At 38.9% G+C, this 72,089-nt stretch overlaps 1 protein-coding gene and 1 long non-coding RNA gene across 3 annotated transcripts in view; both read right to left on the bottom strand.

Moving 5' to 3' along the window:
* Positions 1-31,194: 31,194 nt before the first annotated feature.
* Positions 31,195-51,951, bottom strand: MXRA5 (matrix remodeling associated 5). Of its 2 annotated transcripts, none has more exons than XM_065074206.1 (7): positions 51,382-51,947; positions 48,774-48,989; positions 45,900-46,029; positions 45,184-45,574; positions 37,600-42,621; positions 36,057-36,957; positions 31,195-34,529 (listed from the first exon to the last, which is right to left on the bottom strand). In XM_065074206.1, the coding sequence occupies exons 1-7, from the start codon at positions 51,579-51,581 to the stop codon at positions 32,618-32,620; spliced, it is 8,772 nt and encodes a 2,923-aa protein (XP_064930278.1). In that variant the 5' UTR covers positions 51,582-51,947; the 3' UTR covers positions 31,195-32,617. The 2 variants fall into 2 exon arrangements, with proteins under 2 accessions (XP_064930278.1, XP_064930286.1); XM_065074214.1 differs by having other exon boundaries at positions 32,373-34,526; positions 51,382-51,951.
* A 16,862-nt stretch (positions 51,952-68,813) lies between these two features.
* LOC135580255 (uncharacterized) overlaps positions 68,814-72,089 on the bottom strand; it is a 31,303-nt gene continuing 28,027 nt past the window's right edge. Inside the window, exon 5 of the long non-coding RNA XR_010474743.1 lies at positions 68,814-70,851. This is a non-coding gene — a long non-coding RNA (uncharacterized LOC135580255). The remainder of the gene's footprint in view (positions 70,852-72,089) is intronic.

Genomic DNA, 72,089 nt, shown 5'->3' with positions numbered 1-72,089 from the left:
CTTGGTTAGCTCTGTGAATTCTAGGAAGGCAGATATTTGGTGCCACTAAAAACACTCCCCATGTTACATTTAGGCTGTTCAGAGCTGTCTTCAAGTCTTTGCTGCAATAAAGAGGAAGATAATGAGGAAGAACTTGAACAGCATAAGTCTGCTTTGGAGACTAACTGTTATGTTCTGGCCAGCATTTACAGTCTGTGGGTCTAAGGCAGGTGCCAAGGGGCAAGTTTTTAGGAGCAACTTGGGTCCTAAAATATTTCAAGAGACCATATTTCAATGGACCATAGGGCCTGTGGACAACATTGTGGTGCTAAGGTAGTGGTGGCACTGAAGACATCCAGAGCTCTGATCCTGTGGCTGTTTGCTAATACTCAGTGCTGCAGAGTGGAGAAGATATTTTGGGCTGTAAAGAATGTCACCTTCTAGTTAAGATTCACATCTCTACATTTTGTCTGTGTGTCTATATACATGCCCAGTACCTTCCTCACAGACCCACAAGAACGCAAGTGGTGACCACAGCACTGCTCTTTTATTCCACACCTTGCAGGTGGGAATGTGGGAGATCCAGACGTGTACCTCCTTCTCTGTCTGGAGGCATCCTGGCACCAAAAAGTAACGTATGAGTAAAAACTATTACTCTCCCATTTTGTCCTGTATCACTTCTGCTTACCATGGATTGCATAGACATTGATTTGGCTCAGAGGAAGAGGAGTGAATGGATGAGTCTGTTATGAGGCTTGTCACTCAACAAGGACAGGGCTAACGTTTCCATCCCTCTGCCCTGAACAGAGCCACAACTAACTCTGGCACATTTTCATTCACCACACTCTGTATAGACATGCTTATTGAATCTGGACTCCTAGTTGAAGACAACAAAGAAATGCATTATCTGTGAATCTGGGTAGACATTAGGCGTATTTACTGAACGCTTATGTACATGCCCAGCATCAGATATGGAACCATGACAACATGGCATCCTGTAGGCCTTAATCGTCTCCTAGGACAGGCAATCATTGCAGGGGAATTTTAAGTATCTGTATTTTCAACAGGGTACCCAAGGTGGTAAATGGACCTCCTGTTTTCCCCTGGTTCCCTTTGCAGTCCTGGCCCTACACCATAGGTGTGTCTCCAAAATCACACTGTGCATACACTTTTGCTGCTGTGGTACTGCTTGTTTTTACTAGCTTATTTTAAAAGCATTCCATTTTACTAAATCACTTGCTTTAACTCCCAAACAACGAATAATTATTAACTTCATTTTTCCACTGGAGGCCAATATTTCCTAAAATCAAGAAGAGTTTTTCTGTTGTGTCTATGGGCAGCTCAGTTAGTCTTGCTATTAGTGGGAAAATAGTTCTTTTCCCCATCTAATGCTGGATCATTTATCTTCTCCCCTTTCTCTCACATGACAGTTACTTACTCTAGTAGAAAAAGGAAGTCAGTTACAGCTGTAACCTCACATATTTCCAATTTGTTACCCGTTAATTTAGGCATAGGTGATAATGATTGACATGTATTATACACTTCTATAGATTTCTTTAAAGGAATTCCACTTCTGCTTCCACCAAAGCAGAAACTTGGTTACACCTTCAGAATTCTTTTTGTGTAATTACATCCTTTCTTTGGCTTAGAGTTAAAAGAAATATTTTGCAACTTTCTTCAGGGGAACAATTTCACCCACCTTAGCTGAACATCTAGATTTGCTTCACTTTATGTTTTGTATACAGTGAATTTGATAGGTCTGCTCAATGATTCAGTTGCCTCATGTCATGGTTATGCTAATCAATATTGTCCTCACCTTGTGCACAATTAGAGTAGGTCCATTGGGGGATCAGTAGACCACTGATGTTAACACAGCTGAAGACCAGGCCCTGGAAATTTGTGAAGAAGCTATAACCATAACACCATGTCTTTAAAAGAATGCAGACAAATAGGCATGTAAATAGGATCCATATGCATATTTTAACTTTATGTGTGTGGTTTTGTATGTTGTGATTAACTCTTTCCTCGGAATTCATACGTGTTATTTCTTTTTAAATTAATCTGAAAAGTGATGAAAACTTCTGGCTCGCCACGTAACATATTACCATACAGTGACATATGCAATTCATCACTAAATTAGAAATCCTTTATCATGTTTTGGGTTTGTTTGTTTGTTTATTTGTTTTTGTTTGTTGGGGGGTGTTTTTTTGTTCGGTTTGATTTGTTTTTCCAGAGAGATCTAGTTAACATTTGTGAATTGATAGCTAAGAACATTTGCTTTGAAGACTTTTTCATGAAAAAAGGTAATGATCATATCTCTAGTCTACCTGTTAGCATACAGGGTCAAACTTATACTGGCTCACAGTCCTGATCAGGAATCTGCTGTGGGAGTTTTTCTGCCATTAACATTATTAGCCTTTGGAAAAAATCCATGCAAATACACACAGACAAGGAATGAATTTGGCCCAAGACACATAAACTGTTTAGGAACAAACTGATGCTTTAAAAATTCTGTATTGTCACTGCTAGTATTGCTTACAGGATTTCGACTTGTTTCAAAAAGCACAGCTTACACTTCTTGGACTCTTGTATACTCATTTATCTTTCACGTCTGATCTCACACATTGTTTACATAAGACAATAACTTTCCTGTTTACCTTTTATTAAAAAATAACAAAATACTGAAGATGTGGTTTAGACCAAAAGAAAGATTAATAATAATTTATTCTTCCCTCTAAAGATAACATTTACATGAATGTTAAATAAAATTATCAGGTGGACATCTGCATGTCATTTGTTTCATCTTCACTCTGACCTTTCCTTTTCTTTCTTCCTGGATCAGTTTTAATGTAGAAACAAAACACGAGATGTGTGTGATATTTCTGGCAGTACTTCCAGACCAACTGGGGCAAGAAATGCCAAGACACCATCTTCCTCAAGCCCAATGATTGTGAAATTTCCAGGGTAGTTTTGCAGACACAAATGCTTGGATAGAATAGATGAGAATGCATTCATATTTCTCAAATGTCAATGCCTTTGTTTTCTGGAATGGTGTCCTACTCAGACTGAAAGCCTTTCCCTTCCTCTTAAGCAGGAATGACTCTCCTATTTTTGTGAATTATTTAAGAAGTCTGTCAAAAGATCTATAATTATAATAGCACTGTGCAGAAAGTTACTTTCACAAGTTAAAATAAGCCTAAGTATATTTTATATCCCTTGCATGAATGCCTTGTGCACATCTCCTCTCTCTTCTTAGTCCTGGTTACACATAATTTGGCTTTAACACATTGGCAGGTAAGCACTCATTTAATACAAGCATCTCTCAAATATGGGTTCCCTTCCTCCACAGCCTGTCATCTAAAAACATACCAATTCTGTGGTTCCCTTACTTTCAATTTCAGGAGAGGAAAATTACAGTGCAGGCAAATTTCACAAGTAAATTCCAGGTCTTGGAGGTTATTGCTCGGAAACTTAGTATCCATGTGATCACTGATTAGTCTATTTCCATTTTTTCCTTTTTCACAGAGTAATGTAAGTTCTTGAGATAAATAGCGGTGACATATGGTTTGAAAGAAAACTTTCTAATCCACCTATTCCCCTAACAGAGAAGCTGGCAATAGCCTTAGATTATCATCCTTGAATGAACACTGTGAAGTCCAGTAGCCTGGACATCACATCTGAGCCTCCACACAGTTCTGTGCATGCATGGCAGTGATACTTGTTGAATAGTTTTACAGCACATAAAAACTACCCAGGGAAGGACTGTGTTATGGCAGATGCTATATATAATATATGTTTATGCTCTGAATATGCCCCTAAGGGCCTTCTGTTTAGTATCTGACTCTTATCCACCCTTAGATGCTTAGCCAGCAAGAGCCAAATAAGGAATTCATATCCTTATTACTAGCCTTCTCTCAACTATCGTAATTTGGATATATGCTTATTCATTGAGCAAAGATACATGAGAAATTGAGTGTAAAATGAATTAATTGAAGCATGCTGTTGAACATAGAAAAAAACTGCAAATTTCAGAACAAAACAAACAAACCAAAAACAAGCAAACAAACAAACAAAAAAAGGAAAAAAAAATATTTTTCAAACATGATTCTCAACCTGTTAAAATTACAACAAGCATCTATCTATATAAATGTGATTTATACTTTATGCCAATGGGAATATTCTGGATGTACTCAGCTCCGAGTATGTCTTGTTAAAAGTAGATATTCTGGAAAGAAAATTGGCTCCAAGAAAATTAATGAGTTGAAAGACATCTTGATGAGAGGAAAGGTATTTAATTGTTATATATATTTACAATATTCTTTAAAAATTTGAGAATTATTTATCTTAAATGCTTTCTATAGTCCTCAATAAGGAGAAGAAACACTGAAAAATAATCTGAAACATGAAGTATAGAATGTATTTTGTAGAGAGATTTAAAATCTACAATCTGAATAACAATCTAAGAAAATTTCCTATTGACATTAAACATTTTGGTTTTAAAAGGCAAAAATTCTTCTCATCTTGATGCCATCCAGATGTTTATTAAATAACCTCTTATATCTTGTTTACTTCAATCTTATTTAAGTTTATTTTAATTTGATTGTCAGTGATATTGGATGTGGAGCCTATGAAATGCAATAGTGGGATGCTACCTGTATGAATTGCAGGAAATGTTTGCATCTTTTATTATATGGCTTCCAGAACAGAATATGAAATAATGGATATTGCCAAGAGGCTATCTAGGAAAGATACATGTGATTCCCCTCTAAACTGAATTATCATATTATCCTGGAAGTCTAAGAATCACACCTCCTCCTTACACTTGCTACGGTCAGTGATTTATTTTTATATTTAAATTTGGCAGAAATAGAAAATAAATCCCAAAATGGCTCAATGGGCGAAATCATTTTAAGATGAACCCTTTTAATACAAGACATGGATTAAAGAAGCCCATCAAAAGAGAGAAAGAACACACTGTGTTGGATTAGAAGTGGTGAAACCATATTAAAAAAAAAAAAAAAAAAGGACACAAAAAACTTTTCAAACTAATTTGACGCTGGGTGGCTTTAGCCTATGCAGAGAGTTTTATTGTTCAGTAACATTTGTGAATAATCTGAGAAAAGTTTTGTTCCTATGAATGTTTTTGGACAGCAGATTCCAGATCTGTAAGCCATGTATTTTTGTCAAAATGTGTTCCAATAAACAGGGAACCAAAATTTGCTGCGGGTGGAGCAGCTGTAGAGCTTGGCTCTTCCAGTCAGGGAGCAGAACCAAAATCCTGTGGCATGGCACTTGGAGAGAACATGTCAAGAGCCTCATTCAAAGGATGTCTATGTGTACATAATGAAGTTGTAAGTTCAAACGGACCAACAAAGACAACAATTGCTCATTAATTTTTATTACCTAACTTGTTTGTAGTAATAATTTCCAGTAATTAATACATTAATGTTAAGTGCAGACAACATTGTTCTTAATTTTCTTTTCTCTTGATGCCCAGTCATTTCAACCCCGCTAAAAGCATTATGCAATCATTGACTAGATTGGCTATCTTCTATATGAAAATCATATGCCTGCACTTGGAAATATATCTGTTCTACTTCCCTTTAGAGGCTTTTGAGAACATAATCACAACACAGTTAATAAAAACTAGAAAGTCTAAACAAATTTTTCATTTAAACAAAACAATTTTAAAATAATGCCAATGTATGTATGCAGACATAAATGAATAAAACCATATAGATTTTATAGAGTGAAATAGAAATTTAAATATAGGACTATAATGCTGATCACTCAATACATTTATAGCCCTGAAAACTAACGCCTATCAAACAGCGTGCTTACATGGAAATATTACTTGGGAGAACTAGTACAATGTTAGGAGTGTAATGTTCATATTAAGAGCAGACAAAGAACATGCCAAAAAAAAAAAATCCTCTATTTCTGGTACTTCAACTTGCACGTAATTTAATGAACGGGGATTTCTAATATCTTCTTCATGCTCATGGATGAAATTCTCTTGCACTATATAGTATAACTGGTGGAGGATGAAATGTCTACCATAGTGCTGGTCCCTATAGGTTAGGATTCAGGACCAAAATCAGAATTGTCTGGGGAATATAAATTGAGGATCTCTGTTTTGTAAATTTTCTATTAAAAGCAGGATTTTTTAATTCAAACCATTCAGTTGGCATATGGAGGAGGGTTTCTTGCTCACTCTCCCTTTTGAAGTGGTTTCTGTTCCAATGTTTGTTCTTTGTTGTTGTTGTTGCTGTTGTTGTTGTTGTTGCTTTTGATGTCTAGATTTGTGTCTCACTCCATTCCTGAGAAAACATAGTCTTTTAAATTTTTTTTTTTTGCTAGAGAACTCCCTGAAGCTCAGAATTCAACTAGTGTGGCCAGGAAAATAGGTCTACCTCTATTCAGTGATTCAGTGTGCTTGACCATGTTCCTCATGTCTGACAAATCTGTATTTTTAGAGAAAAAACCTCACAGCTTTGAAGGTAAATCTTGTATAATCTGCCATACCATTGGTATGCTTTATAGGAATATTGAAAAGCTGGAAAAAAGAGTCTTTTTTGTGCATTGGCGTTTCTGGACATCAGTGCTTCTTTTCATAAAATTCAACTTCCTGGACAAGAACCAATAAGAGAGCAAAACATCTGTTTCCAGGAAGAAGGGAACTTTTTTTCTTTAAGTGTGATTTAAGAATATCTCGAATATCTTGAATTCTAAGTGGTCAGTGATACAGTTCTTGAACTACTCAAAAAAAAAAAAAAAAAAAAGAAAGAAAAAAGAAAAAAGAAAAGAAAAAAGAGGGAAGTGGGAGTAAAACCAGAGAAGAAACAGGCACATGATAATGGCGTAGAGACATAAACCTACTCGGCAACCGAACAACACCAGTTAAGACTATCTGTGCAATGTTTGCATCAGTCATTCATTATCTATAAATTAAGAGATGTCAGAAGTATTTCCCTGTAATTTGTGTCTTCATTTGGTCAGATGTTTTTTGAACAGTACACAGATATCTTTTTGGGTTATGTGGAAAGATGTGTTTGAAGATATGCGTAAGGGATTATTCAAAAAAGAATAGCTATCAAGTCTAAAGCCTTAGTTTTATGAAATATGTGCTAGTCTGACTTGTGTAATGAACTACTTATTTTTTTTCTCCAGATAGCAATTCAAGGGCTAAGAGGCAATGGAGACATGGCCATGATATCCACAGTAATGCTGTAATATAAAGTTTCATGATAATAGGGGCAACAGGAAAAATTTTAGAAATGAGAATATGTGTATACAAACCCAAATCTACATGCATCAATATGTTTTTTTGGTGTCATATCATAGTCACTGCAAATGACTGACTCCAACAGAACTGAACTTTAGAAAAGGAGAAAACTCTTGGTTCCGACAGTGAGGCACATAATAAGTCCCATAGTAAATTGAAGGAGGTTGCAACACTAAACGAGAAGAGCTCATATTTTTTACATCTTTAACACCAGTCATCCTGTAAAAGTAAAGTTCACATTTTAAAATTCTGAGTTACTGTGTAAATTGCTTCTTTAGAAAAGTAGAAGCAAGAAATACTTCATCCAAATAAAGGAGGATAAACATTAGGATAATTTAAAGTTCATGTCGCGGTGTTTACTTCTGTTGAGACTTTATTTGCTAAAACTGAGCTTCTGGTGACTTTTTTAAGACAGATTTACTATGCCCTGAAAACAAGGGTGGAAATGCAGAACAGCTGGAAAGGCAGGGATCACAGCTTTAATAATGGAGGAAGATGCACCAATGGAATATGTATGTAAAACCCATGGGGAACTGGATGTTGTTTCACTGCAGGAGTAAAGCAACAGTGGCTTTGTGTCAAGTGTCCAGCAGGGGGCTGCTGTAGGTGGCGGGGTGACTACTCTACTCTACTCTGCTTGTCTAAGGTGGAAGGGCTGTTGTTCATCTGAAAATAGGAAGAATGTGTCCTTGGAGTCTTGTGACAAGGAAACTTCCAAGGATTCTAAAGTTTGCTTTGGAGGTAGTATCCAGGTGTCTTTTGTTTGTTTGTTTTTTTGGGGGTTTTTGTTTGTTTTTGTTTTTGTTTGTTTGTTTGTTGTGTGGGTTTTTTGTTTTTTTGTTTTTTGGTTGGTTGGTTGTTGTTGTTGTTGTTGTTTTTCCTGCTGAGTCTTGCCACCGGTGAAGTTTCTCTGAAAGATGTCTGTGCTTCCTGCCAGACCTGAATACTCCTAGAACAGCTTTTCCTACAATGTTTAATTCCTTGTCTCTGTTTTTCATGCTTTGGTCCATCTGCCAAAACCACCCTGCCTCAGACATCATTGTATTGGCTCTGGTTGGCACTGATGTGGTTGATGTTGCCTCCTACATGTGACAATACTTGGGTACGGCCCCAGCTAATTTTAGAGTGAGAGAACAGTTTTCTTAGCCATTATGCACAGAATTACAAAAGTTCCCTTTTCTGCTTACACAAAAAGGTGCAACAAGCCAAAGAAAAGATTAACAGGTAATTTTTCTTAAACATATTACAAAAGTGTTCCTTTACATAATACTGCTTCAAGGAGAGCCCATGTTCTTATGCTTACTATGCAGCTCTGCAGAAGACAAAGAAATTTGACAGACAACAGGAAAATTACTCATACAAGATTAACTGATCTTGTTCGATTAATAAAGTAGGTCTTTTCGCAAAGAGATATTTTTTAATATATAGCTATGAAAGTTTCGTGGTTAGGCTAGATTAAGTGAGATTTCTTAGTTTCCTGTCTGATGGGAATAGGGAGGCACAGCTGGAGCCTTATCTTGGGTAGGATCCAACTTAATTCCCACAGGGAGCCTGAATAAGGATTTTTGATCTACTGCCTCAGACCATAGCTTCATTTAGGAATTCATTGTAGCACACAGAAGGGCAAGGTCAGCTGAGCTAATGTGATTGGCATGCCACACGCTCAAGATTTGCACCGTGTCAGTTCAATTAACTGTTCATTCCTATAAAAAACAAAAACCCAAACAAAAAAGTCTCTCTTCTGTATTTCAGAGCTGCTTTTTTCCATCCACCTTTCAGAATTAATCAATAGGTTGTAAAATGTTAGTACCTGACTTACAGAAAGAAAATGAGGTAATAAGTCTGAGTTCAGAATTGCACATGCACAACCAATATCAGATTTTGACTTACAGCACATAAAGCTTTTTAAATCTTTAGCAGAACATAGATGTAAACAAAGAAAATAATCAAGTATGAATCTATAATGGTTTTGGAGAAAGGAATGGATAAAGTTGGTGTAAATTTATACAGAAGTTAAAACAAAATGTGCTTCCACATGAAAAGAAAGAAATGAAACTCTCCAAGCCCCAAGGAGGTATTTATCTAAATTTTGCTGGGATTGCCTCTGAGGGGCCCTTCTGTCTCTCTCTCTTGCTCTCTCTCTTTTGTCTAAACCCAAACTGACAAAGTGATTTTCTTCTACTCTTGACTGGGGATGGGGTGGGTGGCAAGAGGGAAAAGGTGTATTTTACATTTGGGTAAAATCTTCTCCTGCTCTGCGTGGCTCTCCCAGCCCTGAAACATTGCCAGCTGAAATCCACCAACCAATGGCTGGCTCATATGACAGCCAGTCCTTTGGTGAAGGCCAGAATACGGGGTGACTTCATTAGCTCTTGTGAGGGAGTCAGGGAATTGCCTGATTTACTGCACATACCAAACCTATTACTCATGTCAAATAAAATTTTGTAATCACTATATGATTTTTAATTCAAATTCAAATATGCATGGTGCTAGTTAAATATACCTAGTAGAAAAGATACACAGGCAGTAAGAAGTAGGTTCAATATATGCTGGACACTGAGATCTCTAAAACATTTTCTCCAAAAGGTCTAAATTATGGAAAAAAAATAAAGACAGCTATTTTTCTTTCTCCCAAAGCAAAGAAAGGTTTCTCTGACAGGAAAACCTGCAAAGCAATGCTGAGGGAAAAGTATTTTATTTTATTGTAATCCATCAATGATTTCTGATGATTGCTGAGTAGTCAGGCAAGTCAAATACTTTTGAGATGCACAAACAAGTGCAGACAAGTTCATTTAGACACACAGGCCTCCATGCACAAATTGACTTACCCTGATCATCTGAATTGGAGCACTGTAGGACGTGACTAAGAACACTGTATAATACAGAAATTTAAAGAACTGCCAAAGCCAGTAAGATAATTTTGCTAAAGTAGCCAACAGATGCCAATGAAGACAACTGGGCTTTCTGAGTCTCACTCTAAATATGAAATTTGTTTGTTTCCCTCTATCTTGCCTCCCCCTGGGATTTATCTTGACCCATCATTTGCAGTTAGAGGCTTAAGCACTGGAGAGGTATAACCTACTGACTCTCCTTACAAAACACATGGAAGAAAGTATGAAGCACAGTTTTCCGTCATTGCATCTCTACCCACATACACCTTCCTCTGAGAAAGCACAACAGCAATAGAGCAAGGTCAAAAACAAAGGCACTGGGGCCAAAGACAGAGCAGCTTTTGAATGATATTCAGCAGAGCCAGCAGCTGGTAGATCACTGAGAGACATTTGTGAGAGCCAGCTGTTTCCAGCTGCTTCCAGCTGCTACATTACTTCTTGGGAGACAGCATCTTCTGGTTCTCACAAGCACTGAGAGAGAAAAATGTTATGTGCCAAACCACTCTGTGAAGATTGTTGAATCAGGCCAATATGTTTGAGGGGTAGGGAGAATATTTTGCTTCCCTCCCACTGAAGCTGTTCCTCTTCGCATGAAGAGGCTTGGGCTTTCCAGTCTGTGTCCCCCTGCATCACCCATGAGTACAAACATGATCCAGATCATGCTGTAAGCACATGCCAACATTTTTATCCCATCAAATTAGCTAGAGTGCATGATACAGAGGCTGGCTGTGTGCTTTTGTCCCAGCTTGGCTCTGAGTGTGCACAACCAGATGGTCCCTGATATGGCTTAAAGCCTCTGACTGCAAAGTTAGCCTGAATAAATCCAAACCTCCTGGACATCCTTGCCTTGGATCAGTGCTCTGTGCCTTGTGACCATGCTGTGTGACCCACACTAACTCATCTAATCAAAGACTGCTCACATAATTTCTAGGTCCCAGAGAAAGTATGCTCATACATGGTGTTAGCATAAAAGTTCGCACGTGTACTTCAGGGCATAGAAAAGGCAAGGCAAGATGGAAGTACTGTTGTCCAGTTCAAGTATCAATCTATAAAATATTTGACAGGCAACATTAATAGGTATTTCTCTCCTGCACACAGAGAAAATAGTAAAAGTTTACATAATATCTGATTTTGAAAGGGAAATGTTTAAGTGTTTGTTGTTATTTTGGTGCTAGATATATTGTCCATCCAAAGATGTTTTGTATGATGAAGTTTACAAGGCATGCGGTTTGCAGGCAGTTGATTAGTTTGATTTCTGCTTGGGGGCTGTGTGTTGCCTAGAGGACAGAGATCCTGCAGATCAGCACATTCACTGTTATTCAGACAGCAGGACTATCTAAAGGTAAAGGCTCAAATAAGCAAACTGCCAGCATCCTGAGAGCAAGAAACATCATATTATATGTCCTTTTCCCACTCTTTCAAAGGTGACAACCAAGAGCATCAGTGAGACATTCTGAAGAATAAAGGGACAGCAAAAAGGACTGGACAAGGTTGCCGAGCATGTGTGAGAACCTTGGAAGCAACATTCGCATGCTTTGCCTCATTGACAGAGCATATGGAATAAAGATACCTGAAAAATGAGGCAGAATTGAAAGAAGTCTGATGAGTGAGAAAGCTGGGAGGAACAGCAGACTTCTCATGAATGAGGTGAGCAGGAGGTTATGTTACCTGAACAAGCATAGTGGCATATGTAAGCATGGGACCATCACAGGACAGGAGCTCAAGGTGAGGAACTGAGTGGCAGAAAATATTTGATACATCAGAGGATACAGAAAGGAAATGGAAGATGCAGAGGTAAAGCAGAAAAAGAGGGCATCTACTGCCGTAAGAATGCAGGAAGAGCTGTGGTATGAAGATACTAGAGATTGGATGACAAGGAGAGATAGGCTAATATTTAGGATATCTTGAGCAAGAACAATCATAGAATAGTTCGGGTTGAAAAGTACCTTCAAAGGTCACCTAGTCCAACCTCCCTGCAATGAGCAGGGACATCTTCAAAAGGTTGCTCAGAGCCCAGTCCAGCCTGGCCTGGAATGTAGATGGGGCATCTACCATCTCTCAAGGCAACCTGTGCCAGTGTTTACCACCATCATTGTAAAAAATATTTCTTTCTTATGTCTAGCCTGAATCTCCCCTCTTTTAGTTTAAAGCCATTACTTCTTGTCCTATCATAACAGGCGCTTCTGAAAACTTAGTCCTCGTTCTTCGTACAGGCTCCTTTTAAGTACTGAAAGGCCACAATAAGGTGTCCTCAGAGCTTTCTCCAGGCTGAACAGCCCCAACTCTCTCAGTCTCTCCTCACAGGAGAGATGTTTCATCCTTCTGATCATCTTTGTGGCCTCCTCTAACGCCCCCCCAGCAGGCCCATGTCATTCCTGAACTGAGAGCTTCAGAGCCAAATGCAGTGCTCCAGGTGGGGTCTCACCAGGGCAGACTACAGGGGCAAAATCACCTCCTTTGACCTGCTGGCCACACTCCTTTTGATTCAGCTCAAGATATGATTGGTCTTCTGGGCTGAGAGAAGGCATAACCTACATTTAGAGAAGATGTGGAAGAGAGAAAGGATGGGAAATTTTTGCCAAAGTCAGGAAAAAAATTGCTCACTTTATGGGAGTTACCTCCTTTTGAAGAAAATTTGTCAGGGCTTTTAGTGAAGGGATATTTACAGAGGCATTGCCACAGGGCAGTGATTTAGGGTTCTGCTTACTGCAGAACAAAGTTTAGATTTCTTAAAGAGAAGTGCGACTGAAAAGAGTCCAGTGCCAAGTTCACTCTATTATTTACTGCGTGGGGGAAATATGCCAAGCTGAATGCTGCTTAACTTCTCTCCAGGAACTTGATCCCCTTTCACAGAGCAAACTTTCAGGCATCTCTCTCCAGCAGCCTGATACCCATCATGGTGCAAAATTTCAGGATTCTTCTCTCCCTGATAACTGTTTGCTCCGGAGTCTGTATTTTAGAACTCCAAAGACAAACTTTCAGAGAAGTCCTGTACCTGTTTGCAAAAGCAAACTTTCAGGCATTCCCTCCCTGATAACCATTTGTTCTGGGATCTATATTTTAGAACTCCAGGGGCAAACTTTCAGGCAAGACCTGATAACCATAAGCAGAGCAGACTTTCAGGAAACAAAATTCTCAGAAAAAAAAAAAAAAAAAAGGAGTAGAATAGCAGGAGAGCTGGTTCAAGCTGGGTACCTGCGCAGAGGTCCAACCCAAACATGGAAAACCATAGACTTTTATATCCCTACAGACTGTTCATACCATGATTCAGTCCAATTGCAATGTTTCGCTTTGGGGTCTTCTTGCTTGTCATTGGATGTTTTTCACTGATTCCAACTGTGCCTTTGTTTACCTGTAGATATTGTTTACGATCCATAGCGTTTCAGGTACCGTTTTGTCCAAACAAATCCTTTCTTCTCAGCCAAATGCAAAACAGGCCCCTTCTGCAGATGTCTGCAATGTCTCCGTGTTAGCCTTGGATCGTTATTTTTTTCCCAGTTAGTCCTGTTCTTCCCAGCAAAGTGCAAACTACACCTTATCTTGCAAGTATTCAGTGTAATTTGTAGCTGTCTTTGGTAAATATGGGCAGAACTTTACGGCTTAAGATTTTAGCAAATCCAGTTTACTGAGCAACGTGAAGAAAAGAGTATATTAGAAAACATACAACCTTATATTTCTAAATGATTCATTATATTTAGTGTGCATCTGCTTAAGCTAAATGATTAATATTAAACTTAATTTTGGCTCATTCACTGACCTGTGAATAGTAAAACCATTGCCGCACAGCCAGCTTATTTAGCAGAGAGAGCTCAAAGTCGGCTCACCCAGGCTGTCATATTTATAGAATAAAGTGTTTGACTTGTAGTCAAATTGCATACAGTAGGAAAAGTCTGCACGAGACTCCCTGCACCCACAAGCCACCGGCGTTCAGTGCCGTTCTGCTTCCCTGTGGGTCTCCTGGCAGGAGTTCTTGGCCTGGCTACAGCTCAGGCCCTTCAGTCCTCTGGAGCCTGGAACAAACTGCTGCTGGTTTGGCTGGGTGGGTCGAGTGCATCCACCACAGGCATCAAAGAGTAGATACTGTCTTAAATACTTAAGGACACAAAACAAAACCAAACAAAATTAACAGTTGCTGTAGGTTCAGTCTTTGCTGAACATAAGTTACAAGAATGTCTCAAAAAAGATAAAAAAAGTAAAAAATTACATTAATGTTATGGCAGTCTGAAACAGGGATATTAAGAGATAACATGGATAACTGAACTGATTGGCTCGAAGTTGTGTAAAAATGAAGCTTGATATAGAAATTTGCTTTACCTCCTGCAGGCTGGAAGTCAAAGTGATTGTCAACTATCATTAGGGAAAATATAAGATAAGTCATAGCTTGTTTTCCAGTGACTTATAAAAAGAAAAAACCACCAAACTGTTCCATTTGAAATTGTATTTAAATCACAGGAAAACTTTGGTAGAGGCAAGAGTTCTTAACAGAACTGGCTTAAAAGCTAACAGAGGAAAGAATTTAGGAGTGTGAGAGGATCCTACTAAACTGAGGCAAAAAACCTGCAAATACTCAGGAAAAAAATCTTCTTCTTTAGAGAAATAAAAGTTCAAGGAAAAAATTGTGAAAAATCAAGTTGGAGTGGCCCTTTAAAAGCCCAAGATCTTTCAAAGGAAAGATTTGAAGATGTACAAATTTGCACTTTTTAATCATCCCTAGCATTAATTTTGTAAAGAGAAAATTATATATAAACTGATGAAAAATGTGTATTAAGATAGATGTTAGCATCCATCTAACCATCAGAGGACTGAGATTCTGAAATAACCTCCTCATAGGACAACAGGAGCAAAATCCAGTTGAAAATGGAGAGTGGTGCAGGTTATGGGATATAGCACTTGGACCTCCTCTATCTGTGATTCCACAAATTTCTGTTTTTCTTAATTTAGAGTAGCTGTAAGAGGGAAACATAAAATCATCATTCCCTAGAAGAACTGAATTTAATTAGTTTTAATCCTTTTTTTGGTAGAGAGGGCTACTGAACCAAGCATCACATTTGTGAGACATAGAAGTCCCTCCATGAAAGTATTAACAACAGATGTTTTGGTTGGGGAGTAGGAGGAGAAGAGGGAGGGTGGGGAAGGTGGACACAACAATACCATGCTGATCCGCCTATCTTTTTTTCTCAAACTTTGCATAGATGAGTATTTGTCAGCAGAGCAAGCACACTGGGCTTTAATTTGGGACTATCACTGAGATGGACTATAACTGCACAGCATTGCTCATGTTGAGTTTTCTCTGGAAATAATTTCAGTCAGCTGGGGAAAACTAGTTACTCAAACATAAATCAGATATGGATGTTTGTATCATTTTTTTCACCCTCTCACCTTCAGCCTAGCCCTGAAGTAATGTAAAGTATGAGTTGGGACTAAGTGCTAAATCCTTCAGTATACCTAATTAGCAGTTTTTAGGAAGTTTGCCTCTATAGGTAAAGCCATATCCATTTGTTAAGAATTAAGCTGCCTATGATTTTGCCTGGGTTGACTTTTTTTCTCTTTTAAAGAAAAGTCATATTTCCTTTGCCAATCTGCTTTTTATTTTCAAGTGATAGGAAACTAAGCTCAAAGAAGTACTACAGTCCTGTTAAAACTGTTGGAGTGATTGATTGGTAAAATGGTAACAAAACTTGACACAAACCAAGCAGAAAATTTCTGGGGAGTGCATTAGTTTTCTTCTGAGAGATTCACAGAGCTAAGAACCAAAAAGTTTGACTCTCTGCCAAGAAAAGCTGGAAAGGGAGGGATATTTTACCAAGTCAAGAAAGGATAGCTTAGGCTAGGAAAGCTATCACATTGCAGTGTGCTAAACACACTCCTGGCAGATGACTTGAGAAATGCCTAAGGCAAAGCACTTAAGTGTGCGGGTATCCTCTTTGACAATGGTTGACTAGACACTTACTTAAAGTTATGAGTCAATAATTCCAATCTTTTCCCAAGGACAATAACCTGATTTTTTTTCCCAGAACTAGACTGAAGACAAAAGCCCAGGCAACTGAAGAAAGGACCCTTCCTTATTGTCGTGCCTGAACAACACATGTTCTAGTTACTTTACTTTGTAGTAGCATTTTAAACCCTAATACATTTTTATATAATCTATTCTTGTTCACAGCAGAGGAAAATATACCAATGTCTATACTAATTATTAAAAATCTTTCTTACATTGTGACAGGAGAAAAAAGTTTTGTAAAAAAATACATCAATCTCCTTGACATGAAATGTCAGGGACATTTTTATAGAAGTAAACAAAAAGACTGGCAACCACATGTGACACCAGTTGCAGCAGATACAGTAGGAGAAATGAAAAGAAGTTTAAATGAAAGCTCCCAGGATTCCTTCAACTGAAAATAAATGGACGATGAGCACAGAGGAGTCCACAGTGTCTAAAACAATAAATACTTCAAAACTGCTGACAGCAGGACTGGACTGCTAAGGTGACAAAAGCTGAGGAAGTTATACAACATAAACAAATGTATGTTGTAAGTATCCAAATGAGTCCATAGTATGAGAGCAATGGCACGTCATTTCAACCTCTGGCTGCCTGTGTCTAATATTGTCTCAGTGTTGGTCAACTGGTCAATTACAATCAAGTCCTGAAGACACTAAGATCTCAAAGGAAAATGCAAGTGCCCTGCGTTAAGACCTTGGTCAGCAATGTTTCTTTTATTACATGTTCCTTGTAAATCTATTGGTGAGAATACAAACTCAAATTAAGTAATTACTGGCCTCATTCAGAATATTATTGCTATGTGGCTAAGATATCAAACTGAAGATCTACATTAGAAACATGTCATCAGGAATCTCAGCAGGAAACCTTAAATCCTAGAAATGCAAAACCTGAAGAAAGTAATGTTAGAAAGAGTCTTGTGTTGCAAGATATATGCTAACACATTTTAAAAGTCATAATAATTTAAGAACCAGTACTTAGGTTATTATTATGAAGCACTATTAAAAATATCCCAAAATTAAAAGAAAGAATAACTTATGAGGAGACACATGTAGGCACAGATTTCAACTGCATCAGAGCATAGTTGAAGAAAGAATCCCTGCAAGATGAACACTCAGAAGCTCTAAAGTGCTTCAGGCTATTTTTGTTTGAAAGAGGTAGCAAAATAACTTCCTAGCCATAAACTGAACAATAGGGACAAAGAACTGAAAGAAATGTTGATGTTTAATTTTTAAAAATAGAGTCTCAAAAAGCCATGCAGTATGGTACATAGTGACTTGAATATCAGCTATATCTAATGTTTATAATTCCTTCCATGGAAAGACCTCAAAAAGTAGACTTCTTATGATCCTCATAAAGAAATCTTATCAGTCTTTTTTTTTTTTTTTTTCCTTTTTATAGATCATACTTTGACTTCAGAGGACTTCTTAGACAAGTACAAATCAAGAGCTGCGACTGAGATACAATAGTGGGACTAATGTGAATGATCCTTAAACTGATGCTCTCTAGAGGTGTTTCAAATCAAGAAGAGAGAAAAAGGAGGGTACTCAATATCATTAATGCATCTTCAAATCCTCTGTCCTGAGAAATTAAGAAGAATGTGACAGAATTACTTAGAAGAATTGAATTTTTCCAGTTCTCCTCACATTATTTTGTCCAGTTTTAGACAGTGCTTAAGGGAACGGTGGTGTAGCCGTAAAGGTCTATTGACAAATGCAAGACAAGGTTAGGAGAGAGGCTAAATTTTATCAGGCCAACTAATATAGCCAAAATATCTGAAAAATACGTTTAGGGCAAAAGCATTTCCTGAGGTCATGATACATGTCTTAAATCCATTCATTTTTGGGTACTTGCTTTGACAGATGCACTTGACCCCCTCTAGCTAAAACAGCAGGAGTTTGTTCCAGGCTCCAGAGAAGGTAAAGGCCTGAACCACAGCCAGTCCAAGAACTCCTGCCAGGAGACCCACAGGGAAGCAGAACAGCACATTGAATGCCGATGTCTTGTGAGTGCAGGGAGACTCTGCTCCTACTGTATGCAATTTGACTACAAGTCAGCCACTTCATTCTATAAATACGACAGCCTGGGTGAGCCCACTCTGAGCTCTCCCTGCTAACTAAGTGAGCTGTATGGCAATGGTTTTACTACTCACAGGTCAGTGGATGAGCCCGGTTCAACTTCAATATTAATCGTTTAGCTTAAGTAGATTCACACCGAATGTAATGGATTATTTAGAGATATAAGGTTGTATATCTCCCCCATGCAGTAAATGATAGAGCAAACGTACCACCAAATGTTTTAGTGTCGCTCTTCTCTTTAAGAAATCTAAACATTGTTCTGCAGCAAGCAGAATCCTAAATTACTCCCCTGCGACACTTGTGTTCCTGAAGTAGAATTTTAGAAGCAGACTGGGAGTTGATCTAATGCCAATGTCAGTACAAATCAGTGTAACATCTCATCCAAAACTACTACCTTGGAGAAGTAGATTTTGAAACATAAGGAAACACAATGTGGTGAGAAACAGGAACAGGAAGGACTAACAATACAACAACCAAACTAAAAAAAAATTTAGAAAAAAAAAAACAAACAAAAAAGGTAATCAAAGGCAGTGTTATTTTCCAACTTTGCTCTTATTGCTAGAAAATACTGGCTACTTTTGTATTAAGGCTGCTTTATTTTGGTATTTTGGGCAAGGTCAAGTGCATCTGCCACAACATGTAATAGATCTCTTATTGCAAAGAATCTTTCAACAGTAGGAATATGAAGTCTTTTCTTTAACATATGGAAGCATTTGCATTGACACCTCATCTCACTTTGATTCAATGCCACTGTGTAAAACATCCAAAGAGTAAAGAGACAGTTACATAATTACACTATTTTCAGCTTTTGCTTTCTCGTATGTCCATCTGCTTATTTAAGTATTGATCTGGGCATAAAACATGCACACATCTTTTAGACTTAAGGTCAATGGCAGCTAAATTCTAGCCAGGTTTCACTGTAGACAATCCTGAAGTAAAGGAAACCAAATGTATGGCCACTATTGTAGCCATCAACTTAATCTTTTGAGGCAGATATCCTTCCTGCCCTATTGTGTTTGCCTGTCAGCCAAGCATTCCCTATCTTAGATCAAGAAAGAAAAAAAAAAAAAAAGGAACCAGGAAAGTTTTTAAAGCAATAATATTTCTTCTTAGTCTGTTTGACAATGAACACATTTATTTACATTACTGAGCCCAGGAAGGGTTCCCAGTTCCCAGTATCCTGTGTTCATATCAAGGCAAGATGTTAGCATGCCAGCCACCTTTCAACTCCATATTCAAGGGTTTTTTTATAGAAAGGAGTCCTGTGCATAAAAACTTGCAGGTATCCCTGACATGCTCCAACAGATGTCTGAACTGGAAGACCAGGAGACCAGAACTTTAGTGTTTACTGCAGTGAACTCCAGCAGGTAAGTCTCAAGGGTGTCAAACTCATTTTGACTGGGGGACACATCAGCTTCACAGTTGCCTCCAAAGGGCTGAATGTAATTTTAGCACTGTATAAACGTAACTCCTCTTGCATTTATACAGTCCTAAAATTACACTGGGCCCTTGGAATGCAACCACAAGGTTGGTGTGGCCCACAGTGAAAATGAGTTTGACACCCCTTCCCTGAACAATGAGTTTCTTTTTCAGTTGCACATTATATTATAAAACAAGAGGGATTTGATCAGTCTAGCAGTTCTTAATTTCCAAACCCTCACTGGAAATGAAACTGGGGCTGAGGGGCAAGATCTTGATTGCCATATACTTGGTTGCATTTTTCTGAAAGGAAACATAAAATAATCTAAGATAGTTATTCTGCTAAAACAATTATTTCTCAAATTTCTGAATAAATGTATTAACTTTTCTAGGCATATTATACTGACCCAGAATTTTACAACATGGCAATATGGGTTTACAATTAATTAAAACAATCTTTGGGAACCTCAGGACTCCATTTCATCTTCTCGCTATCCCAGGTTGAGGTTCCCAGAGCAGTTGTAATTAAAATTATTGAATCTCATGTATCTCCATTTCCATATAGATGTGGGACACTTTTTGGAAGCTTATGATCTTCTGAGACTTGACTGTCTTTCTGTTTTACTTAGATATTTGTTTGATTTTTTTTTTTTTTTCCATGGTAACCTCTTAACATGGTAAACTCTTAAGAATTTAGTTCACAGCATTTTCTTTCTGGAAGGCATATTAGCCAATGTGTTGCTCTATTCTTATACACGTCACTTGGGGTAAGAAGGAGCCAACTGAGATTCACCGTAAAACAGAACACACATACCTCTTTTATCCTAGAGCTATGTTCTTCCAAACATCATAGTCTTTACCAAATGTTTCAGTGAAATAGCTGGAAAATGTTTGCAATATTGGCAGAAATTTTTTTCCTTCACCTCATTTTTGGAAACAACTGAGCCACTTTCAGCAACACTCTTTAAGAAGCAAAATAAAAGCATAAATTTTAAATCAGAAGCAAAGGCCAAGCATGGAAAAATTCAATCCAAACAATCAGTTTAGCGAAACTATAAATATCTGCAAATGGAGGCTTTCGATGTTTCCATTGAGTTAGGCATTCTCAATTTAGTAATTTCTGTTTGCTATGCCAATAACACAATCCTCCATCCTTGCTCCCCCAAAAATGCAAAGGCAACAGTTACTGCATTACTTAGTTGATTGGTTCATACTTAAACTCCTTCAGAGTCTTTATGCAGCTACTGTAGAAATAAGACTCAGTGTCTGCATGTTGTTCTAATGTAATGAACACATAAAATTGTCAGACACCAGCAAGTTCAGGCAGCTTAGGTAGTTCACTTTTGAACTGCCATGCAATTAGATCTTTCAAAATTTAACTTGACTTAAACAATCCATTGGTTTCTGGTACTATTCTTGTTCATCTTGTATGTCTAGTTCTCTTTTCCTTATAATTCTTTCCAACATTTTCAGTTCTTGTTTTTAATGTACTATTCTTACACAAAGATCTGCCAGCTACTGTCCTGTGATTTGAAAATGTGTGCCAAGCACAATGACTGTTTTCTATGTTTCTTGGACTAAAAACTAGGAGGGTACTCAATGTTATAATAATCATAATAAAAAATAACCTCAAAATAAAGTAACTTGCTACCTTATATCTAACAGTCCTTAGGTTTCTGAAGAGTCATTGGCAAGGTTTGAGTGTGCCATGTTTATGTATCAGATGAGACCACAGGCTAAAATCTTTCCTAATTTTCAACCATCTAATCTCACCAAAGTCAATAAGATTACACGAAGATGAAACAAAGTAGTATTTATTCACTTGCCTCTATTCTCTATCAGGCTGTTATAACAGCAATAATTCTTTAGATGACTTCTGCGTGTCTTGCCTGTTGTATCTTGCAATCTTGCTTATTATCTTTCTCAGCATGTCTTGCAAATCAGTATAAAAGTAGAGGGAAAGGTTAAATAGGAAGTGCTGTATAAATATCCACCACCAGCCAAGCATGCTTGAGTTCAACACATACTGTTTCTTCCTTGCTGTGACAGATACAGATTTTGGCAGTCTTGAAAATGGGAAGCTTTGCATTTCTAAGAGAAATGTAGCAAGATCAAGAAAACAATCAACTAAAAACTTCATCAATATCCTTTTAAAATATGTATTTTAAAATGTACATTGTGATCCTCCCCAGTTGATTCGTATTATAACTAAGCCAAAGAAAATCAAGATGGATTTTTTTAAAAAATATTTTCTTGATATAGACTATAAATCTCATGCAAGTAACATTAGCAGATGTTAGTTACTGCTAGCTACTGCGCTGGATCATGCTGGCAGAATATAAGATAAAAGAGTTTCAGAGTTGAGACTTTTCCTGAGATGATCAAAACATTGTAGAATTTGCTGTTTCACTGTGGCATCTGCAGCTGGGTCATCGATTTCCAAAGCGTCTCATGCTGGCTGAGAGGAATAAAGAGAGGCTGTTTGAAGATATGCTGAAGATACTCGGTTGCCAGGAAAAACAATAACTGAGCTCCTGAGTGAGGTGGGATATCTAGGTACTTCTAAAATACTATAAAATGGTCCCTTAACTAGCCTACACATGCACAAAGAAACATACACACATATATATCTAAAGAAGGAGAAAGAGTCATACAAACACATGTACACATACCAGAATCTGCACCTTTGGAAAAAAATGAATATAAATGCAGAATATTACCCTTATCTTAAAATTAACTTGATATATTGTTTTAATCCTGAGGTTTCTAACTGTGCATATGGTCTGGGTAAAGATTGAATACAGGTTACAATGCAGAGAGACATGCTGAATAGCGTGACACAAGATTACTTTGGGAGAAAGTCCCTATGACCCAGGCTGTTAGAAACTGGCCATAAGCAAGAGCCTCCCCCCTCACCTCCTCCTTTTTTTTTTTTTTTTTTTACTTCTTAAAATGAACTTAGACTCACAGAATAACTATAATATAGGGGATGGCACAATCCATTGGGATCTTGTTGAATGGGAGACAGGCCTTAGCCATTTTGTTTTCCCATACCCAGGACCAGATTCTCACATTTCAGTTTATATTTACTAATACCTTTCTGCATACGTAGGTTTATTAACTTCAGTTGAATTTTACAGAAAGTTCATATCAAGTGTGGTAAAAGCTAGGACATTGTCAGTATGTCTCAGTATAAGAATTTACTCTCAGCTACATTCTGCTCTCAGGGACGGTCTGACCTCTAATTACTGCTAATTTTTGTTTTCCTTATTTTGATGGAAACCCGTATAGTGTCAGGAAGCTCAATTCTAATCTTCAGTAATCAAATTTGTCTGACGAGCTACATTAGCCAGTATGAAGAAATCTCTAATGAGGAAGGGCTCAAGCCAGTCTTTGGTAAGTCTCCCATGATCAAGTAGTATTGCTTCCTATATATTTGTATGTTATGTATGTATATCTTACTCTGTTTTATGTGAGGTTAATCAGAGAGAAAAAAAAAAAAAAGTTTTCTGGTCTCCTTAACTAACAAATATGTCTCAGCATTTGCTGTGCACAATTATGCAAGAGCCTGTTTTTCATTTGTTTTGGTTTCTGTGAGCTGGGAATCTCCCTTAGATTCACTGACATGCTGCATTAATCACCAGCATTACTTTTATTCTAATAATAGTTCTTTCCTAATAGTTGAACTGGATTAGCTAAAAACTCTTAAATGCTGTCCAGCAGTTTAAGAATGGAACTGAAGACTGTAAGAGGAAACAGTAACAGGATATATTTTGTTTTAAAGCCTTGGCACCCCATAGCCCAAATACATTCAAAATGAAGTCTGAAATTCCAAAAAAAGGTCACAATGAAGAAAACTCAAAACTCAGGCCTCCAAAACTTTATTGCAGATAATTTTGATGCGGTGGGGTCACATATCCACAGATACACCTCATTTAACCCTTTACATGGTTTTCTCTCAACACAACAAGAAACCATTTATATGAGTGTGTGTCTTACAGTGCTTCCTGGGCTATGCAAAATGTTCATTAATGAGGGGAAAAGGAATTTTTTGAGACACTTGTTATTCTCATTATTGTTATTTTCACGGTTGTTATTGAGCATAATTGTGTGTTCAATGTGCTGAGATGGCTGAGGTATAGATTAATGTTTCTTTTATTGTGCAAGGTTATAAGAAATGCTTGAATTTGGTCTGTTTGAGGGCAGGTCTTCAATTCATCCAGAATGCAGGGAAAAGTCTGCCTAAATTCCTCTGGCCTTAGAAAGCTGCTACAAACTCAGTTCAAAGAGTTCCTCCTTTATAATCTAGAGAATGTGCAGCTAAGACGTAGTTCATGAAAAACAATGCCAACTACTGTAAAAGAGAATTTGCCTGAGTATTCTCTTTCTTACCAACTCTGCCTTTTATAAAGATAACACTTTGCTAGCTTTCATGCTATCAAGAGGAATGAATACACCATGCTTCGCACCAGGAGGTACTGGTTCATTATGGTCCCAGTAAGAAAGGTACTTCGTAAAATATATCTTAAAATGGCTTTTAGCAGCACTAGCACTATAAAGAAACAGAAGGTGCTATAGATAACCTCGCTTCCCTTTAGGTGCTGGAAACCCTGAGTCATGAAGTACCAAACAGGTCTCTAATCAGAAGGCAGCACAATGTGCAGAGCCCATCCACAGTAGGGGTTGTCCCAGCTTGGTCACTTGAGCTATTTTTCAAATGAAAACAACTCTGTTTATCATTTTTGCTGTCGAACAGAGAAGAAATGCATGTGTGAACTTGTTCCTGCGCTGTTAAATAAAGACAAGGCCATGCAGGTGGTGTAATTGCTTGTACTGAGTGGGAGCTGCCTGCAGGCTCCATTGTTATAATTACTGGCCAAGTTTATCCCACAGCTGAGGGATGTGAGCAGAACAAGATGGGTCTGAAGACCATGCTCTGTGTGCAGCACAGTGCTGCATGAGCCTCTGCCTGCTCAGTCACCCTGCTGTGGGTCACTGACACCTCCATCTATAGTGGTTTTCTGGTCAGCATCACTACATAAAGTTATAAATGTACAGTTATATATGCTTCAGGAAAACATTCACAAAACTATACAAAAGCATGCCTACTGAACAGTTTAGTTAAACTACAGAAACCTAATTGTATTCTAAAATATTTTTCCCAGTTGCTGACAGGGCAAAGTCAAAAGGATGTCAGGGCAAGCTTAACAGTTTGCTGCTGTTGAAGAGGTGTTGCTGCTTCCCCTCATTTCATCTCAGACCACTGCATATTTGCTTTCTCAGTTGTGGGCCAGTTCTCCTCATTAACCAGGCAGAAAACTGATACATGTCATGCCTCCAATGCCCCCCTGATTAATTTTTTAGCAAATTAATGAGTTGAACTGGCTGAGAATGAGCCCATGTTAACAAAAGAGCTGGTGTGAGGGATCTAGGGGAAATTAACTGCTGGAACAGGGAAAGCAGAGTGTAGGTGTTTTTTTTTTTGTAGCAGCAACCTAGTAGATCAGATCACCCCCCTTTGCCTGACCACATTGTAGGCAATCTTCTTGTCCACACACATACCCCATATTGTTTTACAGATGTGAGACCTAAAGATAATTAGAAATACATGTTAATTATATCAATGTTGCAGGTTACAATACCTTACTAAGAATGTATTATGACGTTTACAATATTACATATAACAACACAGTAATTATTTAATAGCTATGTACATTTATGTACACACACCTTCCATGGGCGCTGTAATAATGGCACAGTAATACTGTCACTATGACTGCCTAGTAAGACCTTTATTCAGTTTTTAATCAAGATACTAGCAGAATTTTTAGAACTGACTGAACAGGCTAGTACCTGTCCTGCACAGTGTGAAGAAACTTCAACAAGGTGTTAGCTTCTCAGAAGAATAAATTTTAAACTCCGTGTTATATAAGAAAGGTCCCTTGTATCAAATATTCAAGTCCCAATTGCGATGGTTTTCCTTTGTTTTCAAAATACTCAGATTTTCAATTTCCTTAATGGTCACCAGGCCCAGTTTATGTTTGTTTGTGTTTGTTTGTTTGTTTGTTTTAAAAAAGATTCAGTCAAGAAACGTTAAGAATTTCTTTTCTAGATAATTTGGAGTCCAAGTACTTTCCTATTCATTTCAGTGGGATGTCTTTCTTGCTAGGTCTACAGACGCTGTGTGCATTTGTCATCCTTGGTTACCAGTCTTCTTTTCCCATGTTAGTCAATAGAGGTTTATGAAAATGTTGCTCATTTGGTCTGTTATCATAAAATTTCAGAGAAGCTCACGAAAGCAGAGAGCAGTTCTTAGTAGATGAGTATAGTAGCTTAATCCATTGACCATTTGTGGTAGAAACAAAGGAAAAAGATCTAGTTTTGAGTCAGAGCCTTAATGATATTTTAACTAACACTGGGAGCAAAGGTAGCCGTGAAGCCCATGCATATGTTGTTAATTCATGGGTTATGGAATGTGCATATGATGTCAGGTGTGTTTTGAGTGATACAGAGCACCACTGGAGGTAATTAAGTGTGACAGCACCACTTATTCATGTAATTTTATAAGCTGTCTATCCATCTCAAGTCATTCTACTCCTACACCTGTCAAGACTTACAATGCTGGCTGCCACCTCCAGTCCCCAGCAGCTGGGAAACATCGTGTGTTTATTTTTCTTCCCCACTTGGTGATCTGGCACATCAGATGTGGCCAGCCCGTAAATTCTTTGATATTACGGCCAGATGCACTTGATGAATGGGGTCATGAAGTAGGGAAGAAGCCACAATGCTGTACTGCTGCCAACATGGATTTCCCTTGTTGGAGGTCTCGCATTCGAAGAAGTGCTTAGTAGGTGGTACACAGCTGCAGTCCCATGTCACAGCACCTTCCCTGTTGCATTATCCCAGGTGTCAGATGCACCATTCGCCATATGAAGAGTAACAGTGGGTCTTGGCTATGAGAAGGAAAGAAACATGAGAGGTCTGCCTCCTAGGCAAAGAAAGATTTGCTTATTTAAAAGAAATATTAAGTAGAGGGTCAGAACTTCCCATGTGCAAAAGGCTGTTGAAAAGTAGGAATGTCCTCAGTTACCACTGTTACCATTGTACTCTCACTATTCCATCACCCATGAAACAGCTTCCTTCTAAAGAAAGGGGTGAGGACGGTCACAAATTGGGTGAATATTTTGGATGACTCTTTAGTGAGGCTCAGTCTGTTTATGGCAGATGAGATTCTAACTCAGATATTTACCAAAATTTCTAATGTTTATGCTAACTAACTGTTCAGTGCTGCTGTTACTGGACCAAAACAGCAAGAAAAGTTTTGCAGGAAAAACAAATACCTTTTGTTAGGCCAACAATGATAGCTGCAAAAATTACACAAGTCTTTAGAGCACATAAACTGATCTTCAAATTTATACATCAAGAAATGGCAACAGCTCTAACAAGCCACCATTTCTACAAGATGATAATCCTGTGTGATCTATTTCATGTGTTTCCCCACTGTGCACAATGGCTTCTGTCTTATTGTTTATCTTTTTCAGGAAACATGTTTGAGAGATGACTAATGGAGTGCTAATTGTGCTCTGCAAGGCCTTACGTTTCATAATTCAAAATACACTATGGTCAAGTTGCAAACAAAAGGTGGAATGAGAGTGCAAGCTATATGTATGCTGGTACAGTTTTTAGGATATTTTCATGTTATCTGGCTACACTGAAAGATGGCGAATTCTTATTTGAAAACCTATGGATAAATACAACCCAGGTTTGGTAAAATAGTCCTTGCAGTTCTTTATTTCTGCTCTGTGCAATGCTGTGAAAGGTATGGTGTGAAGTGCCTTTGTAAACTAAAGTCTTTGAATGATAAAGAGATCCTGAAACAAAGCTCCTTCTAGAAATCCCTCCATAAGATTTCCACCATAAAAATGTGGTCACAGTGGAAGTGTTTGTCATGTGCTCGTATTTGTCAAGTGTCCATATCTGTAATGTATTATAATGAAGATTACATAGATAAAAATCACAAGCACATGCTAAAATTAGCAAACAGACCTTTCTTTTAACAGTGTATAGAATTAGTATCTCCTATAATCCTAGGAAAATCCAGGAAAGGGATGAATGTAGATGTTGAAGGAAACCCAAGGTTTCTCAGTTTCTTGGACAAGGATTTGACTACCTGGGACAGTTATCAGACTGAACTCTTTATAACTGTCTCCAAAGATGGGAATTTCAAAATGTTTCCAAGAAAAATAACACATTGTTCAACCATTCTTATAGTTACAAAGTTTTCTTAGTATCTAGCCTAGAGCTTGCCTGGAGTAAGTTAACACTATTATTTCTCATAGTAACCTCAGTGAACCTGAAAACCCACTGACCAGTGTCTCTATCAGGACTTCCACACTTTTGATTTACTGTTGTTTTTAGTACTTGGCCTTTTTTCCTCAAGTAGAACAAACTCATCTTCAAACTTCAACTTATCCTTCGAGGTTATCTTTCCTAAAATACTTCACTGGATTCTTTTCAATTTATTTGTGTTTGGGCCTGGCTGCAAAAACAGTAATTGTCTCCATTATCTCCATTACATTGCTTCAAACAACCCTCACGTGAATAGATTTCAAGTGATAATGTTTTGTTTGAAATGGCATCATGTTGTTAACTTGTACAACTCCTACTCGTTCTTCACTAATTGTTTGCTTTACGTGTATTCAGTTTCTTTCTTTTAAATATAATTCTTGCATTTGTATTTACTGAATGAATTTTTAAAAATTTACAGTCACTCAGAATTGCAATTCAGGCCTACATGCTTTAAACTCTTTCAGTTTCATATTCTTCACATATTTTCAAAGTGTCTTCTCAATACCTGATGGTCAAGCTGAATCCAGTTGACATGTTGTCCTGGTTTTGTTAGAAACAAGACCAGTTTCTCTTTTAGTGAATTTCCTTTCAGCTAAGTTCTTCTAAGTAACCGCACTTTTCTAAAGCTAGATACATGTTTTGGTAGACATAGCAATGGAATGCAAGGTCGCTGATAAAAATGTATGTTGTGTATTTGCAAGGAGGAGCGAACTGAACAGGTGACTAAAACTGACCAACTAAGTAATCCATCCCATCCACATCATTACACCATAAAAAACTGGGAGATCATGAGGGTCTCGCTCTCTCTTCGACCATGACCAGCATCTGGAGAGGACCCTGCCTGCCGGCCCTGTGATCTGAGGCTTGGTGACAAACTGAATCCAGTTCCGGTTTGCTGTAGAGTCCAACCCAGGACTTACGGGTGCCTGCTGTGCTGCTGCCAGAGGAGCGGATGCTGAACTGCCGGGAATTCCAAGATTGGGGAATTCCAAGATTGGTTTCGTGTATTTTGTATCATTGTCTTTATTTTTTTAGTAGCATTAGTAAAACATTTTTAACTTTTTCCAACTTGTAAGTCCTCTCTCTCTTTGTCTCTCTTTGCCCTCCTATTGCCTTTCCTTAGTAGGGAGTTGGGGGGCGTGGGGGAGTGGGAAAGAGGAGGGGGGTGACAAAGCATCTGCCACGGTTTATTGTCGCCTTGAATTAAACGGTGACACATGTCCTCCTAACTGATAATCAGTTACTCAGTATTTCTCTTTAAATGTTTTGAAAACATCTGTTCTCCCACTTTATAATAGATAAATCACATTTCTTTAGTTTTGTCATGAGAACATTCTGTGTGACAATGTAAAAAATTCTGCTACAGTATGATATACTATACCAAGTTTCTCTCTTCCCATGCTCTGGACTAATTACTCTTGTGAGAAGGTAACTAGTTTTCTTTTATATGATTTGTTGTGGAAACTTCCAGAGCAGCTGCTTCTTATCACCATGTTATTCTACAGATGCTCTTAGATTGATTGTTTAGTCATGAATTAAACGAAATACCTCTCGATACCAGGGTTTGGCTGTTTTGTTTCCTCAACTACAACTTCAGCAATTTTTCAGCCTTCTTGTACCTCAATTTGCCTTCATGAGCTTTTGAAGATAATCACTAAAACACAAAAGTGAACTGGCTAGTGTTTTAAAAATTTTATCAGATCTTGATGACATGAATACTCTGTTTAATTCCCTGTTTTTTGCTTTTCTGGCCTATATTCCCACCTCAATTTTTCTTATGAGTTGTTGTGTTAGGGATATGGACACAGTGATCCTCTTTTTGTGAAGGCCAAAGTAAAAAATGTATATACAACTTCAGTCATTTCTTTTTCTCCATTTTCAAAGCAAAAAGCAAGGAATAGCAAGTTTTCCTTTTCATGGAAAGTATCCAGAACCTCCTTTGACTGATCAAGTAAAAATTGTGAAACTTTCTTAATCCAAGAGCAAACACTTCATTTCCCAGCTCCTCTCAATATCAGAAAAGGAACAAGCTCCATTGTCTTTGAATGCATGGCTCCTGAATGAAAGCCTCTGTAAAAAAAAGAAAGTTAATGAAGTGTTGTGTCCTTGAAGTAATGCAAATTTGTCATTGATTTATTAAACACAACTTGCAGATAAGTACATGGCAATAAAGGAAGAAGCTATGATTTAAATTCAGTGTCTTATGACTGCCTTCATTTAACTGATGATTCGGCACTTGGAGTAACATGCAGATTCAGGCCTAAGAATAGAAGTCCTGGAACAGACTTGGTTTCCTCATGAACTTATTTATTTCTACTAAAGGAACTCAAGATGGATATTCTGGACAACTACTATCTCAGCAGAGACAGAATACGACAGACAGTACATATGGCCAAATGTGATATTTGTTAAGCTGTAGTTACACTTATTTTGGAAGAAAATTATATTTTATAGGTATCTCATTGGGATTATGTCTTCATAAAAGTGGTAAACACAAATGTCGTGGAAATTATAATACATTAAAAATGTTAAGTCCAATTTTGTGCGTATTTTGCAAGCATGCAAGTCTTAACTTGAATTAAGAAAAGGTCATCAGCCAAATCTTTCATTTCTTCTGCCTCCGAAACTTGCACTGACAGCAGTGGAAACTCTTGATTAATGAATGAAACATTATCAGATTCTTTATTTGATCCCAACAGAGCAAGTATTTGATTTTGGATTCTATTTTCTTCCCTTAACATAAAAAAAAATCTGCTTAATATGGAAATATATAGAAGTCATTAATAATCCACGAATATCTCTGAATTCACGTAAGTGTTAACTGAAGACTGGACAGGCAAATGAATAAAAGTGCTTGATTCCTACTCCAATGCTAAAATGCTGACCTCAGACTCTTTTAAAAGAAATATTGTTATTAAAAATTGTATCATCATTTTCCAAGAAATACTATAAAATAAAAAAGTGCTAAAATTAAGTAAAGGAACTAATCTGTGACATGTTCAAGGCAAAAAGCCAGATTAGAAAAGACCACATGAGCAATCTAGTTAAAAATCTTGAGTACTTGTTCCTGTCTTCATTAACTGCTCTCACAAGCAACTACCTCCCTGCCAAATATATAGGCACATGCTTCACCTTGAGCTCTAATTTGCTGGTTAAGAGCCCAAGGATTTAAACAATAAAAGAGAAATTAAGACAGAATTAAGTGTTATTAGGCCATATCTGCAACTTTAATAAATGCTTGTGTACAAACCACAACATTTAGCCTGCACTGACTTTTTAAAAATAAGTTTTATAAAATATTCTATCACATAAATTATGGCATTTGTATCTTCAGCAATGTCCTTGTCCGTGTCATTTCATTCAAAATGAAAAAATGAAAACAAAGCTCTTTTTATCGTATACTAAAATATGAGCATAAGTTTTATGAACAATCAGAACTTTAAGAATTCAGGAATATCTCAGAGCATCCATATGCTTTAAAGGTGAGTTAACATTTGCAAAATACTGATTGAAGTAATTTGTTGAAACATGGGCATATTCAGCATCTTGTAGCAATTATTTCTATATCATAAATGATAGATCTCATTAAAATTATGTATGGTAACCAATAAACCATCCTTGAAAAAGTATTGAAACTGTAAATGAATCCTGAAATATACATACAGAAGTGTTAAGTATTAGGAAATCGTGTCTAGAAAGGTAAAGAGTATGTATTACACTTTTTTTGACTTTTCATACTTACATTGTTTGGAGTTCCCTATTTCTATTTTCTCAAAACAAAATGAAAACCACAGTGAATATTTTTTGGAAAACATTTTTTATTATAAAATGTACAGTATATTGACCTTAATATTATAAAACACTGTAATGTATCAGAGTCTTGTAAAGACCAATAATTTATAAAATGAGACCATGTTCATTGTTACTCTTTCTAGTCTCATAGTCTGATTTAAAAATATATATAAAATATATAATGAATGATCTGACGGTAGCATCCTTAGTAGCTGGAAAGAGTTTGTTCATATGTTAACGTAACTAATGTCTGCATGTATTTTTATTAAAATAGATCACTCTTATCTGCTAAGTTAGTCTTTCATTTTGAAGAGCTCAGAAAAATGAACAAAAAGGTTAGTAATCATATTGTATAAGGCTACATTATGTAAAAGCACTGCAGGATGTAAAGAAAATTATGTTTCACTAAAGCACTTCTATCACTGCAGCTCATTTATTAACAGTTAATACTTCTTTGGTACTTTTAAGGTGCTTGTTAGAACAAGAAATAGCTTTGGACTATTGACAAGAATAGAGGACTTAAGGTCTCAGATGCTATTGGATAGCACGAAAAACCACACTACACTGTCTTAACAATTTAAAGACCTTTTTCAATGTGTTAGTCTCCTCAGTATCAGTATGTCCGCTGCGTCCTTTTAATGCAGAGACCTACTGCCATATTGAGTATACAAGCAATGCACTTTGCATGAAAATAGGATTAATCCTTTTTTTTTTTTTTTTTCCCCTGCCCTCAGTCTTCCTGGCTTTGTTGCATGCAGTATTTTCCTTGTTGCACTCACTTGGCAGTGACTTGATGACTAGCATCCAGCCAAAGGCATTTGTTTTAGTGTTAGAATATGTGTATGTAGGTTGTTTTCGAATCGCTGCCTAGTATATTTTTAGCAGTACATTTGTAGAAGCCTGCATCCCTTTGAGTAGACTGCTGGATGACTAGTGACCCCTGAGGGTGGAGGAATTTGTTTCCATACAGACGGGACTGAGCTCCTGTTGTCAGATATGATTTGTCTGGAAGCTCCCATGTTATTTCTGCTTTAGGAATCCCAATGGCCATGCAGTTCAGTTTTACTGAATTTCCAGGCCTGGCATAAATGACGGGTGCTGGCTCACTGGTGATCCGGGGAGGATAGGCTATCACAATGACGGGCACATTCATAACAGAAGTGCCATACTCTGTGGACACCTTGCACAAGTAAGTGCCTCTGTCAAATACAGAAGCCTCACGCACCGTCAGTGAGCCATTCTCCAGCAGGGAAAAACGACCCACAGCTTGGGGGGCATCCAGAACCATCCCGTTCGGCAGCGTCCAGGAGATCTGTGCCTGTTGGCTTGGCTGGGTGATGCAATGGAGCTGCAGAGTTTCTCCATTGATGATGCTCACCAGGTTGTTGTACTGGTTGGTGATTTCTGGCCTGATTCCTACCTTCAGGAAGACTACTCGTTCCACATAACCTCCTGGGTTTCTGGCTGTACAGCGGTAAGTCCCAGCATCCCCAGTGGAGAGGCTGCTGATGTGTAAGATCCCATCCCTCATATGGTAAAATCTGTGCAAACGACTGCCACTCAGCACTTCAGTGCCATTGGGAAGGATCCAGCTTGTGCTGGGCTTGGGGTTCCCCTGGACTGAGCAGTTCAGATTGATGCTGTGCCCAGCAAAGGCAGTGATCCTTTCACTGATAGGGTCTCTGAAGGAAGGTTTCTCCAAATGGTCTGTGATGAGGAGCTGTACAATCAGTCTCGCTTCCCCTCCTTCATTCCGTCCAATGCATATGAGCTGCACCGCATCTGTCTGCCTCACCCCTCTGATGTCCAACGTACCATTGCGATGCACAGTGATCCTGTTCCCATAGTAGGGAGCTGGCAGGATTACTCCTTCTGGAAAAGCCCATAAGACCCGTGGAGCAGGGATGCCTTCAGCTTTGCAGTCAATAAGTTTCCGGCTGCCCCTGACGGCTGTCTCCCTCACAGATGTTATTGCACTGAGATGACCATTGATTCTGGGAGGCTGAACATTAACGTGGATCCAGACAGTTTTCCGATCTTCTCCAGCGCTGTTCCGCACTACGCAAGTATAGTTACCACTGTCAGATCTTTGGGCCTTTTGGATGAGGAGAGTGCCATCCCTATATACTTGGTATTTGTCAGATAGGGCAGGAATGGGCCTGTTGGCTGGGGAGAGCCAGGTCACTTTGGGAGTGGGTTCTCCCTTGGCTTCACATGCTATGGTGGCAACATCACCATAGGGTACATTAACAATGACGTATGTTTTGTTCTTGATGGTTGCAGGTTCAGCCACTACTTTGACCCGCACTTTCATCTCATCCTTTCCAATCTGGTTCTCAGCATAGCAGGTGTAGTCCCCTTCCTCTCTCAGTCCGACATCATTGAAATACAGGGTTCCATTATTGAAGACTACATATCGCTTTGTCCGGCTGCCGCTGTCATCTGACTGCATGAAGGTATTGATCATGCTGCCATCTGGGAGACCCCAGGAGATCTCAGGATTGGGCAGACCTGTGGCTACACAGTCAACTTTCAGGTCTCCTCCATACTTGACCTTGTGGTTATTCTCGTTCTTATGTTCTATTTTTGCTGGTTTCATCATCACATTCACTTTGAGGAGCACATAGTCATCTCCTATCTTATTGCGTGCCACACATAAATAGTCTCCTGCATCTTTATCTGTAACTGAGTGGACAACCAAAGTCCCATTGCTGAATACTTTGATTCTAGTCTCCAAGCTACTGGAAGGAAAGAAAAAAAAGAACAGAACATGAGTTGCAAAATCACATTTGAAGAATTAATTGAGTGAAACCTGGGGAAACAAGAAAACAAACACACAAACAAACCCCACACCTCAACAATACTGAAAAAAAAGAGAGAAGCATTGCTATTGTTAGATAATTAGATGATCTGAGATGTCCAAGATATTCACCACCAAAAAGCAAATGGAAAAAATAATTCTGCTAATTTGTAACCAAGCAATTCTATGCCATTCAATGACTTTAATGATGTTTTTGACCATTAAACAACCATGAAACACCAAATGATTGTAATTTTGACTCTTTTGACTGCATATAACGTATTTTGTAACATTCGAATATGGGATCGCTGAATTATATGCTTCACACAAAACTATATGCGCCGTAAATATGGAGTGTGGCAATTGAGTCCTCAGCTAAAAACAAATCTAGATGAGCAACTTCTGGCAACAGGCATAACATTTTAAACCTTTAGAATAAACACAAAGAAACAAAATATCACTAAGATTTGAAATATGGAAAAAAAAAGATTTTCAATGTGCTGGAAAGCTATGATTTCTACTCCATTACGGAACTGGTGTATTGTGGTCAAAACTGATTTCCCCCAGTTTTCTCCCCAAAGATCTCCTGTATTTGAAATACAACTCTCATAAAGATCAGTATTTTGTTGCTATCACTATGAAGCATAAAATGAATTTGGTATTTTGTGCTATCTACAGGATACCTAAATATGTTTTTGTCAACATGAAAAAATTATGAGCATGGTTAGCTATTAAGAAAATTGTTGACAACTGTGCATTTTAACTTCAGTACATTTCTCATCTACCTATAGTTCTCGAAGAGTGAGCAATGAATAAAACACAGAGCAGAAATTATTTTTTCAGCAGAGTCTTAAGACAGTTATTGTAAGTTTCGAGAAGTGGTATTTTACTAAATGTTTTGAACATTGGAGAAACTGTTGTTTTAGGCATTTATATGCAACTGGGTTACACAGACCTTCTTGCAAGTTATCATTTCTTTAAATAATCATGTTAAAATGATCATGCTTACTTAAATAATTATACAATTCTTTCTTTGCCTTGCATTTAATGTGTATAATGATTTGTATAACAGATAAACAAAACTGAGTTATTTCATTTCTCCTGGGGAAAAGCAGGCACCTTTGCAAGTCTGTGCAGATTAAGCACTTCAGAACAAGCAGTACACAAGCTGTATATCTTAATTTTGCCATTGGACTTTTTACTACATTTACAAGTGGCTGTAAAAGCCAAATAGAGGCAGCTTATCCTAAACACTTGCAGCTGACTTTTCAAGATTACTACTGTTTTCAAGAAAATTATGCTAAGTTATGACTTGGCTATCTTATAATTTCAAATTCGTCCTTAAAGTTTGGTGGCCTCATTCAAATCTCACAGAAGTCAAGAATGAAATTTGTACAGATATGAATGGTCTTTTCTCTAAGTTCACCTAAACTGTAATTTAGCTGTGACACCTCAGATAGTAACTTACCTGTGCAGGGAATCGATCATCCTTTTGGAAGGCAACCTCCATAATATCCGAGGCCAGGGGTCACCAGAAGCACTACAGTCCAGATGCAGGATGCTGCCGTATGTTACATCTGTCCTCTGAGGAGAGCTCCCAGTGATCTTAGCATTAGATGCATGCTTCTTCACATGGAGTTGTATTGTTCTCCTGGCAGCTCCCACCATGTTAGCAGCAATGCACTCATAGGTCCCACTGTCCTTGGGTGAGATGTTGCGAATATAAAGAGTTCCATTGGGAAAAACAAATAGATTTCCATTGACAAACTGAGAAGGTCGGATTTGTGTGCCATCAAAGACCACCCAGCGGATGCTGGGAGAAGGTGCCGCTTTGGCAGTGCAGTGGATGTTAATGCTGCTACCAAGGGGCAAAGACACATTCTCTTGCTTATCCTGCTGGATGATGGGAGGCAAGGCTGCAATGTGCAGCCTCACTGCAATGCTGTCAGCCCCTGCAGCATTGCTTGCTATGCATTTGTAAACTCCTCGGTCTGAAAAAGTTGCTTGCTTGATAGACAAGGTTCGATTTTCATGAAGCATTATTCTGCTTTCTGTGGTGGTGACTGTCTGCAAAATCTTCCTATCTGGGAAAATCCATGAAATATGTGGACTTGGAGTCCCACTAGCCTGACATTCCATTGCTATGGTCTCTCCAAAATAGACCGTGACATCCCGATAGCGGGAAAGTAAGATTTTGGGCTGGTGGGCTACAACTGTGAGCACAATGATCATTTTATCTATGCCATGCAGGTTCTGAGCTGTGCACAAATACTGTCCACGATCCTGAAGCTGAACATTTCGGATAAGGAGGGTACCATTATTCCAGACTTCAAACCGTTGTAACCTGGTGTTGGCTGTCATTAGAGCCCCTGGGAAGGTGAGGGAAAAGGAAGAAATGGAGCGTCAAAGGGTTTAAGACATATGTCATTGCATTGGAAAAGTTTCATGTAAGATTTTAGATTTACTTAACACCTACTACAACTTCAGATGGATCATACGACATCTTTTGATGTCATGTCTTTGTTTTCTTTCCACTGCAGAACTAACCATACTAGCTTGCAAGTGTGTATGGTGCAAAAACTTTTAAGTGTTTTATGCCTTAGAATTCATATTAAATCTTTACATAATTTCTCTTTTCCTTTTTTTTTAGGGAGATGACACACAGAGCAATATTTTAGGCAGCAATGTTAACAAACCCATACACACAAGTGCTGTCATCATAAATTCTAACTGCTGCGAATAATCAGTGTTGGCTGCTATTCCCTCCTCAAAAAATAAACTCATTAAATGGTAGAGGTTTTCTTTTATTACAAGAAATACTGACAAGTTATTTTTACCTGTAATGATCAGTTGCAATTAGTCATATTTTATCAATAAAGATTAAAAGAGACAGAAATTATTCTTCAGTATTTTTGACGATTCCTGCAGTCATGTTGCAATTCTATGCAACAAATGACAGATTTTGTACCCTTAAAAAAACATGTGGAAGAAAACATTTTTCTCTGTCTTACCTGTAGAGACTTTTGTCCAAGTTATAAAAGGCTTGGGTTCCCCTACTGCATCACAAGGGATAAAAGCATCTGTTTCAGCAAGGATGGATATACTCTGAGACCCTCTTGTGATAATTTTAGGTCTTTCTCCATGCATCCTGAAATTAGTGGAAGACTGAATTACAGTCAGATTGTGTGGCATAATAGCTCCCACATAAGGCACAGATGGGCCTTTTTGATGATGATGATGGACATTTTTAAAAGGCTGAACTGTAGTGAATATCTGTGGTCTTGTGCGCTGAGAGACAAAGGCTGGAGGGGTAATCTTCGGAATTGCTGGTGGCAGTGACGTGGTGCTTGTGGTGTGTGGTTCCAGTGGAGGCACTGGAATAGCTGTAGCTTTCTGCACTGTAATCCTAGTAGGGAAGACCTGGGCAACCTTCTTCTTATTTGTGTCTTTTGGGACTAGCTGACTAGGGACCACTGGCTTAGGACGCACACTTAAGTGGGGGAATATCCGTGTTCTGTTGAAAAGGAATGGCATTCTGGAACTGGGATAATGAGGGATCCCTTGATTTGGTAGTCTTCCTGCTGTGCCTCCATTATCTGGAACATAATTATTTCCAAAAAATCTTGAATTAATATTGTATCTGTTCTGAGCCTGATTATCAAACTTGCTTCCAGTGAATGAGTTTGTTTTGTGAAATGGAGAGGCTTGTGTTGGGGTAGTTGTTTCTCTATGAGAGGCAAAAGGTTTTTTGTCCTGGATGGTATGTGCTGCATAAGCTGTTATCTCTGGTTTGTTTGTGTAGTGAAGAGGCTGGTGTGTTATAAAATAGCGAAATGAACCTTGTGTTACAATATATGGAGGCTTCACTGTGCCTCTTACTGGAACATGTTTTGGAGGCACAACTGGCAGTCTTTGCTTTAGGCTTGGTATTATTCCAGCAGGTGGATGGGGAAGGTTTGGATTTAGCACTAAACTGTTGTTTGACTTGCTACTATACAACTCTTTGAATTGCTTCTCTTTTGACTGTATGCTAATCCTGTTTTGGCTAGAGGAAGGAGTAGGGTGTACATTCTGTCTTGAGCTCACTACTGTTTTGTCATGCTCTGCTTCAACTTGTTTTGGTTCTGGGAACCTTTCCTGATTGAAGGCATTACTTTTCTCAGTGGTATAATGATGAGAAGGATGTGAAGTGCTTGAAATGGAAGAGGGAAGAGTAGCAAGTTTTATAAATGGAATAAAGGCAGTGGATGTAGTCAAAGGCTTTTCAGTTGTCTGCAAAGTGGGATAATGATGAAATACATGTGATATAGCTTCTTTTTTATCCAAGGAAGATGGCTTTGTCCCAGTCTGAGAAACAACTAGTTTCTTTGTTTCTCTAAGTAGAAAAGTCTGAGTTTCTGTTTTGCTGAAGGAGGAGGACAAAGTAATCATCTCATGATGCTGTGGTGGCTCAGCTATTTCTGATGATACTGTGGGCTTCCGTGGCTCCTTTGAAACTGAGAGGTGCTTAAAAACTTCCTCTGTGCCTACAGGAACACTTAAGTGAGTCATAGTGGGATATATTGGCTGGAATGTTCCAGTGGTTGTTTCATTAACCACAACTTCTGAGTCAAATAGGATAGGATCTTCTTGAGATTCTGGTTTTGTAGATAGTATGAAGCTGTTCATATGCTCAGGAGAAGTTGTGCTTGATTGTTCTGCCTTACTATCCATAGTTTTAGAATCTGGTTTAATGCCCTTCTCCTCAGATTTATTATCTAATAAGTGGTATGCTGGCAATTCACTTTGCTCTGGTTTCAGAGCTGCACTTGACTCTTCTGTGGGAACTGTGTCATGTACAACATATGATGATAAAACAGTGACAGGTGCAGTCACTGGAAGTGACAAGGTTTCAGGACCAGTAGAATGTGTCACATGTTTTGCTTCAGGGGGAGAAACAGTAGGCCTAAAGAAGGAAGTCGTGACCACCTCTCTGATTTTGGTAATTTTCTCTAAGACAACTGGATCGGTAACTAATGAAGGAGTGTATTCTATATACTCCTCTTCCTTAGCCTGTATTTTGATGTTGTAATTAAGATCAGGACTTTCACGAGTTGCAGAAGAAGTTTTAGTCACAGCTTCAACTTCAGGAATCCTTGGAATGATAGGCATTGCCTCTGTGGTTAAAACAACAGGAGGGAAAGGCTTCAGCCTTTGTCGAATTCTGTTTGGCCTCAATCTCCTTCTCCCATAAGGCCTTTTTCTAGCATGCTGAGTAACAAGTGAAGGCGTGGTCTTTCTATAAGGAGTTGTCGTTGTGGCCACAGTAGTCAATCTACTGATGGAAGAAGCAGTTTTTATTCCCCCGGCTGTTTTATGAAGAGCATTAGTGCTTGACAAAGTTAATCCGAGATCTGGTTTTGGAGTAGCCAGGTTTCCACGTTCTTTTCCCTGAAAACTCTCTGCATAACTGCTGGATATGCTTTCTTGAGTCACTATAGTCCTGTGGGTTTCAGGTTCTTCCTTGCCCTGAATGCTGATGGGTGTGACAGCTGGAAAACTTGTACTTAAGCCTGCCATTTCTGCCTGATCTGTGGATACTTCTTTGTGCTGATGTACAAAGTCATTGCTCTTTTCTGTAACAAATGGAGAAACGGATGAAGAAATGGTAGTTGTGCCTACAGAATCTGTTGGGATGATCTCATCCAACTGAGAAGGTGTTAAAAGCATGGCATCAGCACTCACTGGGTCCACTTTATTTAACTTCACACTTGTCTCCAAGACGCTGTGAAGATCCACAGCCTGAGATTCAGCTACGACAGTAGCATCAAGTGGTAGCTCAGCAAAAGCAGAATATTCCTCTGATGTAGAAGATATAGTTCTATCTAGATTTTCCACTGTGAACGAACTGCTCTGAATATTAGGAGAGCTCGTTACAATTTGTCCGGTTAGAGGTTCTTCAGTGACAGTATGAATATTTTCTTTGACTACAACTGAATCATCAGTCCTGAGATGAAGATGCTGCTGGCTTTGGGGTTGCACAGCTGGAGAGACAGGAGTCAAATATGGACCTGATACAGGAACTTCTACAGAGTAAATACTTGGAGGTGTTTCTAAAGCCCTGTGGTCAGAGAAGTGTTCTGCTTCTGACTCTGTTAATATGGACTGGACTGAAAATGCTTTAGTGTTGTGGGAAGCAGTGACTGACAATGGCTCAGGTGATGCATCACCCACAGGTGATGTGTCAGCAGAGGAATCTACCCCATCAGCTGCTGCCTTTGAAAGTGGAGGGCTGGCTACTGGATAAGGGACTGGAGTAGTTTTCTGCATGACTGATGGCAATGCAGTTGTTAAAGAAATGGCTGTAGCTGTTGTTGTTCTAGGAAGATTCTTCCCACGGACCTTTGCCAAAATGTCAGCCCAGTGTTGTGGGTTAATCTGCTTGTTTGCCATATTAATTCTCCTTCGAGATTCAAATACTCTCCGGCCTTCTGCAACATTGCTGTCTTGGGTTCTATCAGTACTTTTCCAAATTTTCATTTTCCTTCTGCCTTTCTTCCCCTTTTTAATTTGAGTCTCTGGCACCTGGTCACTTTTTTGTTTAAAGGATATTTCTCGGTCTTTCAGGTGGTTCTTTCTTCGTGGGAACTCATCCACCCCTCCTGCCCCTGATCCATCTCCATCATCTATGACTCGCCCTCTTGTTTTTGATGGACTTTTTGAGCCTGGGCGCTTTCTTAGTTTTATCCTTTTAAACGACCTGTCAGACACCATTTTATTTACTGTGACCCTTACAACAAGCTGATCTGAACCCTGCTGATTGACAGCCACACATCTGTAATGGCCACTATCACTGACGTGGCTTTTTGGAATAATCAAAGTACCATTGTGCAACATATATCCTTTTGAAGAGTTTGATAAATCACTAAGGAGCTGGCTGTTTGGAAGAATCCAACTCAACTGTGGCTCTGGGATGGCAACCGCATTACACGGCAAAACTATTGGATCTCCAACATTTTTTTCAACTCTCAGTACATCTGCATCAGCTACCTGAATAGCTGGAGGCTGCACTAGAAGTCTGTAGGCCATTATGTCTACATCATCTCTCACTTGGGCAATGCAATGGTACAAACCACCATCAGTGTAACTCACTGCTTTGATTGTCAGCTGGCCGCTACTGAGAATGGAAAACTTGCTATCTTTTTGATTAAATGGTGCCTGCAGTTTAGTCCCATCTGGAAAGAGCCACTGAACAGAGGGGCTCTCAGAGGCTTTCACATTGCAGCTCAGCTGACACTCTGACCCTTCTACCACACTCTGTGCCGTCCTTGTGCTCTGGTTTTGCTCTATCATTACCCAGTTTCTCTGCTGCCTGGTGTCTTTGGTACGAATTGTCTGAGAAAACACAGTAAAAAAAGAGAGCACCACTTTTTTCCCTGTACTCTGGTGCCTGTTTAATTGGATATTTATAAGAGGTTGCATCACCCAGGAAGGCTCAGCCAATATTTGAGCTTTTACACCTGTGTAGTAAAGAGCATCATAATCTGAACCTTGCCTGTACCGATAGCTTATTTTAGGGTCTTTGCTAAGCATAAGTTCCCTCTCTAATTTGACAGGGACTTCACTGTAATAAGCTATAAGCTTCCATAATTTTTCATAGTTTTCTCGATTCATTGGACATTCAAAATCCAGTGACACTGTAGCATTTATATCAATCTCCTGAGTCTGCATTTGATTCCAATGAATTTTGGTAGAGCTTGTTGGTTTTTTGATTTCACAGTTCAGGTGGACTACATTGCCGTGCTCATCAGTCATATTTAGTGTAATGTTCCATGGAGAGGACTGAAGCTCTTCCAGAGGGGTTTCATAACTGTCATCATCTTCTTCATCTTGAGTGCTGCTATTCTGCCTCAGTGAGGACTGAATGACAGGTTTCCTACAGGAAATATCTTTCAAGTTTTGAATATCTTCTTTCTGCAACAGTTTCGGGCTGTTGCACTTTGGACAGAGCTGTCCCCCTTCATAGGCTTTGTCCTTTTTGCATTTTAAAACACCTGTAAGAAAAAAAATAAACTAAAAAAGGGAAAACTAAAGATAGGTAAGCTGAAGAACTCTGTTTTAGAGTTAGAGATCTCTCATAGGTTTGAAATGGACCACATGAAGAACATATTATGGCACATGACACGTAAGTCAAGGCTTTTAAAATGGTACCTCTTTCTTTTCACAATTGAATGAGTGTCTGATTCTCAAACTGAGCCACATTTCCTCTGACTTTAATGAGAGAATTGAATTCTCCATCCTGCTGAAAATAGATTCACTGCCTCTGACTAAAATGCCTAGAGATTGAAGTGTTCAGAGCAACATTTTGTAAGTGAGAAAAAAAGCTATACTGTGTCAAAGTCTGCACCTGTTTAGTGACAGCTTACCCATTTAACTTGTGGATCTAACTTGAAGAGGATTGGGTCCTCTCAGCTTTCAAACATTACCTGAGAAATACCAGACTTCCTCAATAAATAATCTATTAAGCTTTTTATTTTTCTGTATTCATTAACAACAGTACTGGCAATACATAAAACATTTTACTGTAGCTACTAAAATCTGCTGAATAGTTCCTGCACTTACAAGCTATTTGTCTTCCCTGACCTCTGAAATAACTATAAAGTCTGTAATGATAAAATATAAACTGAAATAGAGAAAAAGGGCTAAACCAGGAAATGATCGCCTTGACTCCTCTCTTCTGACAATGCCAGAAAGACTCTTGTCTGCAAAACAACACTTATATATTTAGTACATTATTCTGCTCACTACAGTGTCAAATGTCCCCTTAAATATTTAGTTTGGAAACATGTTGTAAATAAAATGTATTCCAGTTATTCTAGGAATGTGTCATGCTGAACACTCCTGAGGAATGAGGGATCTTTTAATGAATGAACAAGATACGGGTGGGTTATATGGCAAAATGCTAGGAGAAGGGGGAAAAAGGGGCAAAATTTCATACAAGTTTTAATAAAAAAATTTGTGCTTTGACAGTCTGATAAAGCTATTTTCTTGAGAAGTTCTTGCAAATAGAATATTTACTGAACCAGTCTATCACTTGCAGATTCAAACACAATGTTTAAAAGACAAGGAAAGCATACTTCATGACAGAACTGGCCCACAATCAATTTGCCAGATCGATGACACAGCACTTTTTAAATGCTATGTGGACAGAATTCCCAAAGAAGTTAACCTTATATAACCTTATATAAAGATCAAGGTGCACCATTGAATAAAAATGGTAACATGCCAACATGGTGCAAGGAAAGAAAGTTCATCTAATATTTAGTTGTTATAACTTACAGAGCAACTTAAGTACTCTTAAGAGACATACTCATTTGGATCAAGGAGAATATGTCAAAATATTAAAGTTTGAGTCAGCTAAGTATGATATCAAAATAAAATGCCTCAGTTTGGTCAGGAACGCTTAGATTACACATTCAAGTATCACACACTCTTAAAAGTACTGTCCTACAGCTAAGTGCAAAACTGCCTTTAATTACATATTCCAAGATGACAAGATCCACCATCATCCACCACGCATGCACCAAATCATTATCTAAACCTTATGATTCCTGACTCATCTGAGACATTTTCAGTTGCAATTAGATGAAAATTCCTCTTCAATATTTAGCAGCTGCTCTGGTGCAACACCAGTCCCTTTGGTCTACTACAGTAAGCACTTAATTACATGAAGTGGGATTGGTGACCTGAGATGCCTAAATCAAAAACTCACACTCAAAAACCTGCTCATTTAGTCTATTCCTGATGTAGAGGCATCATAAAACTGGTTTTGGGGTTGTTTTGCATTTGTTTTGGGTTTGTTTTTTGTTTTTCTTCTAGTGTTTTGCCTCTGCAGATGATCAGAAGTATTCCAGACTAACGAGTGTGATACTTATTGTCACATCTCAGCCTGAACAAAGAAAGACTAGTTATTCTAGGAAAAAAAAAAAAAATGGCAGGATTGTAGGTCTTCTCTGAAAATACTTGAAATAGATTTTCTCCATTATAAAAGGAAGTTGTGGTCAATGAAGAAACACAGATAGACATGAAAGTCGCATGAATATTACAAACAACCTTAAAGTTAATAGCATCGAAGTTAAAAGACTCATCCTTTGAAACCTGATTTCCATTCCTTCCTTAGCCAAACAAGTTCAAATCCTACATTCTCATCTTCCATGAGAGCACACAGTTACTAGCTTTGTTGGTTAAGGACAATTGCCAGCCCTTAGTCAAAGGTGTACTGCAGTGCAAAGGAACACACTAAGAGGTTATAACTTATCTCCTCCTTCCATCTATAAACTTTGCTATCACTTTTTCCATCTTGAATGTAACTGTTAGTTCCTTTGTTACCAAATACAAATTTTTAGCTAGTGACAAACAACTGCTTCCTCTTTCCACTGCTCTTTAAGTATTTATTAAATATTGCATTTATTGAATGGTAACAGAAAATAATAAAGTACATAGATACCATGTAAGTAATAATACTCAGGAAATAACAAAATCATCTATATGCAGAACAGGAAAAAAAAAAAGTCTAACATTATGTGATAAAGAAGCAGCGGTATTTTTGTTTTTACCTCCAGAAATTTCATTCCATTCAAGAAGCCACTTCAAGCTGCAGTCACAAGCCCACGGATTCCCATGAAGGTAAAGATTCTCCAGCAGCGGCATGCCTTGAAACATCCCTGAAGGCAAGGTCCTAAGAGCATTTTCAGATAAGTAAAGATGTCTTACTGTTGACAGTCTGAAATAATCAAGGACCATAAACGTTGAAAAGGTATCGGGGTGAAGCTGCTGGAGCAAATTTCCTTCTAAGTGGACCAGTCTCAGAGAAGTTAATCCATTAAAAGCATTTGGATGAATGAACTCAATTCTGTTGTGGTCCATGTGCAGTCTCATTAAACTTGAAAGTCCTCGGAGAGTATGGCCAGTTATGACTTTAAGCTTATTGTAACTAATTTTGAAAACCTAAAAAAAAAAAAAAAAAAAAAAAATTAGTTTTGTTTTGTTTTTTGATCTAAATCCAAACAGAATAGCATGCAGAACTTTTTCTCCCACATTCAGATATCCTTTCTACCACTGAAAAATTATATGCTGCTCAAAGAGGAAGAATACAGCTGAATATTAGTTGGCATTATCAAGTAGGACACAGGCATAGTTAATAGATCTCAAATGTATTTGGGGGAAAATGGTATCTTAATCCTAAGAAAGGCATGACAAAACCACTTATTTTTTGTCTTCTGTTATTCATTGACATTAGAATTTATGAAATTTAGGAAGATCTGAGCATTACCTGCAGAGACACAAGATCTTTCAAAGCACCATTAGGTATGTTCTGAATGTCATTTCCATGTATCATGAGCAATTCCAGTTTTGTAAGTCCTGCAAAGGAGTTTTCGTTTATAGACTGTATACTGTTAAACCTGGAAAAAAATCACATGTGCAGTTACATTTTATGCACTGACTGTCATGGACTGCAAATGTAAAATTAGTACAACCTAACTTTCAGGAAAATTTGGAGAGATCTTAATGTATTGTCAAAGGGCCAGAAGTTACTGGAACATTTTTACAAGGCCAAGTATACTTAGTCCATGTTTATATTAAGGTTTCTTTTAACTCAATTTGTGGCACTTCAGCCATAATTCAGAAGTAAGAGCAATAAATAAGCATTTAAGTTCTAATAATTGTTAGTATGTTTTTCCATGCAGCTCAGTTTATGGAATGGTAATAAATTAATGGCCTGTAGCCAACCAATGATGCTATGGAGCCTGGCAAACTAGTAAGGCTGCAGTGTTGCCAAAACAGCATCTAATAATAAATAAATAAAGATTTGGAGACAGGACATTAAAAAAGGGATATCTTGCAAACAGCATGAGAAGCAGGAAGTCACATCTTGCTTCAGTTACTGTCACAACATGTAATTGGCTACATCAACTAATTACATAAGATCTAGGAATTGACCTTCTAGTTATTTCATTTGAGTCTTTGAGTCTAGAAACTCCTTTTAGAGAAAGAATATGGAACATCTACTTTGTGAAAACAATTCAGTTTCACTTTGGACAAATAAATCAGGTTTTATTTGCCAAAATGGAAGCTTTAAGTTTGGCACCCTAGCTCTACATTTGAGTTTTCCACATGTGGACATAAAATTAAATGTATGAGCTAATCTGGGCATGAAGTCTCTAAATTAAGCATCAACTTCTAAAGGTTTTTCCTATTTTAAACACTTTCTAGAAAAGAAGGGAAGAGACGACGAGAAATTAAAATACTTTGAATATGGAGGAAATACTTTTAGATCCTCACCATTCTATCTATCTGAAGATTCTGATTTTTCTAAAAGTTTAGGTTACTGTTTTGATACTTTTACTCCTCCTACAGACCTACTAGACTGATAGCAGTCATCTTATTAAAACTCCCTATTTTAACATCAGGCCTTCTGAGAAATATGAACTTCGCAAAATAAGAAATTTTCCTAAATTATTTCCAGGTACGAAAATAATCTTTACCTCCCAACTATATAGCATCAAAAAAGAGAAATGTGGTAAAGGCTCTTTTCCAAAATTAAAGAAATGCAACAGCAGATAGTTAAGACTGTTTTTATGGCACGACTCAAACAATGTCATTTCATAGTGGTGAATTAAAATGACAGGATAGGACTTCCATGCTAGCAGTATCAAACAATGTACTTTTTTAAAAAAAACAGCCAAAACACCTGAGTAACGTAGAAGCCTACATCCCATTTTCAAAACAAATTCAGGGATGGGATTTGTCATAGAATGTTGATGTATGGGTGAGAGGTGACTGCAAAAATGTGTGGTTTTGAACTTGTGAGAAGAGGGAGGCATTTCTGACTCAAAAGTGGCATGAAAGTATAGATTACTGTAATACAGATTCACTGACTACAAGGGCATTTTGACACTAAAATCAGGCTTTAGGTGGATAAAATGCTGGTAGATAGACATTTTAACTACAGAGAAGCAAAGAAAAAAAAAAAAGGTTCCTTCTGTCAGTGACTGTGTGATCAATCACAGCTTACAGGCCTTGGGGCAGTTCGGGTGAGTTCATACCAGGTAGTGATGCAGCTCTGATATCAAGCAGAACAGGACTGTAAGTCTTGCACTGTGCCATCTCACATATTGACCCAACACAGCACTTCTGTGATATGCAGCCTACCAGCTCTCCCTGCCTTCCCATCTCATAATCTGTCAGATAGATGTGAGTGGGCAGTACCCTGGCAGAGGAAAGTGAGTTGGTGCCTGAGCAATCTCTCCCCAAAACACTGATGTTTGCTTATATTGCACTTAAGTTCCTTAAAAATAAAACCAAAACCAAACCAAACCAAAAAACCCAAAAAACAAACAAACCAACCACCCAAAAAACCAAACCAACCAAACAAAAACATTCCAAAGGCAAGGAAATAACTTTGTTTTTACTGTATTGCTATAAGTTATGCTATATCTCATTGTTCTTCAAAATGTTACCTGGCTCCATTATAGAATTTTACTCCTACTATATTTTTTACATGAGGTGTAATATTCAACTTTTAGTAGAAATCCTATAGTAGGTTTAATCCAATATATATTTTTATACACTATAAAAGATTTCACATCCTGTTTGCCAAGAAGATCTGACACCGTGATATAAATATAGAGAGTTTCAAAAAGATGGACGCAATTTGAAATCACTACATCTCCACAATCACGAGCTATCGATTAGTCTCTTGATCTTGTCCATAGAGCAGGCGGAAGGGAACACAGAGCATTTATGAAAAGTTTACTAAAACTTGATAACTCATTAAACCATTTGTAAATTTTTGTGTAATTGTAATGAATTTCATACATGGTTTTTTAGATACCCTGTAACTGAAAATAATTAATTGATAATAACAGTAACTTTTCTTTGAAACATGAAGGCTACACTGAAACTTTCTCCATGCCTTCTCCATGCCAGTAACCGCAGTGTTTGAAATACAGCTCCTGGAAGTAACCACCCATCTCTGCAATTCTACTTAAAAAGTACACACAGAGATCCCGATACACTGCACGTGTGTGAAGCATTCCATCCAAGATTCCGCCCCAAGAACATTAAAAAAAAAAACAAAAAACAAAAAACAAACAACCCACTAACAAAAAAACAACAACTATTTACTACAAACTGCCGTACGAACCCAAAATTGATTCTTTCCACATCTTTGGAAATCCTTGCCGGCACGGCTGCCAGGGACCGAAATGTGCAGTGGACCTCGGTGGGGAGGTAGCAGGCACAGGGCGGGGGGCAGGACATGGCGCCGGGTGCCAGCCCCAGCCCCAGCATCAGCACCACGGAGAGGGCCCTGGCTGCTGCACCAGGGCCCATCCTGTCACCTCCCGTCGCCTCGCTCCTCCTGGGTCATCCCGGGAAAATGGGAAGGGGGAGAGGAGAAGGAAAAGGGGGGGGGAAGAGAAAGAGAAGAAAAGACGACTTTAAAAATCCCCATAAAAAGCTTTATATACCTCGTGATGCTCTGCAGGGTTGCGGAAGGTCTGTAGGCAATCAAGGCAAAGTTCAGTCGGAAAGAGCTTTTCTTTCTTCCACATTGTTTGCTACTCCAAAGTTAACTTTCCCCCCATAAATCACTTCTACTTTTCTACTAAATACCAATTCCACTAAAGTTACACTGTCTCCCTATGGAAATAAACTTTGCAGGTTTGGTCTATACGCCAAGGGCAGAACTAGTCTCACCTAAAAATTAGAAAACATCAAGAGAAGTATCTAGTTCAAGCAAATTGTCATGGCTCCCTCTACAGTCAATGAAAGAAGAAAAAGCTACCCATATTCATTTGAAGATGAATAATATCAGGCATCTACCTGATCGGATACCAACAAATCATCCTCCTGAGGTCCCATTGAGCTAACTCACCTAGCCTAGCTGCCTAACTTTTAGACACACCACTAACTTCCACCAGGGTAAAATTTGGCTCAATGAATCCCTTTCATAATTTCTATAAGAAATTATATCACTGAGAGAGAATGTGATGAAAGAAAGAATTGGCTGGTCATAGATTTGGACTCTGTCATCCTTTGCTATGCATTACTGTGCAACGTCAGGTGTGCTTTTACACTGTAATCTTAATGAAACAGGAGCTATGAATGATCAGAATTGATTACACTTGACAGTTCATTTAGAAGCAGAATCACAGACCTCAGAGGAAATGTGAGCAAGAAAGTTTATATTTATAATCTTGCCTTGTCTATCAACGCTCAAGTTCAGATTTTCTGAACTCTGTGTCTAAATCTGGGTAGCTACGTCTGTGGAGAGTCATTTTAAGATGTACACTGTCCTAGGACAGACAAGAATACACAACTGTTATTGACCTTGAGCAGTACTCACTTACAAAAATAAAATAATTTATGTAGGTGTCTAATTACAGATTAAGCAGCCTAACTTTGGAGAAATTAATTTGAAATATCTCTATTCTTATCCCTAACATCACAAGAATTTGAACTCTTCAGATTAAAGCCATGAAAGAATGCAGGCTAGTATTAGTATCAGAAATTTAGTATTCCTGCTCTTTTATGACTGTGTGACAAAGATGGAAAGGCACTCAGTTCTACTTGATGAGTTCCATTAGTTATTGCTTTTAGTATAAAAGTCAGATTTTCTCAGATCTGCTAGCAATGAGACACACATTATTTTTTCTAAGACTGTCATGTGCAAACCATTACAGTTCAAAGGAGAGGCTCATCGGCATGAGGAGGTTTCTCAAATATCTGTGGTCAAGTTAATGAGACATCTACCATTGTCTACAAGACAAACTACTTTTAATTTGCTTAAGAATATTCAGGTGCTGTTTCCCTTAATGTTCTCTTTAATGAAAACTCCCTTCAAGAAACACCCTACTCATTTCAATTCTTCTTAGGAGGGGGCACTGCATGTTGTTACAGGAGGCGCTCACTGAGGTTAAGAGGAAATTGCAGCGACTTGTGAGGGGCTGGGGAAGCGTGGCCCAGAAGGACTTATAGCACATTGCCTGGGTGAGAAACGACGGCCGAGAGCGGGGCCCCCAACGCCCAGGCCCACCCGGCTCTTCCAGAGGCTCGGCCGGTGAAAGCCCTCGGGGCTCGGGCGAGGCCGGACCGGCTCCGATCTCCCCGCTCCACCGCTCGGGGGCACTCTCGAGTGCCCCGCCGCGCCACCTGCCATTGGCTGCCTCCGCCGCCGCCGCGCAGCGTGTCAGCCAATGGGCAACGGCTCAGCCACGGCCCGCTGGGGCGCGGCTGCGGATGGGCGGTGGGTGCGGCGGAGGCCGGCCGGGGGGCGGGGCGTGGGGCAGGGCGTGGGCGGGGCCTTGGGCGGTGGCGCTGCCCGAGCGGCTCCTGGCGGGGACCGCGCCCACCCCGCAGGGAGTTTTGCGTGGGGAGGGAGCCGGCAGGTCTCGGCGCGGCGCTGCTCCTCCCGTCGGGCCGGGCTGTGCGCCAGCCACGGCCATGGCGGAGGGGGCTAGGGAGGAGGTGCGGTTCCCCCCACTCGTGTTTCTTTTTACCGCACCGGAGGGCAGATGCTTTCCATTAGCGAAGAATGTCCCCTTGGGGCGAGCAAAGGGAGCGGACGGGCTGAGGGCGGGCGCCGACACACGGCGACACGGCCCGCGGGGCGCCGGACCGCCGCCAGCCAGGCAGGCGCGCCGCTCCCCTCCTCCTCCCGCACAGACCCGCGAAGGTGCCCCTGCCCCAAACCACCCTCACCCCCCAGCCGGGCTCCGGCAGCCGCGACCGGCCGTGAGCGGGCTCCTTACCTGCACCCGGGCGCGAAGGTCTCAGCAGGCGCTGCCCGCTGCTCCCATGCCCCCGGGGGGCTGCGGGCGGCCGGCGGAGCGAGGCGGCGCGGCGGGCGGCCGGCGGCTACCTGGCTCCCGACCTCCCTTCCGGCACCGGCTCGCTGATGCTCATCGCAGCCCGCGGCAGCTCGCCTCGACACCTCCTTAGGACTCCCCATCGCCCGTCATCCTGCGGGATCCGCCGTTCTGGATGGGTCCCCCCTAATAAGCATAAGCGATGCGCGGCAGCCAGGCAGGACACCGTCTAGGGTGTTTTTGTTGTTTTTTGTGTTTTCCAATTACTGTTATTTTCTCGTCTTCTCTGGGTGCCCCCTGTCCACGCGGAAAATCGGGGCGCCGCAATCCCTCAGTCCCGGCGGGAGCCGAGCGCGTCGCTCCGGGTGCTGCGGGATCTCCGTGGACGAGCGGGCGGACGGACGATGCCGGCGTCTCCCCGCCGTTTGACGGGCTGCCTGGGCGCACAGTTCCTGCGGCGACAACCTACCGCCGCCTGCCGCGGCATGGAGACGAGGGGCGCGGGGTGCCGTGGCGCCGCGCTCCGCCCGCCTCCCCGCGCCGGGCGCTGTGCTGGGCGAGGGCGCGGCGGAGCGGCTCCTCTTGCGGGGTGGGCGGCCCCTCGGCGGGGGGAGCCGCGGGCGGGCCCGCGTCGGGGGGGGACGGCTGGAGTGTGGGAGGTGGGCGCCGGAGCCGTCGGGGGGGCGGCGGGAGCTGCGGCCGCAGCGGGGGAAGCCGAGCCCACGCCTGAGTCTGAGACCTGAAGCTTGGGGAAAGTTTGTTTCTCCGACCTGGGCGGATCCAGCACTCTTGAAACATTCAGAGGTGCAGCTGTCAGCGTTGTGCAGTCACATAGGCACACGTGCGGTTCAGTGTATAACCCCGAAACTGGATCAGACACTCTGGATTTCCTGTTCTTCTCATAGTGATATAGGTGTCCTGTCATAACACAAAGCGCCAGCCTCCTTAGTGCATACTGGCACAATACTGCTGCTGAGACCAGTGTTCAGTCTGTGAGGTTTGATCTCTTTTGTCATACTCAAGAAGAGCCACTCTACATGTGTGTGAACACGAAAATCTCAAAGCTGTAGTGGAGAGGATACAGGAAAAATCATCAAGCACTAACACTACGAACCAGACTGAATGTGGACTCGGTCATGAATTGCATTTTACCTTTAACATCCAACAGAGGATCAAACTTCAATTTATAATAATTAAATCATTAACATCCCTCTCCTTAGTTTCCCTCCTGTATTAACAGTGTTTTCAGTACACAAAAATAAGCCTGCTTCTGGACTAGTGAAAAATTCATTTTCCACATGTACCACAGAAGACCATGCACTATCATCTTAGTTCCACTGTGTGATTTTGGCATGGAGCTTTCAAATTCCATCTCCAAGCTAAGTAAATATAGCAAATGGCATTACAATCTAGACTGTAAGGCAGTGGCAAGTGTATCATCACCAAATCAATAGAATCATAATCTGAGTTAACAAGCCATTTTTTGCATTGAAACCTGTAACAGATGTGATTATAATAAAAGCTCGGGTGTCCACTCCCAACTTCTTGTGCACCCTACAGCCCACTCATTGCAGGGGCAGAGGGAGAAACAGAAAACACCCTAATGCTGTGCAAGCCCTGCTCAGCAATAGCTAAAACATCCCTGTGTTGTCAACACTCTTTTAGTCACAAATCCAAAACCAGCACCATACAGACTGTTGGTTAACTCCATCCCAGTCAAAACCAGTATATTTTGAAAAACAAAAACCCTTGTAAATTAGTTTGATAAACACTAGATTAAAAAATAGTAATAATAATAATAATACCTCAAGGAGTAGAACTCTTCAAGTTCATCTGCATCATGGAGAATGTTTCCACAATGTGTCCTTGCTTAATGTGCAGCGTTCGGTCTCTACTAGTGTATCATCTGATCCCACTGACCTATCCCAGTAAAATTACAGTGTGTAGAACCAGTTTAAATGCAGCCAAGAAGAATCTGACTTCACTAAGGTCTGACTGAAGACAACAGTAGTCAGTGGTCTCGTATCTATTTGAAGACAACATTTCATCTCCATGCATAATCTGATAACCCATAATGACAGGAGAAATAAATTATTTTGTCTGAATGCAAGTCACTTTTTGAAGATGTGTCACATAGGAAATGTAGAAAAGCTTTTGCAGATGGCCTATTATAGTACTGAAAACTTTGGAAAATGAAGGAAACACACTTTGTGATTCATTCGTAGCTAATAATTGTTCAGTTAGGTTATCAGGCTTAAACTAGCATGTGAAAAGGGTATAACTATTGCTATTGCTATTACTCTTACTATTATTCAGGGTGAATACATTTAAGCAGTCCCTAAAATGTTACTTTCCAGGCCTTGTAGTTAAAGTAATACCATTATTATTTTAACTTTCTCATTATAATCCTACTGCCTTTGGGGAGACACCAATTTCCTCTAATATTTTCTCATCGTAGCTACTTAAGTATCATTACTAACTACATAGTTTCTCTGTTACTGGGAGGAGAGCTATTTAAATACTCCAGGGATACACAGAGGATATTACGGCTGTTGTGATAGCCCTTTACACTTAATTACACAATGGCATGCTCATTCTGAAAATTAGTGAAATTAAAATAAATCACATAGTAGACCCAAGCAAAAGTAGAAATCTGCACAACTAGAACTGGAAGAAAAAGGTGCAGAAGCCCAGATTGCCAGGTCTTATGCAGTAAATTCTTCATTACTCAAAGTCTGAAATTTTAGATGAGATATCATTCAAAAAGGTGTGCTAAAGTTTGAGAGCAAAAATTTTAAACTATATTATAAATAAATATGAGAATGAAATATTTCAGTGACATTTTAAAAGAACATCACTAATGTGCTGTTCACTATCTTTGGCATAAGTAAGGTTTCAGACAAGTAAATGTCATCACCAATCCATGTCTTTGTACCAATTGTGTATTAACACTACATACATCAACAGTTCATGAGCTAGAGCCATACTACTGTAACAACAAAGCCCATCCAGCTCTATTACATAAGTTTACCTTATTGCAAAGGTTTTTTTTTTTTGTTTTTTTTTTTTTTTTGTTTTGTTTTTGTTTTGTTTTGTTTTGTTTTTCCAAGGGAATCCAAGTATTAAGGGCAGGGTTGTTGGGATTTTGTGGTTTTTGCTTGTTGTTTGGGCTTTTTGTGTGTGTCAATCAAGTGATGCTATGTTGTCTGATAGCTGTTGCTAACACCCTACTTTGATATTGGCTCTGGCTGAGAGTAGGTAACTTCTGAGGCTGAGAGCTAACTAATCACAAAAGTAATTATGCTGATGGAAGTTTCCCTCAAACACTGCTGATCTGAACAAAGTCACAGCATTTGGCAGTTAGTGATGGACAGTGAAAATAAGAAAGACAGCTCTCCCTCTTTCTCAAACTGTCATCCTTGATTTCCCCTTCATTGCCTCCCAGTCTTGTCCAAAAGCATGTCAGCGGTTTGCTGTTATCAGCCTCCTGCAACACACAGGTTCTTCTTCATGTGAACAGTCTTTTACCTTCAGTTTCTCCTTCAGAAATGGCTGTATCAGAATCTCAGCAGGTACACCCTACAGTCCCCTGGTATTTCTGTTTTGTTTCCTTTGTTCCTTTGAGACATTTTCTTATCACTTTGTAAACACTGAGTAAGCAGCAGGTACCACAGCTGAAATGGCAACTGCTTCTCTCTCAGGAATGAAGCTTTGGGTTTTCTAGGAATTACTTATCTTGCCTAGATTTTCCCGCCTAACGATATTTTTGACAGTTTGACTCAAGAAGCCCAAATGAAGGACAGAAACAGAGCTTAACAAGCTATGCAATAGTTTGTAGGAAGTGTATCTATACCATGAGACATCAGGTCTGAACACCTGGAGTGAGGGTGGAGTGGGATGAGGTTCTGGGAATTTTGAAGAAAAATTTCTCTGTTAAAAAGACAAATTCTATATTTACAGAATAAAAGGCATGAACTACGTTTATAATAGCTGAGGATAAGTAGGGAAATGCAGTGCTATTCAGATTTTAAAGATTTCAATATAACCTAATTTTCTAGAATAAAGGGCATTTATTTGAGTCATGGTCTTACAAATCTTATCAGTCAAATATTGTGTTTTACAAGGTAGTATGGTCTTAAAAGCCTACAATAGGTATAGAAATGGGAGCACACAAACTGATAACTGTAAATGAGAGAAAATCAATAGGTTTTCATAGTCTGAAATCTGAGCGCTATAGTAAATTAGGACTGCAGATAACAAGCAATTGTAAGGAAAGTTTGTTCTCATCTAGGCTGGTACAGATCACTACAGCCAAATGAAAAAAAAAAAAAAGACAAAAAAATCAGGGAAATTTTCAAGACTTTTTGCTTGACCTGATAGCTGAACGCAACCTCTGGTTCCTCAGAGCCTCTGTCAATACTGATTTGTACTGTTTAAAACACATGGGTGAGAGTGTCAAAGGGAGGAGATGGTGCCCATTCATCCATGTGGTTATGCTTGCATAGGAAGGCTTATGTCTCTTTCCCTCCATGACTTCATGGTTCATTGACTGATCTTTATTCCCCGAACCTCCCAGGAAAGGATCATTTCTGCTCCCTCCTTGCAGCTGTGGTGCCTGTATATTGCAGCCCTCAGCAAATGCTCTTCTCCTATACTCTCTTCCAGACAACTTATCTCCTCCTTGTCTTTATGCCTTCCTGTTTGGGGTTGTTTTTCCACTGCTTAGCTACTCCTTTTTCTTGCCCAAGCTTCCTCTTCTTGACATATCAAAGTGTTCTGCTCTACTCCACAGTCCTTGTTGAAGAAGAGTTGCGTATGACAATAAACTTTCAGCCTTCCCTCCTCCTCTGCAAGCTCTATCTAGTGCCATCCTTTTCACAGTGACGAGCTGGGCTTCACTCCCAGCTTCCCTTGTCAAGCAGCCTCGTGGAGGAAGGAATGAAAGCCTTGAGCTTCTGTTTACTAAACAAGACAGACTTTTTGAAGGCAAAGCCAAATTCTTGTATTTGCTATGGGTCAATGAAGAGGGGAATAGACCATCACAACCCCACTGAGGAATATACCTGATGTACAGGTTGACTTTCCCAGCTGCTTCTCCTAAAGAGCAGAAGGATGGAGCCCAGAAGACTGAAATACTGTGCATGTTAAACATGTGAAAAAGCAGCAGTTTTTAAATGCCTTCTGTTAGAGCTGGCAATAAATTAACTCTTGCTTTTACCACTTGGCAGAGAATTGAGAATTAACTTCTGCAGATGAATTAGGACCTTGTTTAACTTCCAGCAGAAAAATGGGGAGCTCTAGACGAATTGATGGACTGCATTCAATTTTATGATGCAGAAAAACAAACTGTTAACTTACAGAAATAATACCACTGGGCTGTCGTGACTTGTTCTCCACTTGTCTTCAGGCGCTGTGTGTTTGTATTGGGAGAGCGTGCTGACTCTAGTGCCAGTTTCTGTATTTCCTTTATTTGCTTTTGACATTTCATGTGTTTGTACTGTAGTGCCTGACAAGTTATATCACAAAGTAATTGGATCAAAAGCTGATTAACAAAAAATGAAGAAAAATGAGGTTCAGCAGTGTGGGAGGTATAGCTATGACAGGCCAAACTCACCAAGGTATGCAGAAAACCCAAGCAAGAAAGGAATGTGGTGAACTAGTAAGAGATTGTGTTGCTGGTCTGCTGCAGCCTTGGTGGGATCTCAGCTGGCATTGGCAAAGCAGAACTTTTTCTTGTGCCAGTGCAAACAAAGATGTCACACAACTGTCCTTGCTTCTAGTGCCTTCAAGTGTCTGGGGGGTGGCTGGAGTCCACTGGCTGTGGCTGCAGGCCAGCTCCAGACGGGGATTGTGTAGCTGTGTTAGCTTGATCCTGTGTCTGCCTGTCTGCAGAGTTTGTTTGCTTGAGCACAACGCTTCACCGACACTTCTGCCCGTTGGGCACCTCCAGGCTGACTCGCATCCGGAGAGACCTCTGAGCACAGGACAGGCAAGTGTTATTGATGCTGCTGCAGATACACAGCGCTGTGTGGTGTGCCTCACACCAGTGCAGCCTATTTGTGCTGGGCTTGTCTGAGAGGTCATCTGGATGAAAAGCTGGGGGGCAAGTTCATTCCTATTGTTACCTTGAGAAAGATAGTGCTGCTTTACCTTTGTGCTCTAAATGACAAAGCAAAAGGGCAGTAAATGATGTGGCACCTGTAAGTGCTAAGAAGTGAAAGTATTTAAAGATGCACTGTGATAAGAAGGATGAATGAGCCTTCTGTAATCTATAATGAGAGATATCACTACAAGAAGTAGTTTTAGTTTCCTCTGACTGTATACCCTAACCTCTTTTCCTCCTCTCATTCTGTTTTCCCAGTGACATGGTGTGAACGGGAAGTTTTTCTTTCAACTGCATAGAATACTTCTATCAGACTGTTAATAACCTCTGAGTAATAACACAGAAACTGTTGTCAGGCGTTTTCTATGCTACTTCCACATCTATGAAATTAAGCGTAACAGAGCCACATTTTCTTCTTTATTTTGTGAGCTAAAGAATTAACAAAGGAATGAAAAATATTTCCCTTTTTTCAAAAGAAAAGCTGAAATAAAAGAGGTGATGAGAACTTTACTTCATTTGCTTTCCTTCCTTAGCCAAGAATTCAAGTTTATTAAGGTATTTAAAAAAACAAATGCAAGAAGGATCTGCAGCAGTGTGCTGTAAACATTTTCCATGAGTCTCCTTCACTTTACTGGGGTAGCCATGGTTTGCATTGTATTATTTGGCATCACAAAATATGAAATGTTCCTCCACTTCCAGAGTTTTAACCTTCTCAGCCACTGTCGTTCATTTCATACCAAAGGACAAGATTTCAAATTGAAGAATAAACTCTGTCTTTGCAAGTCTTCTGCCAATCCACTGCTCAGCTGTGCAAGTTTCTTTTGTCAATGAAACCTAGACCCAAATACTCAGTTCTTAGCAGTGGCCTTCCCCTTAAGATCCAAGTCTTGCTGACACCCTTTCCAATGTATACTTGAAACACATTGCAATCTGCAGTCACTTCTCATTGCCTCACTAACAAGCATGTGACTCTCAGGCTAATGACCTTAACTGCCAATTAACACAGGCTATCCTGATGCACAGCTTTCTCCAGAAACCTAACAAGGTGCTTTATGAAACCAATCAGAGACATTTCCCCTCTTACTTTCACTGGACAGCTATTCCAGCATACTAAGTTAGAAACCATTTTCTAGGTCACAATTTTTAACCATCTCTGCTTTTGCAAACACTCTCTTGATTTAAACAAGTACCTCTCCTACCTCTTTTGGTATTATCACGCATGTATTTCTGCATCAGAGGCCAATGGAGTAACACTTCAGAGCCATTGGAATTTACATGCCCAAAGGCAAACCTGAAATCCTGAAGTGAATGCCCAGCAGCATTGGCACTGAATGTATTTATTGCAGCACTAGGAGTAGCCACACTGAACCAGACTTTGAATACTTGTTGCCAGGTAAGTAATGGCACTTTACCAAGCACATACCATGGAGAAGTGTTTCTCTGAGATACATGTCCTGCTTTATCAGGGTTCCTGTGGAGTAGAAGGTTCCTATAGGCCACAACTCTCTTAATGCCTTTTACAATGATGGAACTAAAGGCAGCAAAACCAATGTTTAGTTTTAGAGTTTAGAGGATTTTAGCAATAAACAGCTTTTCTGTTTTACTTACATATATAACACTTGTAATTGGTTTTTACATGAGCTGTGTAAATAGCATAACAGCATGTGAAAAAAAGAGAAAAGATGTTTTCATAATGCTCAGCATGTCAGGGCAGATACATGCAGATTTAGATTATTTTTGCTGTATCTTATTCTGTTCAAACATGTTTGTTATAGTGTAGCATTAGATAAATCTGCATTGTATGAATGGCTGAATGAAATCTAGTGGCCCAGAATATTAGAAATCAGAGTTTCTATATGATGTGTGACTTGTGTGTTTTTGTAGCACACATCACAAACATGTATTTAGTTCTACCAGGCTGCAAGCAAATTATTTCTATAAACATGGGACAAAGGCCACTTCGCTATCTGACTCCACTGTACTTACCCACATCTTTAGTTGTAAGGTGCTGTTGTTACAAAAGCAGTCCAAGTTCAAGCAGCCAACAGTTCCATGCCAGTATACAACCTAGGGGTCCTTCTAGGAAAGTCCCCACATTTGATTTGTCTTTCTGCTGGTACTAGAGAAGCATACAATGTATATGGCTGCAGACACAGCAAAAGTCCAGGCTTTCTCCTACAATATACCCCAAATGACAGTTAGAGGCCATAGTTAGGACTGGGTTTAAATCCATCAGTACAGATGTAGATCTAAGTTTAAAGTATTATGTCACTGTATTTAGAAAAAAACATTTTGAAAAATAAAAGATGCTTTTTGTTTTTTCCTCTACATGAAAAGTAGATACATTTTTAAATATTTCTTGCTTATTACTACCTCTTTCTTATTTTCCTCAAGAGAAAGCTATGTGCCTCCATAGACTTCTACATTACTGTATCTACACTACTTAGGTTTTTAACATTTATTTGTACAGACTTACATGTAAAATATCCAAGCCTTATGGCATTCCCATTGAATCCAGATGCAGGGATTTGGCCTTGCTTTTGTAATTGTTTCCACTATAAATGCCTATTTCAGAGTTCAGATTTTGGTTATAAAAAAATGCTTCCAAAATACAATTTGCCATCTGAGCTATCAGTCAAGTAGCATTTATTACTAGTTTTATTTCAGTGTGGCTTTCTGAACTTAAAGATGAATCTTGAGAGTTTTATCCATGCTTTCAGATATTTTAAAGATTTAAAATACATTTGACTAGCAAATGGAAATCATCACACTGTGATGTGGAATGATAGTGTCATCTTTAGCTAAAAATACCATGAAAATCCTACGTGGTCACTTGAGTTGCTTCTAAATAGTAGGAGTATAGTTACTTCATAACAGGCTTGCACTAAGGGTAAATTGTAGCCTTACAATGCTTAGGTGAACATGTTTTCCTCTAAAGAAAGGGAATAGAATTCAACTTCCCCAAGCACACCAGTTACACCACAAATAGTTAATCAGATAAGCTGCTGATTCCAGCTATAGAGTGGAATATTGGCTTCTGACTTTTTGGGCTCACTGCAGATAAACTGAGCCAACCCCAGCAGGCTTCTCTTGTGTCAGCTTGTTTGAAGACTGCATGGAAGAACAACTTCCCCACACTTGGGGAATGTGAACTTTTTGTCAAAAACTCTGACCAAGACCTTTCATGTGTTGTAGAGCCTAAACAATGCAGGTGTATTGCACTGGCACTTTGACAAGGGTATGGAATTAACCCTATCGGCAATTAAGACAGGTCTGTTTAACAAGAATCACTCTTCTTTACGGTGGTAAAGAGGGTCATCCCTTATAGCAGCCAACACAATAACAGAAAAAAAGCTTTTCAACCATCTTCCTGAGTGTGAGTGACCAATAAACCTCTAAAATGAAAGAAGGCTCAGAGGAGTTGGGCAAGGACCATGTGCCTATGAAGCTCGGGGAATAATGCAGGATATGACTGACCACAGCAGTTGCAAAGAAGCTGACTTTATGTATATATTGTGTTTTCAGTACAATTCGTATCACTGTGCTAAATCAGAAATCCCATGTAACATCAGCTGCCCTCAGATAAGCAAATCTGATATCAAACATTACTTCCTCCATGCATGGAATATCTAAAAGAACCTGGTCAGTAAGTATTGGACTGTAACAGTGAGATCTGAGCTGACAAGATTTCTCTGGCCTTGATTTTGTGTCTAGAAGAAAGTATTTTCTGGTCTCAACTATTACATGAATCTGTTGAGTGTGCTATGCGTTTAAAGAGCATTGTTCTTCCTGTTGGACTAGGCAAACACTAGCAATCACCTAAAAAGCCAGTACTGTTAAAGACAAAGACCAGGGAGACGCATAAGCTAATTTAAGATTCTCTATTTTAAAGATAAAAAACAAACAAAATACACAAACAAGAACAAGCTCAAACTTCCATATTTATTTCTGAAAACCCAAAGTTTCTGATAGCAGCAACAGACAAAGGATTTTACCTCTTCCTACTTTGCAGAAAAACACTCCTCTGCTACTGAAAGAATATCAGGGGAAGATATAAAAGCCTTAAATAACTGCACTAATCTTCATTTACAAGAAGCTGTGCATATAGCTATCTCTTGAATTCCTTAGGCCCCAGGTACCCCTCAAAGTCAGCAGGAATCAAAAGTAAAATTGCAAAATCCAGATTAACCATTTATAGCACTGGTGTCTGTATAGAAACAAGCAAATTGCCCAGAGTCTCTTGATAGCCAATACAGAGAGACTGAGATATCTAGAGACTAAGTGTCCCTTAAAATTAGATTAATCACATCCTCAAGGTGCCTATTTCTTTCCATTTCTTGCAAAGGAATCTAGATGATGCTCAGTGTTGAATTATAGCATCCCTAGATAAATGAGATTAACTCCACCTTAGACATTAAAAAAATTTGCCATTCCAGGCAGTATAATCAGGTTCTGGGTACCTGAGTCAAGTGCATTTTGTAGGCCCAGTCCCATCCTATGATGTATTACTCTGGTTTTCTCACTGAGGGAATGCTGAACCATTTGCTTAGACCTAGATGCCTAGCAACCTCTGAGTCTCCCCATCATACAGGAGATTACCAGACTTCTGGAGTGATGGCTGGGGACTACTGGCTTATGCCCTGGCATCTCAAGTGTTTAAGTTTAGGAAACTAAATCTGGTGCATAGAACCTGCAACCAATATGAGTGGTTGTACCTCTTCAGCATTTGTTGCCCTATTTGCTTTTGCCTTGATCATTTCTAGTTGACATGGTCATCTATGATAGAGAGGAATAAACTCCATGGTTTGCTTGTGGGCCAGTAAGTTTTAACTGTGCAGAAAGAGGCCTTCATGCATTGTGGCTGTCAAGTATAGAAGTTAGCTATAAAGAGTGACTGTTGCTAAATAAGATTAGAGTATTTTAAAATTTTCATCAGAAATTTTCATAAGATTCTTTCTAATCAATGCCAGCTTTAAGGAAGAACTGATAAAGAATTGATGGGGTTTGACCTAAGATCAAAGATTCTTGCTTGGGGTGGGGGTGGCTAACAACAATTTTGTCCAATTTGTGTGACTGAAAGAAGGAACATGCTGTTTCCCAGGGATCAAATAGTCTCTGGCAAATTCAAATATATGATGAGAAGTTAGATGTGCTGTGGTGTCTGTCTTCATAGGGGAAAACAAGTTGGCCAAAGCTTTTAAGTCATTTAGGTGTTCAGATAAATGTTAAACCCAGTTTTCTAAGGTTCATTTCCACTTTGAACTATGGAAATGTTTGGTCCTCAGCCATTCTGAAAACTGGTTACACAACATTCTGAAACAGAAATTTTAGCTCACCATAACTTGAAAGTGTGGATTTTCTTTCTCAAGATATTTTAGAGTTTTAGGTGCACGGCTGTCTTTGATTCTAACAGGAATGCAATTTCTAAGATGTAGGTATTAAACGAACTTCTCTAACTTGGTGAACTACCTGTCTTTGAATGAAGCTGTCTATGAATTAATTAACATATTGTTGTTCTTTTTCTTGTTCAGAGTTTTTAAACATTTTCCTTTTCTGAAATCTTGACAAGTTTCTCATGAAGATTCTGAGAGCTGGAAAGCAATTTTGGCCAGCCAGCAATAGATATTGGCTGTTCATAAGTGAGTTTCACAGCAGTAATTTAGGTACTTCCATAGGTTCACAGAGCACAGAATGAAAACCAATGATGTAGTTATTATGAAAAAATGAAATAATAGCATTTTAAAACTATTACTTTTCATCCACAAATATGGATTATACACTCCTTTTTGTTCATAAATATCAAAGCATTTTATTAAGTGTCTCGTATTTCCATTTTACAGATGTCCACTGTCCAAGGTGCATGCCAGGCCAGTGGCAGTACAAAGAAACAAACATGGTCTCTTGAATGCTAGCTTAGCTAAATGTCTATTAGACTATCTCACAAGTCTACTTGACACAGCAGATATTTTTATATAGTACAGTGAGTGTAAAGGAAATATTGTAAGTATGTACTGTACTACAGTGATACTGAAACTGGGAATCTTACAAGAACATGACCAAAATTCCAAGTTTGTAGAATTTGTTCAGGAAAAACATTGGATTAAACGTGTCAGTGAAAGAGACAGTGAAGAGACAAACACAGAATAAACAGTATAAAACTTGAGTACATTTTGTCATTATTTTAAACTCAGCAAACTGGGAAAAGAGCACTGGAAGGCAGGAGAGATAGAGAGAGGCAGGACACTGAGAGTCCATATGCTTTTGTACTGTAGCATGAGGACTGAGTTCAAACTGACTGCAAGTTTTTTCATCAAATATTGCTTCACTGGAAAATGTTGATTTGCTGAAACTGCAGGAATGTAGACGTGTCTGGTGGACTAAAATCTCCTGCCCTGGCTCCTTAGCAGAACCTCCCCTCCAAGCTTCAGGATGATCAGCAGTGCACCTGGAGGGATATTTTTGAGCCAAGAACATGGAAGCCTTGAAAGGTTTGATCTCCCCAGCCTTCTTGGCTTCTTGCATCTCACTTTATAATGTGCCAGGTTTTTTGATTCTGGGACTTCTCAGAGCAATTAAAGCTCCAAGGTTCCCCAGGCCCATGGCAGTCCACCTACAATATCAAGATTTTGGCTACTTCTATGAAGAAAACTCAATATTTTTCTTGGACTTGGAAGTCCATTTCCCTGTCATGTCAAGTACCAATTTTTCATTCAACAGATATGGTTTAACTGTTATAAATCTAATCACTTAAGGTTGTAGCAGTGCTAGGTTAAACTTCTCTGCAGAGTCCCTGTTGCTTGATTTTTTTTTTCTGAAATAAGACTAAACTTTTAGCTGAAGGTAACAGGTTTAATGCTGTTCAGTGAATTACAAAACAAAACTGAAAAGTCATGCTCTGTCGTATTTAGAACACCCAAAATGTTTTTGTGATTTGGAGAGGATCACTCATTGCCTATTTTCAGGTCCTTATCCTGTGAGGGAGTGCTCTGTACCCATTACTACTGCAGCTGAGTATGCACTGACCATCTTGAGAAAAAGGTCAAAAATCAAAACCAAAATTCAGGTAATTAAGATCACCATAAGTGTCTTTTAGATTAAACAGTCTCCATTGTGGAATCCAACAAAGACTGTGTTTTAGAAAGACAAACCTGATTAGCATCATGGCTTGCTCTTATTTATTACTCAGAATGTAAGAAACTTGAGCATCTTGATTTATTTTTTTTTTTAAACTCTCACAGATTTCTGAACATTTGCTGGCAAAATCTTGTCCCTGTTAAAGTCAACAAAAATTTCATTATGACTTCAGAACATCTAGAATTGCCTCATCTTCAGTAGGGGTTTGTGACTGTTATGACAGAATAAGTCCTATCGTCTGTTTTTGTCATGTTTTCTACTTTCAAAAAAGGAACATGGTTCAGACTTAATTGGCAAGATTAATCTTGTCAACAGACTCATGCTTGTGATATATCTGTTCTATGATCTTCTCCCGTTGATATTTTCTATTGCAGTGTTCTCATATGTGTAATGTTCTCAGTGATTAAATTCAGCATTTAATACAGATCTGTACAATATGAGTGATCCAGTCCAGCCCACCCATTTTATGTTTTTCTCTGTAGTTAGGTAGAGATTCATGTTTTTAGGAACTGTATGTTATCTGAGAGGAAATTGTGCAATGGGGAAGCATGGGGGAGGAAAATGCTTTCAAATACATACACAGGAAAAAGACAAATGACAGGAGGTGCAACTGTGATTTTTTAACATTTAATGCTTTTTGTCAAGGGAATGGCAGCATAGGAAAGATGAATAGTCCATAAATTTAATGGAAACCAAATAGAAGCTGGGCATCGTGAATCGTGAAGTTTAAGGATGTTGCTGTGTATTTATTAAACATTGCTGAAATCTGTGGAAGAATTGTATCAGCTTTTGACATATATCAAGTAATTACTTTCTCAAGGTTTCCTGTTGGATGATGTGACACTGGAACTTTGCGTTCTTCCTTCCACAATTACCACTTCTGACAGCACTTGAACAATGCAGCAAATTCTGTAAATTTCTTTTCTGATCTAGACTCACCTTCCCTGAAATATTTACGTGCAAGCATATGTTCATTCCCTAGCTTAAACTGCACTCCATTGCACTGTTGACCAGAGGTGGGGACAGCCTCTGATGTGACCTGTGCATACTTGGCACCTCAGGTCATGGATCAAACTCTTCTTGTGTTGCAAGCACACTGGATCTGGGAATGGTGGACAGTGCAACAGTGCACACTAGCAGATTTCCAAGTGTCACCTTTTTCTGTGCACAATCTGGGTGCTCCGAGTCCCCGCTCTAGTGGAGCATCACTGGACAAGTGTTTGGAAGTGGATGGGTCCCAGTTCTTGGCATAGTTATCCTTAATCTTAGAAATTCTTGTCTAACCATGTAGATAAAGCTTTGGGGTCCCATTGCAATGTCAAGAATCTATGTTACACACAAAGTAAAATACTACATTTTGATTTAAAGGAATGACCCATCTCTCTGTATGCCGTGTTTTAGATCAAAGCTGGCCTTAAAATTACATACAACTGCATGAAAAATACTCCACCCCCACAACTATCCCACAGAAAGCAACAGAGGTATCTAATGGAATAGTTGGGGGAATATCTTAAAATCCAATTTCAGTAAATAATTTTTTCACCCAAGTACCCAGAGGTAATATAGAGGAAATTAACTACTTACAAAGCAAAGAACCATCTCGGTGATTTCTTATGTCATTTCTTGATCATCAGACAGAGTTAAATTGTCTAGATGGGATACACAGGGTTGTGGAATTACACATTGCTTTCTTCCAAGATATATGAACTCCATGTGTTATAACTTCCTTGAGGACTGCATTGTGGTTAGACCATTTTGTGTTTTTTTTCAGTTTTCTTGTGAGGAAAGACTAATCTCATGAAGAAAAAAAAAATTCCATAGAATACAGTCTGGATTTTATTAGGCACACATTACTACTGTTTCCTGATGTTGCCATTCCTGCAGTATAACTTTTGCATCAATTCAGTGTGATACAACATACTGATATGCCCTCACAACAACTTTATAGATGGCATTTACATACACTTACAATTTAAATGGAGTGAGTACATAGAAAGCGCGTGTAAATGAGGACCTGGCCCTGTATCTATGCAAGTAAGTGACACAATTATCAGCCACTTAAGTAAGTCAGATTCATAGCCATGGACTTGTCAATACTTTTTTTCAATAAAAATTGCATTTCATATGAAGGAAACTAACCAAGCAATTTTGGTTTTACAGCAAATGGAAAGTAGAAGGTATATCATGATCATGTTTGAAATAGACATTTAATATAGCTAACATGAAAGAACAGAATATGCCTTGCCTTGCCCTACCTTGCCCTGCCCTGCCCTGCCTTGCCCTGCCTTGCCTTGCCTTCCCTACCCTGTCCTGTTCTACCCTGTCCTACACTACCCTTCCCTTCTTTATGTTTAGACTTCGAGGTTTACCTAACTTTTCAGTTTGGCCAATGCTGTGAGTGGCGTATCTTTTCTAGCTGATATTTAGGAACACAAAGCACCATAAAACAATGATAGTGATTATCTACAAAGCTAGATGCTGTCAAAAGCAAAATGTGAAAATAAAACAAAAACCAGAAAGAATCAAATTCTTCTAATCTCACTTAGTGGTATCAAGCACACAGTGATACCTTTTCTGCCAAATGTCTTCCTAGAAGGAGGAAAGAGACTGAGATGAAAGTCCATAATGTGTGCACCCTGATCAAATATTAAACTTTATCTATTCCAGGATACATTTTTTTGGAAGACAGGAAAGATGAGGACTTTTTAAAACATATTTATCTATTTGCATAAGAATGGTAGAAAAAGGCAGCATGCAATACTGCATGGGTTTAATAAGAAGCAGGTTATGGTGGCATTACCTCTGGGGTTTGGGTTTGTGGCAACACTGGCTGCCTTGGCTTTTTTGGTCTTAGCCTGGTATCCAAATTCTTATTGGCCAGGCTGATGACCTGGCTAGGTAGCTAGTTTGAAATGGGGTCTGCCAATTGAAGCAAATTGGTAACAGCCACATTTTGTTGCAAAGAATGTTTTCTCCTTTTTTCTCTCCTTCACTGCAATGTATTTGTTCACAGACAGGATATGTATGTGAGCAGCTGGAGGCTGTGAAACACATCTGTTTCACCCATGCTCTAGGACAGCCAGATACAAACAACTTGGATTTAAAAGCCTGTGTACATGTCAGCTCATGCCCAGCACAGTGCTAACACAGCTACAGTTTTCAAATTTATACAACCGCGTCAAAAACTGAGTGGTCTGGGCTCATGTGCCCCAGGTAGGCAGACTTGTGGCTTTCATGACATAAATTTATGCTGTGGGGATCTCCTTAAACAGGTTTACTTTGCCAGAGAAAGGCACTCATGTCAACTTTTATCTGTTTTCTGGGCATGAGAGACAGGTCTATGAGTACTGCTTTTCTCTTTGTTCTTTTTTTTTTTTTTTTTCTGTTTTTCCTTACTTTTCTTTCTAAGATATGACCTTAATTCCCTTCTTAATTCCCTTTGTGACAGTTTTCATCAAGCATGAGGACATTGCAGAGTTGTCCTATAGTGCTTTGACCGAGCTAGATGGAAAGGCACTATGGGCCCCACACAATAGAGCAAGTATGAGATACTTCAGCATGCTGATTGTACAAATATTATTACTTAATTAAATGAAGTTAATGTTCATGGTCTGTAGAATATTTTGTGCTATTTTAAATGATCCAAATACATACTAACTTGGAAATTTTTGCTACTTTATTTACAGTATCTTAGAGTAATCCTATCACTTGCCCCGAATATTAGTATATTTAGGAAAATAAATAACTGCAGTGTAATTTGTAAACAGGATTATAATTTTATTATAAATTTACTATAATTTCCTGAAAATATGGTCTATAATGGAAACTATGACACACACTTTTCCATCTTTTCATAACTCAGCAAAGGTCTTTTTGGACTAATCAGAACTGTCATAGAACAAATAAACCTTATAAAAATGCTATTAGAAATATTTACATTATATGCTGTTCACTTACAAACGTATTACTACCACCAGGTGGAAAGGTTCCTGGTTTCTAATACAGCAGCTGAAATGGACTTGACGGCTCAGTCTAAAACTCATAAAGTATCATTTTCAATTAGAGACTGAAAAAGGATAAAGGATAAAGGATAAATATCAGTATAAACAAATTCTTTGTCTCTAAGATCACAATAGTATTGTGTATCACAATTCAGTTACATTTTTTTAGCTATATGGGCAGTGTCTGCACTTTCTGGAATTTAACTGCTAAAAACAACAGTGACTCAGTATTTTAAATGTTTGTGGGGTTTTTTTGTTTGTTTTTTGTTGTTTTGGTTTGGTTTGGTTTTTTTGTGTGTGTGTGTTGTTGTTGTTGTTTGTTTTGTTTTCCTAAATAATGTTTTCTAAGGTGGTACAGATTCTAGAACTAGCACTCTGTATTTCTCTCTTGATGGTTTACTGAAAGAGAGTCTAGACCTGTACATCACCAGTGGCAAAGAAACCTCCATTCTTGTATGCAAAACTGTAATACTGTAAGTGTTAAAATCTTAAATACTGTATGTCCCCTTCCATTAATTTAGAAATGGCTTTCATGGGAGACATGGTAAAGAGATAAGCAGTAAATTAAATACACGCATTTGAAAAGAAGCAAAATCATTGCAAAATAGATGCTGTAAGGCAGGCATGAACTGCAACAGAATAGTCAAGTCAAATCTTTCACCCATGTATAACCTGAACTATTTTAACACATGATGGCTTATAGTAGCTGTTTGAATTTCCTATGGTTCTGCCCAGTTTAGACATTAATTCACAGAAAACAACCAGCTGAGACATTAATAACAGAAAGAAGGTATTTTTTCAGACCTCAGTATAAATACGTTTCTAGTTTCCATTGTATAAGCCAGAAAAACTGATTATCTTTGCTTTGGTTAACACGCATCCTCTTTTTTTCTGACTTTTTCTGTGTAAATACGTATCTACATATATATGCATACATATATTTGTATTTGAAAGTGTATGTGTTTCACATATTGTGTAAAAGATGTGAGTTTCATCAAAATGCAGTAAAAATACATAATGTGAACCAAGACAACAAAACATGCAATGTAAATATTTTCACAAAAGGCAGAGTGAGTAGGAGTATGAAGACAATATCACTCATGCAGATTTTCCCTAGGGCAACTGTAACTAACAGCTCTGCATTTTCTTTAAAATGACTTTCACAACATAGCAATATTTACTTAAATTAGATAACTTGTCAAATGAATCATCCCAGCATGATCTGTATCTCAAGTTTTTTCCCAACATTCTTAGTTGCAACTTGATTCTCATTTTGCGTTCTTGATCTAATTAAGATTACAATTTTCTTATGTGTTTAAGAAGTACACAGTCAGTTGCAGGTACACAATTGAGGCACAGAAAATGCCCATAACGTCAACACTGCTTAGAATTTGAAGCGCTTGACAGATATATTCCTGGAAGTTATTCCTATCAGACAGTAATTTAACTTACGTTCTTGCCTTCTTCACTTTTATCTATTATTTTGTGCTCTTATCTGAATTAAAATGTTCATAATTTCTCTGTCTATCTGTCTTGGTTCTGTTTTTATTTTGCTCTAGTAGAAGCGTTGAAGGTATTCAATATCCCACATGACAGTTAAGCAAAGACTCGAAATTTAGAAGTTTTTCTTTCTAAATCATATGAAGGCAATGAAGAAGATTAAATTCTTCTCCTCTGAATAACGTAACATATACAGTAGGATAGATTACTTCAAGACATGGAATGGGAGGTCTCTCACTAAAAGCTTTTGAAACCAATTCATCAAACCTATTTTTTAAACAATGATTTAAGTGTACTTGGCCTAGCTTTGGAGCCTGGATTGAATTACATTGTCTCCTAATGTCTTTTCAAGTTTTATTTTCTCTGTTCTTTACTTCCGGAAGAGTGTTCCTTCTGTTCCATCTAAGAAAGGTTGGAAGATTTGGCTATCACCTCAGTAGCCTTATACCTAGACACTGGATGTTTATGCACGCTTTACTTCACAGTGCTGAGTGTCAAATTGTATGAATAAATCAACATTTATGATTATTGAAAAAGATAAGCTACTCGTACATTTTTGTGTCTGGTGATCTCTATACAGAAAGAACTGCAAAAAGCGTGTTTCTTCATCTTGCATGAAGTGGTCATCACTTATACCCCACCCACTGGTCTAAGGGGGAATCCAGTCAGGCAAAACTGAAAATAAAACAGAAAAATTATTATTCTTAATCTTTAAATTATTATTGAAAATAAATATAGTCAAGTTAGACTAATTAAAACAAAAACAAACAATAAACAAACAAACAAACCAAAACAAAAAAACCACCACAACAACCACAAAGAACTAAAAGGCTTCTCCAAGGACTGCCTGAGAAGCAGAACTAAGGAAATCTGCTTCCCTGTGGGACCACCCTCTCCTCTAACCACCCCTTGTCCCTACTTTCCAAGACCTTGCAACACAAGCTCTGCTTCCTCATGTGATCCCAGCAACCACCCCCACAATACTTTCAGCTTCGTACCACAAGCCCTAAGTATATTTTTCTTGTCTCTAATCTTCTTGCCATCTTATTTTCATGGGAAATATAAGAATGTATTATGTCTTGGATTCTCTATCCCTCTCTGGGATATTTTTTTAAATAGCCTAAGAATTTCATAAGTTACTGGACAAGGGGAGAGGGGAAGAAAAAGGAAAGACATGGCACAATCAGGTGGACATGCAAATGGGGATTATCTAGGTCTTGCTTTCTTAGAGCTAGGTTGAGGAAATCGTTTATCATAATTTTCATTTAGCTGGATAAAAAAAAGATGCTAGAAACCATTTAGCATTTTTCAAGAGAAAAAGTCTATTTTTCTCATATTTTGGAAAGATCATTATTCTCATTTTACAATTGAAAAAGAAAGCATTCAGAATAAGTTGTCTGGTCTCTTATTGTTACTGTTCAAAGGTTTCCTTGGTGTATAAAATTTATGATCCTTTGTAACAAGGCCAAGTATGAAAACAAAGGAAGACAAAGTCCACGGGTAACCAAGCTTAGGCATAATAGAGAAAACCTCTTTAAGCGCTTTGATATTATATAGAAAATTAGCCCAATAAAAATAACCCAAACCAGAAAAGTTTCTGGCTTTATTTCCTTCATGCAAAGTCACAGTCTATAAACACCAAACAAATAAGCTAAAAAAAAACACCAAACCAAACAAACCAACATCCCAGCCTAGCTCTCCCTCCACCTACAGCAGTTTTTTAGTGTTCAAGCCTTGCTAGGCTCAGCTGAACCTGGTGACCTCAGTGTCTGGTGACACAGCTCCAGTTTTAAACTCTAAGAATTCTTTGGCATTGGCACTGAAAAGTCATGTCAAATGTCTTACTTCAAAAGTTCATTGCTGTGTGCCATTGCTAAAGCAGAAAGTATTCTTTCTAGAGAGTCTCGGTCATG

This window comes from Columba livia, chromosome 1, assembly GCF_036013475.1.
Source record: "Columba livia isolate bColLiv1 breed racing homer chromosome 1, bColLiv1.pat.W.v2, whole genome shotgun sequence".
Classification (NCBI taxonomy): Eukaryota; Metazoa; Chordata; class Aves; order Columbiformes; family Columbidae; genus Columba; species Columba livia.
This window is presented reverse-complemented; position numbering and strand designations above follow the sequence as displayed.

Coding starts and splice junctions, on each gene's coding strand:
- MXRA5 (XM_065074206.1), bottom strand. CDS start 51,581: ATGGGGAGTCCTAAGGAGGTGTCGAGGCGAGCTGCCGCGGGCTGCGAT. Junction 48,990..51,381: donor ACCTTCGCGCCCGGGTGCAG/GTAAGGAGCCCG, acceptor GGGATGACCCAG/GAGGAGCGAGGCGACGGGAG. Junction 34,530..36,056: donor ATGATCGATTCCCTGCACAG/GTAAGTTACTAT, acceptor CTTTCCTTCCAG/TAGCTTGGAGACTAGAATCA.